The following is a 72,089-nucleotide window of genomic DNA, read 5'->3' as shown; positions in this document are numbered from 1 at the left end:
TCATTAATACCAGCCACACTTTTCTAACCAAGTCCGAAATCCTTTCTCATGCGAAACACAATCCTACAATCCGGGGCTTGGCACGACTTCCTCTCCCATCTCATAAGAGTTAGGGGATTTCTGAAGGTGTGCCCGTTTCTCGACCGATTGTTCTTCGCGCAGCACCTCCGCAACATCTACGGTTCAAAAGACAGTTGCCAAGTTATAATCTGCATTTCCATTGTTCAGCTTGCTCTCTAGTTTCTGTTTGCTCTGTGGCCAGTAGCTATTCCCTCACCTTGCTCCATCACTAGGTTAGTATGAAGGCTGGACATTATGAGCTAATGAAAGTGGACTGAAATGATTAATTCTTAAGTACCTGCCCTTTTGCTGCTTCTCTTAAATAATTGAGCGAGGCCCGAGCTATGCGTCCTGCCCTAGGGAGTCCAAACAGTGGGGTGATAAGGGCTCCTAAGCATTTCTGCAGGGGGGTTTCCTGTGTGAGTGAGCTGTCTGGTGCCCATGTCTGGGGAGAGGCTCAGTAGTCTTGGCCGCAGGGCGTTCACACGCCAGGAGACTCAAGCCCTCACCTCGACTTTTCTGCTGCATGTTCAGAGAAACCTGATCACTCTGCATCTATCTTTTCACTCATTTCCTGTATTCAGTCTTTGTCTCAGCTATTGGTTTGGGGGTGTGGATTTATGTGATCATGCATGTTTACTAGTGATGAACTCATTAGTCATGACACATTTATTTAAATGCATTTAAACATAAATATGCAAGAAAAACCAGCTAAAATTGCATTATCATAAGGATAAAATATATATTTTTATATTAAAAAAATACAAAATACAGTTTCATGGCTAGTAAGAAATATTTGAGAAAATTTTCTCTCTCAATTCACCCGCCATTGGCATGTGACAAAAATTTTTTTATTTAAAATTCTGCTTACTCCACAAATAATTTTCTCTACAATAGTCAGATTAGAGAGGCTGTCAGCTTTAACACTTCACACTTTTTCGAGGACAGATCGTCTGACTTTCCATTTCTGTTACTATAAAATGAGAGCCGTGTCTCATTGAGGAGAGCAACAAGATATTCACTGTGTTTGATGCTTTTTCAACTGTTTTTCTTCTTCTTCTTCTTTTCCTGCAGGAGAAAGCTAAGAGGAAGAGCCCTACTCTGACTCAGCTAGTCTCTTTGCAGTCTCCTGTCATGTTGGTGGCCACCCAAGTGAAAGCAGACCCAGACGGTCATTATGGTTTCTCTGCACGCTGGGTAGAGGGCCAGGGATTGATGGTGGTACAGACTGAGGGTACTAGTCTCTGTCTGAATGACAGGTAATTGATTTAAAACTATTTGAAGAATGTTTGAATCTATATTATCAGTCTTTTTTAGCATGCCTTCAAGCTTTCTTTTACATGCACCAAAATGTTATTGAAACATTTAAAGGAACAGTTCACCCAAAAACGGAAATTGGAACAGCATTTTTTGGGCAATCTATTCCTTTAAATGATTTCCACCAACTATAACCTTTGGGTCATAGTCTTAAAAAAACCAAAATGTGAAAGAATGTGAGATCAAAGAGGTCAGTTCAGTGCAATAGATGTTTTGATGAATTAAGCCTCTAATTGGCCTTTCATAAAACATGCCAAGAAACATCCCGAATTTTCCAGCCTTTAAGAGCAGAGAGGATCACAGAGGTTCCATCAGCTCTTGTGTTTTTTCCCCTGTTGCTATGGAAATTTGTAGGAGACAGGGAGCATAACAGGAAAACACTGAAATGTAAAATGTGGATGGCTATGCACAAGGAACAGATAAAAACATGATTAGTACATGAGCTTGCAGTTTGAAGTATTCCATTTTGAGCTGAGTTTTACACAATGTATATGCAAACACATGTACATAAACACAATTAAAGTTATAATTAATTTCAAATGTTTTAGATTGGGATTTAAGCCAGAGGCCTGTTGCATGAAGCCTGAAGTTTCAGAGTAGGTTTAGAGACAAATCCAGATAATCCCAACCTGGTTTAGATCAGGTTCAGCGGTCTCACAATGCTCGGTATAAACGTTCTCTGTCAACTCAGGTTTGATCCAGAGTTTGCGATTAACTCTGAAGTGCGTGCACCTGAAAGTGTCAGACATACGACAAACAGCCAATCACACGAAACATGGAGAGCGTCAGTTTGATTCACTTCTTGCAAGAGGGTCGGCAAATTCACTTCTTTTCTGAAGATTAAGAGATTATTATTATTATTGCTTTAGCCCCAACAGCAGGGGCGCCTTTTACCCCAAACACCATACTTTTACATATTCTTCCGTTATTGAAAAACTGTTTTAAACAAGACCTTTGTCTTAAAATATTGTCAGTAATTTTATCGATTCTCATATGCTACATAAATGTACAACATTTTAAAAAACATTAAATATTAGATCAAATTAGCGCAGAATCAACTTGGCGTTGCTGTTCACGTCAAGGATCAGCCAAATTTTCATATGCTGAACTGAATTTTGTACCATCTAGTGGTTTAAAAGAGAATAAAGTCAAATGCGCCTTTTACCCTGGTGCGCCTTTAGCCCCGTTGTACCCTACATGATGCCCCTGTTAGCAGTGTTATTATTCTGAGAATGTAGTTCTCTGTTTCAGGCTGGTGGAGGTAAATGGGGTCAGCGTCTTGGGGAGCACTGAGGATGAGCTGGAGTTGCTGCTCAAGACTCACATTGCCCACATTATTGTCCTACGCCAACTGGCCCAAGAGCATCCACAGGAAAACCCTTCTGCAATCAGTGATCACCAGGACATACAAGTGCTGCAGAAACACCAAGCAATGTAAACCAACTAAATGCTGTCTTTCCTGTCAATAAGAAGAAACACTGTCTTTCCTAACACTTTCTTTCATGTATTTCTGCAGAAACATAGTCAGACACATCTGAGACAATCATATCTGATGTTTTATCCCACTTATTAACGTAATGACATTTGTCTTGTAAGAGAAGAGGTTTATATGTTCACACTGCATTGCATTCTCTGGGTCATTTCGGGGCAGTTTCAATTTTGGGAGGGTATGACTTCATGTTTTCGGGTTGATACTAATGTAATAGCCATAGTCTCATTTAATGGGTGGGTCAGTCAAAAATTGCTCATAAAAATGGCAATTGCATGGGAAAAAGGCATTTTGAATTCTAAATTGCATTCAACCATGAAGGTCAAGTTAGCAAAATAAATCATTGTCATAACTTTCACTTTGTACAGGCAGCTGTGGTGAAATAGAAGGCAAGGAAACTTCCTATAAGACTGACATTAATGAGGATATAGATATCAAAGCTGGACTTTTTTAAAATGGCTAAATATTTATTTCCATGACAGTGCCTCATGTCAAGGATTGACTCGAGGAGCGAAATGAAATGATGTAGCTGTTAAAGATGTTAAAGGTTTTTTTATATATATATATATATGAATTTGTAAATTATAAGCTTCATGAAGAGGTCTGATTAAAGTTTATTACAATGTGTGAAAACCTGCAAGCGGCCACCATAGGTTATTCCACAGAAATCTGTGTGAACAAAAGAAAGAATATATGTTTTTTCCTACTTCTCTCTTGGAAAAACATAGGCGAATTGTTCAGGTATGGAATATACTGTCAGGAAGGGTGCAATTTTTTTGTTACATACCCTGTTCTGACATTTTTGTAATGTTTTTAGTAGATTTAATCAAGATCTATGTTAAAGGAAAGCCACACACACACACAAAGTGTGACAGATGTGCTGGTTTAGCCCCACGTCTTGATGCCTCTGTGGACCCCATATATCCGGTCTTGTGGTTCAACCTTGTGGGTTTCATTGTAAGCCTATTAATAAAGAAACTGGGCATTCTAACTGGCATTTGGGTCCCGCAAATGGAGGGAGGTGACCTGACCCATGACCTCTTGACCTTTGTGGTGGAATTATGTGGTCATGTGAATCTAACTGTGGGAGTTGAAGAAAGTCTCGAGGAAAGGAATCCTGCTATTAGTAGTGGAAGTGAATTACACTGTGTGTATGTTCAAGTACAGTGTGTGATTCATTTGCCATTGTTCAGACTGTGTTCACAGAGTCATTTTTTTCTCATAGGCTGCTGAAACGTACGTTGTATGAACACTAATCTAAGGTACAACTAGTACATTCATCAAAACCGTCATATCTGTCAGCAAACAAATATGCCTTCGGTGTACTAGCACATGGGAAGTATTAAACAATCAACAGGAAGTGTCCATCCAAACCTTATACGATAAAGATAAAACATGATTTAACTGCACAAACTGTTCACACAAGGGAGGGCAATCCAAACATACTTTCATAAACAGTACTGCTGGCAAGGAAAGAAAGACATTGTGGGATTCTCAATAGCCTACGCCCTTCCCCACCCTCTCTAGTCATGACATGTCTCCTAAAAATGTTTTCGTTATTTTCTTTTTGATAAAAAAAATGCACCAAAATAAAACCAATCATAAAATAAGGAAGAGAAGACTGATTTATAATAATACAGAAATCACACCTAGTTGCACAAGAATCAAAAATGCATGAAAATAAAATAAAAAAGAAAGGTAACACTTCAGACTGTTCTGTCATTAATGAGTAATGCAATATTACCATTCTAAACTCTGATTAACTAATTATTAAAGGTGCATTAGGTAATCTGGGAAATGCTAATGTTAGCCTGCTAGCATTGAAAGCATAAGATTCCATCCTCTCTGCAAATCGCCATCCAAAGCCACACCTCCTCCTAACAGTGTTGCCAAGTCTGCGGTTTTCCCATGGAATTGGGCTATTTTAACACCGTTGCCGTGGGTCGTTTTTCATGTCCGCGGGTTGAAGTGACCCCAAATAACATGATATTTAGGCGCTGGAATGCGAAATTTAGCAGGGGGACCCCACCAAAAAACTTGGATTTTACCCCTGGAACACAATTGGGCTCGTTTTGGGCTAGTTAGCAATTGGGTGGATTTTGTTCTGAAAACCAGATCCAAACCAGACGTCACAAGAGACCGCGTTAAACTACCTCATGTCTCAAAGCACATAACATTATAATAATAATGAACGTAAACAACTTAAGAGAGCTTGTACCTGACTGCTGCAGATTCATTTCGGTGTTGATACCGTTGACATTGATAAGCATAATTCCGAGTTTGACTGAACAGCTCCAGTTAGAACATCACGGGTTGCCATTTTTAATTACGGTAGTTATGGCGTGAACTCAGCATAAGCTCATTGTTTTGATTTGGTAGGAACTGTAAAAGCTGGCTGCTGTTTGTTTGTGGTGCTCCGTGACTGACGTCTGTCTGTATAAACTCTGCACAGCATGAAACACGCTGATGATGTATATCTTCTTCTTCTTCTTCTTCTTCTTCTATGTCTGCGCGAACAGGGTGCGTAAGGCTATGTAAAAATACGAAGCCCCGCACATGACATGCAGGAAATAAAATAGGCTAAATCATCCGCACACTTTACTAATTCGTTCCCTCGATTTATAAATTGTGTGCACGATTTACTAATTCATTCCCTCGATTTGCTAAATTATCTGCATGATTTTTAAATCGAGGGAAGGAATTAGTAAATCGTGCGCATGATTTAGCAAATCAAGGGAACAATATAGTAAATCGTGCGCACAATTTAGTAAATCAAGGGAACGAATTAGTAAATTGTGCGCACAATTTACTTTTTTCCCTGCATGTCATGTGTGGGGCTCCGTATAAAAACATACAGTACGTTGACGGGCAGTTAGGACATCGTATTATTTAATTCAGACTGAATATAATATTCGGATGAACATTTTATTGTCCTACACCTTCTACAGACAATATATATTTATAAAAATACATTTAGACCATTTAACACAGTGATAGCTATCAGGATATGAGGAGATTTTCAACCAGTATAACAAAAAAATGTTTCTGTAGAGAATCACCTATTGCACCTTTAAGTATTAGCACTCAGTTGAATGAGGTACTTCACTATTATCTAATCAATAGCCTTACAAAAACCTCAAATCCTTACAAAAACCTCAAAAGTTTACAATGACTTCAGTCATTACTAGGGAGTTATCATTCATTTCACTTTAGAATACTGTTCCAAATAATTAGCAATTCCTTCTGAAGGATTTGGTAATCATTACTAGTGGGTTACCATGATCTTTACTTTTGAATTAATTATACATTATGCATTATTCACATTAATTACTAATACTTACTAATTCATTAATCAGAGTTTCTTGTTAGTTAATAGTAGTTACTAGAATGTTAATATTGCATTACTAATTTGTTCACGTGTAGCTATTTATTAATGACGGAACAGTATTCTAAAGTGTTACCAAAAGAAATTGTGGCAAGAAATATTGAATATTTCTATCAGTTGATAAATATTGCGGAAGTGAATACAGAAAAAACAAGTCTGATAACTATTAAAAAAAAAACACAAGCCCGCCTAAAATTATTATTAATCTGTTGTGTGCCAATCATCAAGATTATTAGAGTAATATCATTTTGGATGTAATAAACTTGATAATTACTTAAAATAAAATGTACTGCTGTGTGTAAATGAAAGATTTTTTTTTATTATTCTTTTTGACCATACCAGATTATTTGTTCAATATTTTTGCATTAAATGTGTTTATTTTTATTTTTAATTTAGATATGTGTTCAAATAAGCACTGTACTAATTGTGCTATATCTTATTTTTCTTGCGCTGCAGTTCTTGAAATGAGTCCAGACCTGTCATCTGTGTATGGAATACCTGAGGATGCCACAGCATGAATATTCCCATCATCACAGCAGGCATTGCTCCAGTGCACTGACTGTCAGACATAGCTGCTAAAGTTTATGGAGCAGAAATATTTGCCACATGCAGACGTATAGCGCATTTCTGAGGGATCGCCTTCCCTCTAGCCAAAAACCTCCATATATGCATTCTGTAAGGATCTGAAGCCAGTAAAAATAGTTTGGCCTCTTTTAAGGGAAAAAAAAGTTTCTCTTTAACAAATCGAGGGGGCAGCTCGGCATTTCTGAGCTGTTTTTTGGGGGGTGTTGAAGCAAAGTGAGGGTGGCTGTGGCTTTTCGAAGCTTTCTGGCAGTCTGTACTTTAACTTAACAGCCAATGCAATTCGTCCAGAGGACATGGCATGTGTGTGTACCACATTCAAAGACTATATCAGTTCAGTCTGCAGGGCTGTTGACGTATCATTTAACATGGACACGTTTATCCTTGTAATGCATACGATGTGTATTGTTAGTGTCAGTTGATATTTAAATATAAACCCACAGCATTTCAACCTTATGGTGTGTGTACAGAGTTAAACAGCTGCAGACAATCGATCCAAGTACACACAATTTAGCCGTCTATCCTTTCACTCCCTCTTTACATCCGAATGAGTCATTCAAGGCAAGGACATTTAGACATTTTGATATCTGCCAAGTTCCATAATGACCTGCAATGACAATCTTGTCTTCATTTACTCCAAACATCACTGGATAGACTCACATCTAGTGGCCAAAATGGGTCACTAAAGATGATGGAAAGGAGTCTGTTATTAACAACATATGCTGTTTTAGCATATATTAATTTTTGGATCAGTACTTATAGGAGGAAGATGTTCTAGTTGTGCACTTCTGCATTGCGCTTGTTGGCTGACCCTCGAATCGTACAGTAACACCCCTGGGCGTCTGTTCTGTTTTAGGATTGTAGATATGACCAACTCTAGCCTTCTAGATAAGCAGAAGCAGACATCTGTCTCTCTTTCTCTGAACTCAGCACTTCCAGGTACATCTCTCTCCCATCTGCCCCCCATAACACGAGCCCCACTCCTGCCCACCCGACATTTAAAGAGCTCCTGGCATTTGTTTGAAGTTAGTGTAGGCATTAGCTCTGGTTTCCTGCTTCAAATCCCTATGCAGGCCCAATAAAAGGTATGTAGGTTGAAAATTCACTGAAGTGGATTACTCTCTGTACAAAAATATAATACAAACAAACTTGGCATTTACTGGCTATTATAAAGTAATATCTGGCACCCAGTGACCTCCCCCCTCATGAGGCTCTACGGTTAGTCTGAGATGTCTATTCAGACAGAACTCCTTGTAATCCCTACCAGCCTTAAAGGCCCACTGAAGTGCCTTGAAACACACAGCATTATTCAATGTGTTAACGTCATTTCCACTGAAACAGGAAGACAGTGCGGGACATATCGAACAGCTCCTCTCCTTGTTTAAGATAGCCAATAGCGTTTCGTTTATATAGAGCTGTTGAGCTCGGTAAAGCCGCAGTTTCTTCCTAAAATCATTCCCTATACCCTATATAGTGCACTATGTGCCATATACCATGTAGAAAATAGTAAATGTGTGAACAAGTGACTAATAGCCACAGCTTCAGCATCTATTTGGAGGCGAGAAACTGTAGATTCTAGAGAACATTTGATTGGACAGAAGATTTGATGAGAAGCTGAAGTACAGCGTAATGTCATCAAATTCATTGATCCATATTGGCAGAAATGAGAGACTGTAAGTTTTGAATGCGTATATCTTCTAAATGCGAATTTTGTCATTGTTTTGGAGCACACTAGCTTATAGATAACAGTAAGGCTAACATATTCATACTAAAAGCCAAAAAACTTCAGTTTTGATTTCATGGGGACTTTAATAGTGTTTTTACCAGTTAATCCCAGTCGATTAACTGGTACAACATCAGTATTTTATATAAACTACATAATACTACATATAAACAGTATTACAGTACTGTTATAAAGTTAATGCCAAGAGTGAATGCAAGTGATACAGTAGTTACTTTTGTAAAACAGTTCAATAATTAGTATAATAATGTTGAGAAACTTATATTTTAAACACAATATTGCCAGTTACTTTGTCTACTTTTACTCTGTCAATGAAACCATATCCAAAGGCAAATTATCTGTTGTTTCTCAGAGCAACACACGATAGTGGCGTTACTGGAAAAAGCAGTGTTTTTGAATGAATTGTTGTTCAGTTGTTCCTGAATGATTCAGTGCTGCTAAATGAACTGGTGGAATGACTGGCTGACTGACTCACGAAAGAAAGAAAGAAAGAAAGAAAGAAAGAAAGAAAGAAAGAAAGAAAGAAAGAAAGAAAGAAAGAAAGAAAGAGACTGGCCTTGTAAAAATGCTAGTAAACTTTTGCAAGTAGCGATAGATGACATTTACACTAAATGAAAATAGCATATTTTATTAGCGATAGATGCTATTTACACTAAGTGACAAGAGCATTATATTCTGTTTACACTAAGTGACAATAGCAGCATTTTCTTAGCGATATGCTATTTACACTAGGTGAAAATAGCAATAGATTCTATTTACACCATGTAAAAGTATCAGTTCTTTGCAATAAGAGTAAATAGTAATTAGATGCTATCTATGCTTTATATTGGCAGACACTAGTTGCACCTTATTATTTTTGTACATTAACAGGATGCAATAATATCATAGAGAAATGATTATATTTATTAAAATTATTAAATGGACGCTGCCTTATTGGGAGAATAAAAACTCTCCCTACACCTTCCCCTAACCCTACCCAATAAACACTTTTAATATCATTAAACACTCGTTCGCAGTTTATTTTCACTTTAAGAACATTATTTTAATTTTTATTGAAAATAAACGCGGACTCTGCAAAAGGCGGATTTGAACGCCTCGATTGCGTTAAAAGCCACGTTTGCGAGTCTTGAATTCTTAAACGTTGAATTCTGTGCATCTTTTTTAAAACTTGAGTGGCCCAACCATACATTGGTGGATTTTTAGACCTTGTGCACTCCTTGACAGTCTTGTGCACTTACTTCCTGTCGCATACAAGTGCTCTCAAGTGGTTGCCACAGCAAGTGTGGGAATTGGTACAGGCCAATTGTCAACTTGTCTCTTACTGAATAAATCAGTGTTTATGAATGCATTAGTTTAGTGAATGATTTAATGACTCACTTATAAAGTCGCTTGTCGCCACCTACTGCCGTAATGAAAAAAAAAAAACATCATTAATGCAGACTGCATCACTTGCATTCACGCTTACTTGTGTAATATTGCTTATATGCATTATTTTAAATAAAATACTAATGTTGTATACAAATTATGAGTGTTCTTTCAAAGTCACTTTCGATAAAAGCATCTGCTAAATGATTTATAAGACACATATATTCCCGACTACATGTCTCATAAAAGCAGAACGGAGCTGAAAGGAACTGGTTTGTCTTTGACATCTGGGTTGACTGATTTGAACCGCATACTTGGTGAGACAGGGAGTATGCTTATTGTCAAGGGTCAGAGCCAAAGTTTTTCTGTTAGTGAGGGGAGTTTTCGGCACGTAAATCTGGCCTCTCTGGGACCGTCTGGCTGGCAGGCAGGAGCGCGGCTCAATCTGCAAGGACTGCACATGCTCTTCAAACATGTGGAGACTGGCCAAAGGGTCGAAATCGACCCCATTTTGCGTGTGGTCAGGAAGATGATTCGTAATAAGGAATAAATCAGGAGCAGAGAGGAGTTGAGTAAAGTGGAGCAGTTTGATTTGTAAATGCCTAACTAGTTCTGACAGGTTGTCTAGAGAGTCTTCTAAACACCTGTGGGAAGGTGGTGGCATCAAACTAGTTATGTCAGTTGTAAAACACTTTGGGGTCATCCAGCTGTGAAAAGTTCTTTGGAAATTCTCACCTGACTGAATATCACTAAGTATTACTAAGTAAACACTATCACAGATATGAACATAGCAGAATTATGGAGTCATAGGCGTCATGCCCATTCAATATATATTGTATCATATATCATTTGTATATATTAACATTATATACATTAAATCTAAACAGTGTAATCAAAAAATCTAATTAGCTGTTTTCCATGTATGAAAATGCAGGGCATTTACTGGCAGTCAAGTTCAGTTGCATTATAGAAATGTAGTGCTTGGTTCATTATGAAAACGTATAATATATCAGAATTTAACCCCGGTTCCCATGTATACTATAAAATTACACAACTAGACTATAATGGCTCACAGTCTTAGGAAAAATTTCTAGAACTGTCACTAATGCCCTCTCAAAATACTAGGTGCGTGACACCACTGAACAGAATCAGATCAGTTGGTACATGTGTTTAAATACACTTCCATTGATGCATATGTAGTAAATGAGTCAGTGATGGATCACTTTAAATTGGAGGATGAATCAGTCACATGTTGAGACAGCATTAAGGTCAATCATGTATTCAAAATTAGGGGCAACGGTTTCATGAAAGAGAGTTGGGTAAAATAAGAAGGGGAAATCCTCAAGGCTTCCAATTTCATTTCCCAAGCATTTACAAAAAGAGGCTTTTCCATTCAAACTGGCAGATCTCACACTAAAGGAGGCAGTAGACACTTGAGAAAGTCCCTTAGGATGTTTATGTCTTAACCTTACAGTGATTAGTGGTTACCCCGTGACTTCTCTTCTGACTTCCAAACAACAACTTCAGGATTCTGAGATATTGTAGAGTTTAACAAAACATCTACTGCCATCTTCCTGTCAAAAACAGTACTACAGAAATGGTAGTGCAATTCACTTTTGGAAACATTATATTGTTACCTATAGATGGTTTTCAAAAAGATTGCAAAAAAAGTCTGTTTTGTGATAATGTCTGTAGTTAGTAAAGTTTTTCTGTGTAATGAAAAGAAAAAAAAAAAAGGAAGAAGAAAAGAAAGAAATGAAGATCAAAGGCTTTTCAAGCCTCTGGTGATCTTTGGCTCCTGGATTTGCTGGTGTTGGGTTTTCTTACATAATAAAAAATTCTTCCCACACTCTAAACAAGCAGTTCATTTATAAACACTGTACAATTACTGGCACCGGCTATACCACTGAAACTGGGAGAGAGGCAGATTGGGGAAGGAGGAGGGAGAGAGGTAGACCCAAAACGAGCTGAGTGCTAAAAGAACTGAGCGGTGTGAAAACTGCAGGGTACACTTGAAAGAAGGGCTATTCTGATCTGATGACACATAAAACGCCTAGTAAGTCTTAGCTTGGTCAGAGGGAGCAACCACAGTTTTTCCACATAATCTCCTTTTTCAGGCCTCATTTACTAGCCTAACTAATCCTGAACAGGTGTAGCATTACATCATAATCATTTGGTGAAGAGTCTTTTTGTTGTTGTTGTTGTTGTATAATGATGATCGGCTTCTACACAAGTAATGGCACATTCAAATTTCTTAGAGAGCTTTGAGCATCGGATATGTCAAAGCATGTTTTTAAATTGATCCATTGTGGTGATTAAAGATATTCTAACCCTTGCTTTATTCTCTGTTTTATGGTCATTATAAAATGCAAGTAGGCCTACTACTTATAACTGATTTTTATCTTTCCTTTTTCTTTAAACCCCAGCTACGTTAATAACCATTGGTTCTTACATGTATCTGCCAATTTGAATATGCAGGAAATAGGCTACTTGGAACATACCAAGTGTCGTATAAACTTCGCTTGATGTGCTTCTGTTGTGTTATTTGTTCTCTTTGGAGCTTTACAGACATTCATACGATGAACGGTTGCTATCTGAAAATGCTGGAACACTTCAGGAAAGTGAATAAATGAAAAATCATCAAACTACGTGATTTTTTTTTTTTAATGGCTTTGATACTGAGCATTTTCCCTAACGTTTACGATAAAACCCTTTCTTGGGTGTAGGCTACCACCAGAGGGCAGTACCGAACTTTGTAATATTTAAGCATTTCAAGCGCCACAGGTAAAAACCACTTCACTTGGGAATATTAATTTTACCCACTTTCAGGTAAAACACGTTAAGCATAGCCTACATGTGAGAAAAAGGTTTTCTCTGAACATGTATTTATATTAAGATAGAAAAACCGATAGGTCATAGTGACGTAAACTCCAGTGTAAAGACAATAGCCTACATATTCATCCTTACTGTTTTATACTTTCATCTTCCTGTCGTATGATATTGTATTTATAGCATCATATTCTTTCTTTCTTTCTTTCTCGATTCCTTCAAATGAATAACTTGCACCAGAAACATTTTATCTTGGAAAGTTCCCAGCTGTTTCTTTGAGAACATTAGTATTACAAAATTTTTCACCTCTTTTGAACACCTTTTATTCTACTAGCCAATGTTTATTGTCAGTTTTAATTTTGAAAACTATTCAAAATCATTTGATTTTATTTCCCATAACACAATAAGCTTGAGTAACCCAAAGGTCATCTTTGCAATTTGTTTTATAGTCTAGCAAACATGTGTTTATTCTTTTCAAAATGGGCACTTGATGGACTGCAACATCCTGGACAAGATCATCTTCCTCTGTGAACCAGACAGCAATAGAAAGACAGACTGTGACTGTTCATGGCAGTCAAACTCTCAATGCCTGATGCAGTGAGACAAGCTAGTAAATAGAAGTTAATCGGTCAGGGAGCGTGAAAACGTCTGCAGCTCCATTGAGGCCTGCGCATCCGAGGGCCCTGGAGACCACCCCTGGACCTGATGTTGTCTGACACAACACCAACTTTTCTGAGGAAACCAACTCAGCCACCAGCAAGGGTTCTTGTCATCTTGCACAGGAGAGTAGAAAAAAAAAAAAAAAAAAAAAACTAACATATAATTTCAAGGTTGAGTATAAAAGATAAGAGTTTTGGTCATTTCTTTTTACCAAACACGTTTGTCATTTCTTTGTGTTCTCTGTCTATTTCTGTCTAGGCTCTTTTGAACTCCCTGAGAAATACCTGGAGAGGAGGAATAAGAGGTTTGCTGAAGTCCTGAGCACTACTGATCTTCACCCGGAGATGGTGGAACCTTGCCCAGTGTCTTCACAATTAAAGATGGCAACTCTTCACCAAACCAACATGAAGAAATATGTACCCCCTGGATGGCGGAGAAACTCACACATGAAAGTCACTCAAGGACAACACTTGTCAGGGTATTTCGGAAATGCAGCATGAACGCTGGCAAGGAGAGCGGGTAACTGAAGTCTGCCAATTTGCTGGTGCCTCATGTGGCTTGGAACCAACTTCATCTGCAAAAGTGACATTCCATTTAAGCTGCTTGTCCTTCATAATTTAACTGGACACATTTTCAAGCCACTGGGGTAGTTCATTTTTTTTCTTTGACATTACTGTGTCCTTTAAAACTGAATTATAAGAAGTGCAGATTCCAAAATCAGAGTGAGATTTATTATATTTTATTAAGTTTTTTGGGGGGGCTATACTCTTGTAAACATGTCAGCTCTCAGGTTTGCAGAAGATGATACTATGAATTATGGGATAATGGATACTGATGTGTTGCAGGCACTGAATGATTCCATTTATTCATGCTGACTCCTCTTTCACGTCCCCATTTATCAAAGGAGACCTCGCTGTCACCACTGATGCATGGCTGAATAGAGAAATGACATGTTTCTCTGTTTGTTGAGTGACTGTATCACTTTGGAGAGCATTTGTGTTTTGACAGCTTCCTGTCGACCAATTTTCAACCTGACATTACTCTGTAATAGAAAATTGTAAGGGGTTGGTAGAGATAGCGCTTGCACTTTAGCCTGTTCAATGAAGTCTCGTCATGCTTGGTTGATGGCTACCTTAAGCTAAAGAACTGCATCAGTATGCGGTTTGACTAGTCCTGATTTGAGTAAATTTCCCAATCGGTGGCGGCTGTGGGGAGATAGTGGACACTACATCACAGTTTAGTGGGCTGTTGATGTGATGGGAAAATCAACTTTTTGTATAGTGCTGTTCTCCGACTACTCAGGATCTCTATGGCCACGTTCACACTGTACGTTTTGGGGACTGACAACCGCATTTACTTGCATGAGTCTCGAAATGTCCCGTTCACACAGCAACTTACAGTAGCGTCTGGAACACTGTCTGTATAAAGGTGCAGCGAGAGTCAAGCCCGTATTCTCTTACTAGTAACCGTAGCGACAGTGACCAATGTAATATTAAAGATGGCGACGTCCATAAAACTATAAAGTCTTATAACTTTTGACAAGAATTCATCCATCAAAACTTCATTAACCAACAGCAGCATGTAAACACTCGCTAGCCGGAGTCTTTAAAAGTTGCACTCGCGTGTCACGTCCTTTGTGACGTCTCGCGCATAACACGGTATTTGAATTTGGAAAAGAAACACAAAACTGACGGGAGCCGCTCCGGTGGAGAACAGTTACTGGATAACACTTTCAGATGACGCACAGCTTATATCTCGGTCGCTGTTAAGTTACCGAAAGCGAAACCACACACAAGACACCTTAGAAGAGCGGCTCTCTCGCACTGTATGACGTGACAACTAGTTGTCTAGTCCGGTTCCGTTCAGTGCGGATTTTCAGAGAATGCGGTTGTGAGTCCTGAAAATTTACGGGTGTGAGTTCGGTTATAGAATGCGGTTGTCACTCACGTAAATAACCGTATTGTGTGTGAACATAACCGTATTAAAGACTCAAATACAGGACGGACAACCGTATTCTGCTACTGCGTGAACGTGGCCTATATCTTGAGATCTCCACCTCAGAGTTGCTTCACTCTCAAAGTGGCAAGTAGCCTATTATTGGTTATATTTTTTATGACTTGTCTCTGAGTGAAAATTTGCTGTCCTAATCTTTGACTAGGCCTACTTTCAATACCTCCTATTTTATCTCCTAACAATTTATCAACAATTTTAACTGTTGATAATTCTTAATTCTCAAATATTCACTGCTCTTTTCTACACAATGAATGTAAATAGTGACTACAGGCTGTCAAGCTCCAAAAAGCAGAACATACTTTCCTTAAGAAAAAAAAAAAAAATGTGCCAAATTAAATATTAATTGCAGGATATTTGAGATAATGGTTTGGAGCAAAAGACAATATAAATTTTGCTCTGTTCCCCACTGAGATGCTTCAGAACACAAGTCTTATACACCTCCTTTATGATACGTTTTATGTTTTATATATTTTTTTTTGTCATATTTGGAGGTTATCAGCCCCTGGTTACCTTTCACTTTCATTTTATGGAGCCTCCTTTTTGTGTTCCACAGAAGAAATAAAGTCATATGGGTTTGGAACAACATAAAGGTGAGTAAATGCTGACAGAATTTTCATTTTTGGGTGAACTATGGCTGCATCCGGAATCGCATACTTCCCTACTATATAGTAGGCGAAAAAACAGAAGTAAGTATGTCCGAATTCACTGTACTCATAAAAGAGTAGGCAAAAAGTACCTGGATTACCTACTTTCAACGAGATTCTGAAGTGTGTATACGATGGACACTTTACTATCCCATGAGGCCACTGGAGAGGATTTGTGAATGGCAGTGAAGTGAGTGACGCTGGTGGTCATATGATAATGACAGCATGGCAAATGTAGTATGTCCAAAATACATTCAAACTACACACACTCATACTATATAGACCTTATCAGCCCTTTTCAGCGCTGTGCTCGTTGTCTTTTGTCTTCCGGTTTGTATTTCAACAGCGATCTTACGTATTTATGAACGAACTGCTCGTTTTAAATTCTTCCCGGTCTACTGACATTTGTTAAGACATCTGCTTTAAACATTACAATGCTCACAATAACTTTCATTAACTCTACAACAAGTAAATTCACTTCCCCAGCTAATTATTCTTTGACAGCAATGCCTTAGAAATATACAGAGCTACCGCGAAAACGGAAGTTCAAAGACAATATTATAAAGATGGCGGCGCGCTTGTTTCTCTGGTGCATAAGGTCTATAGAATCTACATTTTTAGTGGTTGTGAAGTTATTACTTATTCAAAATAAGTACATACTCTAGAGAATATGTGATTTCAGATGCAGCCAATCTCTTTAAGGATCTTGAACAATTATGGTCACATATGGGCTTTCTCCAATGTTTATCCAAAGTCATGTTTAAATGTATAGTGATAAATAACCTAAGTGAATCATTCAGCTCCACAGCACTTCTGAGGGCTCAGTGGAGAAGCAATGAACTCCATTTCAACTCCCTGCACTTTTGACATGTGTCAATATGAATAGAGTTCAATCCTCTGAAACATGTGACTGCATGTGAAAGTCACTTGTGTGGAGTTTTTGTAGCCGAAATTAAGCCATGACAACATAGAGCTCCACTAATACAGTATGTTTCCACGAAAACATCTACATTAACTTTTCTACATCAACCCATCAGTAAATCAAGCTTACATTATGTATGATGCTAGATGAGACACAACACAAATTGTCTGAAATAATTAATGAAATCCTACATTTTTTGTCTTCATTGTAGTTGGCCAAAGCACACGTCTTTGAGGAACTCCCTTTTGAGCCCAGCCTGTCTAGACTCATTGTCCGTCTGCCCACCGCCTGGAGATGTGAAATATTGATTAGCTCATTCACCCATATGATCCAATGCTGGCTTCTCCTGTCAGGCTTATTTAAACTCTCACCCGTGAAGGGGCTCCCCAGTGAAGGGCAGTTGAAATCAACAATCAGCAAGGAACCTGAAGGTGAGAGATGCTTCTCAAGGACTGGATATAGGGGGAGGGGCGAAGAGGGAGATTTCTTTCACAATAAATATCTTTGATAATTCCTTAGGAATGTCTTCATGAGAATAGTTTTCGGATTTTAAAGTAAAACACAAATCTTGTGTATTTGATTAAAAGAGGAAAAGAAAGATCACCTGCTTTTGCTAAACCTGGCCGCCCATAAACACTCCACTTTCCTTTCAGATGTCAGTTTGCCAAGATGATGGCCTTTGAGGTACCAGATAAGTGAAAAGGTTACAACTGCAATAGCCAGCATGCTAAGCTGTGTTAAGCCTCTCGTTTGTCTGCCCAAAAGGTCATTCATTTCTTTTGCAGAAGTCAACTGTTTTGGTAATAGGTTTGCTCTCTTGTGTTGAAGCCAATGAATGTGAGTCAAGCATTTTTGCCCAGTCCTCCTTTTCTTGTATTTTTTCCCCTTTCATTTTCCTTAGCATCTCATTCATTTCCTTAGGGTTATGTGAGAAAGGATCAGTGTAGCAAAGCAAAAAGACCAGGGATTTTTCCCTGTCTCCTGACAGTACAGAGATGACAGTGCGACAAAGTGAATACATGAACAGGAATGGTGGAAAAATAAAACAGCAGAGTTGGTAAGAGTATGAGTGGGTTTGAAAACCATCAAAACCCTCGGTTTTGACATAAAATGTATTTAGACATCTACAATATATTGGTACCATATGGGTTATCTAATCTTTAGCAAATCTCTAAATGAATAGCCTATCGCTTTTTCATGCTTAACTTTTACTTGTGGCTTTAAAAACTTTTTAAAAGCTTTTTTTTCTTTTTTATTTTTTCTTTTAGTTTTTAGTGTTTTGTTTTTCTTTTTTTTTCTTTTTTTAAAGACAAATTACTATACATTTTAATATCGGCCATTTATCAGTTATACAGTGGCCCAGTAGTGCACAACACAACAAAATTTAAAAAGCAAACATAAGTTCACAACACAACGGAAATGCTCCCGACCACTAGGGGTCTCTTAGAGGTCGGTAAAGTTAGATTTCCTTTCCAATGTTCTATAGAGTCGGCAGTAATATCAATACCACGATTAGTTTTAACAGTATGTAACCACTGTCTATCGACATGAAATATTAATTCAAAATCATCTGCGTGCACAATAGCTTCATATTTATACCTGTGAATGATTTGACGCTACCACGGCGCATGATGAAGGGAACGTCTGCCATTTCCACCAAGTGGTTAAAACGTATAATTTGTATTCATTAAAATTACTTTTAACATTAAAAAACAGACATGTTCAAATTCCAAAGCTTGTAGTAGGTTTCTATTGGTAAGACTGACTTACTACAGGTGACACTTTGACAGTAAGTCTTACCAATAGGAAACTACTACAAGCTTTGGAACATGAAAAAAACCCTTTAAAATTATAATTAATTAAAATTAAAATTATAAAACAAATTGTGTACTGTACATAAAAGGAGGTATTGGCACAATTTCACCTGTAGTAAGTCAGTCTGGTCACTACTACAACCTTTAGGAAAAAAAAAACTTTTGGTGAATTACAGTGATTTTTTTTTTTTTTCCCCTTGAAAATAATTGTTTATTGTAAGTACATGAAGGGATGTATTGACAAAATGTCACCTGTATTAAGTCAGTCTTTCCAACAGGAACTAACAAGCTTTGGAATTTGAACATGCCTGTTTTTAAATGTTAAAAGTAATTTTAATGAATACAAATTATTCGTTTTAACCACTTGGTGGAATTGGCAGACGTTCCCTTTATCATGTGCCGCGGTAGTGCGTCAAATCATTCACGGGTATAAATATGAAGCTATTGTGCACGTAGTTGATTTTGAATTAATATTTCATGTCGATATACAATGTTTACATACTTAAAACTAATCATGGTATTGATATCTTTGTAAGACTGTCGACTTTATAGAACAGTGGCAAGGAAAACTAACTTTACCGAGCACTAAGAGCCCCCTAGTGGTCGGGAGCATTTCCGTTGTGTTGTGCACTACTGGGCCACCATAGTTATAGCCCATAACTAATAAATAATTATTGGCTTTGCTCTGTTGGCTAATCATGAATAACTGGTGTAAGTTTGTGCATGTAAACACAGTCAATATAGAAAGGAATAGACAGAAAGAGGAGAGAGTAGAGGAAACAGTGATGAAAGAGTGAAATTGGCATACAAAGAGATTCCAACAGTGTTGTGATAAAAGCTTGATATGCAGAAATCACCCGTTCAACTAAAGCTATAACAGACGGGAGTTTAAATTCCTGGGCTCAGAATATGAGACAATGCCCCATCCAAACTGAAAGGGGATTCCTTGCTTTGCAGGGGGGCTCATATTTCAGGGCAGTAACAGGGAAGAGGGGCATTTGGACATAATCTCTCTGAAAGGGGCTGACGAGCAGAAGAGGAAGAAAACAGGATCAGGATCCATTATGCTTTTACAGAGCAAGATCTAAATCCTTCTCTCATTATGCTATTAGGCTCTCTTGTGTCCCAGTTTGGAGAGAATTCTTCTCCACCCAGACACACTTATTTATTTATTTGCACGGAGAATATAGGTCACACATTTTAAGTACTACTTATAAATTTTTTATGCATTGCAGCTTTTATTCAAACGGGCACCAGCGTTTGCAAATTGTTTTTGCTGCAGAACGACTGTGGCGATATGAAATGTTATAGTTTAACAAAGAATTGCGCTTGTTATGCTGATTTCATGAGCCATTAGCCATAGTGTCATTGTGCTCACGAACATATTGATATCTACAGATGTGCTGAATGTTTAGATTTGAATTTTAATTGCAAAAAGATGCCAAATATCCAATGAGGTTTAAATGTGCATGTCTAGAATTAGTAACTGAGTGAAATACTTTGAATTAAACTGGTCTGTCTGATTCATTTGACTCTGCTGTGAACCCATAGGACATTTCTGCTCTTTCATTATTATACTGTAACCTGCCATATCCAAATTTTAATGAAATCCACATTGTTGCTGATAGAATAGAATCTTTTCTATTCCAGCTTTCCTCTCTTTTTGCAGCCAATTTTCCATCATGTTCTTCAGTGCCTCATTGATTCTCTCTGTGGACTGTTTGAAAAGACATCAAAGGCACTGCAATCACTTTATCATTTAATGTGTGTCCTACATGTCTCAGATTTGAATATGTCATATAGATTTCTATATAGATACTGTAGTTTGTCAATTTCCTTGATGTCAACCTAAATATGTAGCTTGATCCATGCAGTTCGGTTCACTGTATTTTCTTCAAGTAATGTATAAATTAGCCATGATTGGGTTTGGTTATAGTGGGGTATAAGGTTTCCTTTGGACAATTTTCAAACCCATAAAGGGGTGACCCATGAAATGGAGGGTTACTGAGATCTATCACAACTGTGCCCTCAAGCAAAGCACTCAACCCTGAGTTAAGTTGCAATTAGTGGCTGGTAAGTCGCTGTGTGTAAAATATATCTGCTAAATGACAAGCAAGAGTGGGTAGTAATTAGTCAGTTGTTTAAGTGGAAGAAAATTAAAAATCTAATATGGTTTTGTGCATGGTAAAGGTGAAGAGCAAAGCTCTGCAGCAGTCTATACTGATGTTTCCTCAACAGACCCTAGCAACCGTATTTGCTCCAGAAAGAAATGCACAGCTCATTAGCGGCTAAATTCTACAAAACACACAGCATAGCCTGTAAAATTGATGGCTTCACTAAGAAACTAAACCTTTTTGATATGGCTGATCCATCATGTTTTGATACACAGCTGTTGATCCCAAGAAGGTCTATTATACCTAGAGAAAGTTATGCGGTAGCATTCCATTCATCTCAATGGCAGTTGCTTGACTCACACAGGAAGTATGCAATTTGAAACATACCATCTTTACCCATAGGAATACATGGCAAATTTTGAATGGTTGTCAATAGAGAAAGAAGTTTTTTGGGTCCAGATAGTGTAGTTACCAGCAGGGGGAGTACCCTCAGTAGAACTGTACTACTTTTTTATATTACTTGTCTGTGTTTTTTTTTTTTTTCTCACAAGAGCGGAGCGCTGGCAAAGAATTTCATATGAATTGTTTTTGGTCAGCTTCAGTGAACATAAATTGTTAGCTTTGTTTTTAACCTTGTGGTTAAAGGATTAGTTCACCCAAAAATGAAAATTCTGTCATCAATTACTCATCATGTCATTCCACACCCGTAAGACCTTCGTTCATCTTCAGAACACAAATTAAGATATTTTTGAAAAAATCCAGTGGCTCAGTGGGTCCTCCATTGACAGCAATAACACTCCCTTTTTCAATGCACAGAAAGCTACTAAAAACATATTTAAAACAGTTCATGTGACTACAGTGGTTCAACCTTAATATTATAAAGTGACGAGAATACTTTTTGTGCGCCAAAAATAACAAAATAACGACTTTATTTAACAATATCAAGTGATGGGCGATTTCAAAACACTGCTTCATGAAGCTTCGAAGCTTTACAAATCTTTTGTTTCGAATCAGTGGTTCGGAGCGTGTATCAAACTGCCAAAGTCACGTGAACTATTGAATTTTCAAAACACTTATGACGTAACAAAGCCTCATTTATTGAAATCATGTGATTTTGGCGCTCTGAACCACTGATTCAAAACAAAAGATTCGTAAAGCTTCGAAGCTTCATGAAGCAATGTTTTGAAATCGCCCATCACTGGATATTGTGGAATAAAGTCGCTATTTTGTTGAAAAAGGGAGTGCTACTGCTGGCAATGCAGGCCTCATTAAGCCATCGAATTTTATAAAAAAATATCTTAATTTGTGTTCTGAAGATGAACGAAGGTCTTACGGGTGTGGAACGACATGAGGGTGAGTAATTAATGACATAATTTTCATTTTTTGGTGAACTAACCTTTTCTGCAACTTGAGTCTCGTTCTCTTTATGTAATTTTCAAGTTAACTTCAAGTTTAGATGTTTCTATCATGTACAAGAGAACAGTAGATACTGTTTGGCTTGCATCCCTCCTGGAGCTAACTATGAAAAAGAGAGGTGGAGGAGAGATGCCAAAAGAATTATAGGAAGATATGAGGTTGTTTATATACCCACAGTATTGTGATTGGTGGAAATGTGAACATACCCCTAAAAAGCTTTTGTTAGAAACACATTTGGTAGATAAGTCATGGTGTCTTTAATTTCCATGCTGAACCAAATGTGGAATGAAAGGGAAACTTAGTAGATCAGACGTTTGCCAATCACTCTGATCTGTCACTCTAATCTATAATGTATCTGTACAATCAAAATATAGTTATGAGCCTAGTAGCTCACTGTTTATCTATAAAAAAAGAAAAGTTTGTCAGGTTTAATCAAGCTAATTGTAATTGTGATTGCTGTGCTATCTGATCACAGAACTGGGATATTCTGAGGTGCTGGGAAACAGAAATGAACTAATCTGTTTAATAAAATCCTACGTGCCACAAATCAAGAGGTGCTCCCCTGTGGAGATATCTGAAGAAAAATAAAGCAGCTGTGTTATGCTTTCATCTTTGCGCTCTATACCTTCGCCTTGGGTTAATACCTCATCTCCATGGAGACCTTTGTGCTATTTTGTAACCTGCGTCTATTGTGGTTTCTTTTGGTAACGTTGTTTATTGACTTTTCGGTCGTACTTCTCAAAAGGAGCCAAATATAGCTTGAACAAGTCTCGGTTCACTGATGTTTATTCTTGTAATATTTGCAGGAATGGAATACAGGGAAATGTTTTTTTTTTTTTTTTTTTTTTTTGCAGTTTAGGACTAATTAGCAAGGTATGCTTGAAGAGAAGGAACATTTAGCTCTAATGGTTCTTCCACTGCCAATAAAAAAAAAAAGTGTTTTATCTTACATGAGCAAAGCAGCAAATAGAGCATCAAAGATGGTAAACCTTAAAGGAAGTGGCTTAACGTGAAGAAACTGACGTGTTGTTGTGAGTCATATGCTGAGCTTTTTCCGGAAACTTTTATGAACGGCTTGATTCTCCCCATGTATCTGCTGCATGAGTCTATATTTTTTTGCTTGTGTACGCGGTAGAAAAGGGCAGCGTGCGTGTTGCCTTTAATGTTAACACCTCATTATCCTGATTAGCATCACTGTGATTATGTTAGTGCTGATAAAAACTGAAAAGGTCAGACTGAGGTGACACTTGTTGTTAAGCTTAGAGGAAATCATTAAGAATTAGCTCTGAGAAGGTTAACCAATCCTGGTCTAAAAACAACTGGTTGCTGATGTGGACAATAGATTTGGGATAAAACACTTGTTTCTTTTCTTTTTTTTTCCCCCTTTTTTGTGTGTGTTACTTACCTAAAATCATGATATTATGTTGTAAATCTAACAAGTAACTTTACTTTACTTGTTACTTGAGATATGTAACGCATTACCCCTCCTCTTGAAATGTTTGGTTCCATCAAAACAGAAACATACAGACTGAGCTCCAAACTTTGATCAGAACTCAGCTTTTGGGATTTTAACATTGCACCACTTTCTAAGCTCCTTTGAAAGGTTTGAAAATGTTCCTCGGTAATTGCTGTGGATGTGGCTTGTCAGATAGACCCACTTTCACAAAACCCAATTTTCCACGTACAATACCTTTCATCTGCACAACAGCTCCCTGTGCCTAGCTCTCAGCTCTGGACAAAAATAAATGAATTATCATATAAATATATGACAGAGAGAGCTTTTTAATTGCCCTGTGTAGGAAAAAAGCCAGTTAAATTTTTATAATGATCCACCAATTCTATAAAGTGATAGGCAGACTTGCTCCGAGAGAAGCGACATTTCCGTTGTTTTCCTTTTTTCCCCTCCTTTCACTCTCTTCCACATCTCTTTCTTTAAATGCCACAAATGTCATTGGCAGAAGGGGACAACATCATTATTGTTATCCTAACGACATCCTTGCTCTCTTTTATTAAGCCAGAAGAGAGCTTCATCCTCCTCCTTCTCCTGACAAAAGTGTGTTCATTATAGACTGTCTGCCTCCTTTCCCAATGTGAAGCTCAGAACAGAGTCTCAGAACAACGAGCCCTCATTCTAATACTCCTACACCTGGTTAGACAACCCCACACACCTTCAAATCTCCTGGGTCGATGGGAATTTTGAAGTATTGAGGGTGATGACCTGAGTGGAAAGGAGTGAAAATCTCTTCTATAAGGCCATCCATTCTTTACATTTTTTTTAATATAACTGATTACATTGCATGCCTATCAATGAATTGCATATATTAATATTTATTGAGAAATACCAAAAAAAAAAAAAAAAAAGATAATTAAAAGCGTTGAATTGACATTTAAAGAGGATATATTATGCCTTTTTACATTTTCAACTTTCTTCATTGTGTAATGTTGCTGTTTGGTAATGAAAAAGGTCCACTCCAAAGGGAGTTATTCTTTATATCAGTAAGCACTGTTTCTGAACTCCCTTAAACACCTTGATTGTCACAACATCCCTTATTTAAATAATTCCTGCCCAAGGCATACACAAAATAAAGGGGGCGAGGCCTGGTTGTGTTGTCACCATGTCCACAAGATTGTTTTTTTCCACCCCAGATTTCTGAAACACGCTCAAAGTGGTTGACCAATCACAACACACTGATTCAGCTGACCAATCAGTGCATTTTCATAAGGAGGGGCTTCATAGAGACAGGAACTAAACAGAGCATTCCAAACTATGAAGAGAGGTGCTGTAACGAAGTAAATATGTGAAAAATAAGGTGTTTTTTTTAACATTCAAGCCTGAAAACCTTTTCTAGTAGACCCCAAAAACAAAATCAAGACTTTGTAAAAGGGCATAATAGGTCATCTTTAAAAGTCAGGTGAGACCTACTGTAGTAGGTTATATATATTATATAGTAGGTATATATATATATACATGGGTTGGACAATGACACTGAAACACCTGGTTTAAGACCACAATAATTCATTATATGGCCTCCTTTTGTGGCATCAATTCATCTTGGGAATGACAGATCCAAGTCCTTCCTAGTGGCCATAGGGATTTTGAGCCATTCCTCTTCCAGAACAGTTGCCAGGTCACTATGTGATGCTGGTGGAGGAAAACGTTTTCTGACTTGCTCCTCTAAAATATCCCAAAGTGGCTCAAAATTATTTAGCTCTGTTGACTGTGCAGGCCATGGAAGATGTTCACCTTCACTTCATGTTCATCAAACCATTCTGTCACAAGTGTTGCTGTGTGTATTAGAGCATTATCATGCTGATACACGGCACCCTCTTCACGGTACAATGTTTGAACCATTAGGTGCATGTGGTCCTCCAGAATAGTTTGGTAATCCTTGGCAGTGACACGCTCATCAAGCACAGTAGGGAATGTCATGATATTGCATCCCAAACCATCATTGATAAATACATGTTTCACATTGTCCACAACCCAAGATTTGCACTCTTGGCACCACTGAAACCAACATTTGGCGTTGGCACGAGTGACCAAAGGTTTGGCTATAGCAGCCCGACCATGAATATTGAATCTGTGGAGCTCCCGACGAACAGTTTTGGTGGAAATAGGAGATTTTAGGTGCGCATTATATTTTAACAAATTTCTCTGACTCTGAACGAAGTCTGGAAGTCACATTCAGGGATTTTCAGAGATACCAAATATTTGGAGGTTTCACCATGACAACTCCCTCTCTTTGGTCTTTAAAAATGACTAACATTGATTGAATGATCAAATTTAGCACTCTTATGGAATGGAAATATAATATTTTGTAATTACCATTGAAATCTGACTAATTTTCAAATTGTCATAAATCAACAGCTCAGGAAATTATGGAGTTTCAAATCAGAAAATGATTTCTGTTACGAAACAGGACATTGATTTTATACGTCCACTGTAAAAGACACCAGGACTTACAAAATGTAAATCAGGCATTTTGTGAGACACAGCAAGTGAATAGGGAAAGAAATTATATATCAATATTCTTATGAAAATGCTGCCAATTATTACTCCTATTATTACACTTTTTTCATTACGTTGCCCCAAAAATCCATAGTTTTTGCCTATACATGTCTTATATATGCAAATGAATCATAATATAATTGGTTCCTAATGCCCTGAGGGCAGCTCATGTATGGCAGTGGGTGAGAAACAGATTGTTTAGAGTAGTAAAGGTGGACTCTTTGGACTGAAGAGAAGTAGTGACATGATGGTGTAATAAAGTAAAATCTGTGGGTGTGTGTGTGTATGTGATTGTGAGAGAACGATATGAACGAGTGGGTGGTTGTGCTCTGTGCTGGTGGGCTCAGGGTGAGAGGGTCAGCTCTCCATGAGGTCCGCTCTTAGCAAACACACTCCTCCACAAACAGGACTCTTGGCCAATCCTGTCTCCGCTTGACTGCGATCTGTTTCCAGTCTATATGAGCATTTCCCTACACACCTATCGGCTAATTCTAATTTAAGAGCTGAGAGATGCATTCATCCTGCAAGAGTTTACATGTTGTCAGTACCCGGTATGATAGCAATAATGCTGCAAAAAGTTTAACAACGGCTGCCGTGTGCTGTTCGTTGAGACCGTAGGGTGTCCTATTTATCATTTTAGGTTTCAGATGGGTGCTCGCGAGCACCCACTTTGTGGTCGATGTTACCCTCGATGCACACTTTTGTCGAGCCCACACTGAAGCAGCTGCCGTAGCAGACTTCTTCCCGACAGTCAAAGCTGCTTCACGCCACGAAAGTGTGGACTCGTAGGAAGACCGCAAGTGTTTAGGGTGCCATTTGGGACAGGGCCTTTCTGATTTTTTTCTGATTAGAGAGCATTTAAGCATTAATAGTACTTTTAAAAAATCGGTGGCACTGCTGGTTACCCAGCAATCTTTGAGGCCCCGTCCACACGGAGACACGTTTCTGTGTATACGCACAAATTTTGTATCGGATAGGCGTTTCGTCCACACGGATCCAGCGTTTTCGGAAGGTGAAACTGCTATTTTTTGAAACCGGGTCCTAGAGTGGATAAATCTGAAAATGCCGCATTTGCCAATCCGTATATTTTGTGAAGCGATGATGTCATCACCCCACGTGACGACCCTAGTCAGTCACTGCTAACAGCACAAAACAGCAACAACAACAATAATAGCGTACTAAATGCTTGTGTTTGTGCTGCAGTAGCTACAACGCCTAAAGCTTTACTAAAGTTTGTATACAGCGCGCAAGGTTTATGTGCATGCTCCAAGTCTTATTCTTTGTTTTTAGTGTATCTCTATTGCAGAATTAGCGCTACATACTGATCTGGCATGTATACTACATCGTTTTGAGTCGTTTCAGTGGTTTCGTGTGTACGCAGATATTTCTTGAGAAAAAAAGATTAGATAGGGTAAGCTCTGGCTTCGTGTGGACGTAGCCTGAGATTGGCTCAACTCCAAAGTCAGTTTGAGATGACTTCTCACTAGAACTGTAAAAGTATATAAAATGGTTTTAGGGAGACATTGATAGTTGGTTGTAGGGTTACATTTCACTGTAATATCATGTTGTGTATGTGTGTTACCATTGTTGAGCTGTATCCTTACACTACAAAAAATGTTTTGCTTGTTTGTGCCATATTGTATATAAGCCTTTCTGATTGGTTTAACAAGTGGTATTTGATGTTAAAATGTATGTAAAATGATAAATATCACTTTGATTTGAAATAATGACTTAAAATCATAGCCATGCAATATCAGATATAGTGCAACATAAATTTAAAAAATTACTAAAGTCCACCTTTTTTGATTCTTTCTTCTTTTCCAATTTAAACTATTTGTGATGACCATAATTATTCACTGATTATGTCTGGATGGTCTCTTGTTGTGCATTATTTAGTATTTACATGAAAATAAAGGTATTCCATCATGACTATCAAAAGTAACAGGCTAATTTAACTTACCTGTAAGATAATAATTCCTTGTAGGTATAATTATCAAATGAAAATGTCATCCTTATCTCCTAATTGCCACTCTCAAAACAGTGGAAACACGACATGCACATGATTAAGGTCCAGATAAATGGTATCATGGGAGTGCCAGTTTCAAACATAATGCTGAAAAAGGGAAAAAATGCATTATGTTAATGCTGTATTTGTTCTGAATTCTTTTTTTCTGTCATCATGTAAATCAAATCAAAGGTTTAATGTCACCTTGCAACTGTGTTTACAGTGATAAAGAGGTGGCCGTGCGTTTCGCTCTCTCTATACAGAATCCAAATAAGAGTTACAGACGTCCCTTAATCTTACATCACCCTGCACCTGATGGTACAAGGTTAAGAGAGGAGGAAAAGGCTATAGCCAAATATGTATTGTAGCGTCATAGCCTAAATACAAAGTTCTGTCATGAAACTCTAGATGGCGCATGTTGATAGGTCCTTATCTGCTTGCAATCACATCATTCTCTAGGGCACAGCTGATTGGTTCCTGCTGTATCAGTAGCCAGTTAGCTCGCTGCTCAACCTTCAAATACTTGGTTAGTATTTGCTGTAGCAGTTGCAGCCCGCTTTCAGAAAACCTCCACCTTCCTTAACTCCACCTGTATAGATCTGCTACAAGTAATTAATGTATCCTAAATTGTATAGCAGCATGTCTTACTTGCTCACAGCAGTGTGTCATGTATGTATAGGCAGTAGCAAGTCACGCAGCAATAACCAACAGCAACAGCAGCAGCAGCACAGCAGATCTATTCCGCCAAGACCAAACATATCAACACTGTCATATCCATTACCATGCCAAACACTCAGAGAGTTGTCATGACAGAACTGTAAATAGATCTTATTGGCTGCTCATGTTGTAGTGCATTAAGGGTACTTGTTTTCTCTCTCACCCTCTTGCAGGAGTGTAGTAGTGTTGTTATTGTTAACTAAATTATTATTATTTTTTTTTTTTTGCTTGTTTAAAGTAAAATATAAATTAAATATTTAACATAAAGCTAAAATAAAAAATATAAATATTAAATGAAAACAATCTGTTCTGTTTTCATTAAGATATTACACTGCTTTTGCATTATGGGTTAAATCAAATCACTCTGAAATATTCGACTATGAAAGTAAATGGGTTGTGAATGTAGTTTCCTTGACTCTGAGGTACAGCGAACACAGAAAGAGAGAACTACTCATATGTTCACTTTTCTAGTAACTGATTTTTGTTCTCCTGTTTTGTCCTTCTACAGTAGTTCTCACCTACTTAAGTTTTTCTTTTTTATTTAAATATTGTTTTATTTATAAATAAATATGGGTGGTCTTCTGGAAGTGAGAAACCATTTAATTTAGATATTTCTGCTGCTGCCCTGGACCAGATGGCAGAATCGCCTCCCCTCCCACACAGCTACACACACACACCCTCAGCTGAGATGCTCGCTCACACACACCTACACACAGCAGACTTTCTCATGCACCATAATTGGTCCTATCAGCAGTCCTATTGATGTATAACCTACTGGCCCACAGCATGTACCAGTAAAAAGGCACAATCTAGCCCAGACATGGATCAGAGGTCTCTCACATTGTGTCATTGTCCCTCTCTCAAAGTTCAAAGATCAGTGCAGCTAATTACCATGTTATTTATATACAGATTTGTACGAGCAACAGAGCAATTTAGGAGTTTAACTACAGCAACTTGTTGTCACCGTGTTTTGTAAGGACTTCTGAGATTTGAATTTGAGTTAAAATTATTGTACTATATTAGGAAAAAGAGACACAAAACATGAAACTACAGTATTGGAAATTGTGTGCCAGGAACAGCTGTCACAAACACAGGTTAGTGTATTTATCTAAAACTATTTGACCAATCCAATCAGAATTATCGAGAGCAGTGCAATATAGATGAATCTCATTATGGTCAGATAATGTAAGTGTGATTTATTTGAGATTTCATTCTTTAAAAATATATATTATGTTTGGATTTTTTTTTTAAGTTATAGTTTTATTAGGTTTTAAGTTTTAAGTTTTATTAATAACTCCTGCAATTGAGGTCAATTTGAGGGATGTTTGTCATTTTGTGAACCACTTGTGTGTTTAGGGAATGTGACTGTAGAGATTTGATTGACAAATGAGGGCTTTATATATTTATTAAAATGCGGATGATTTTGATTGAGGTGATGCTGATAATTATAAAGGTCTTTTTCATTTTTCCATTTGCTGAGGGTTGAGTCCCACTTCTGCCCTGCTGAGATTATTTGAACCACTTCAATGTGCCCTCAAAATGTAGGAGCATGTTTCGAAATTCCAGCTAATATTTTCTCCCATTTTTAACAATTGATTTTGACATCAGATTGACACTGGTTTGATTCTGTTGGCTGGTTTGATTTTCCTTTTAGGATCAAATAAAACAATTTTATCAAGTATTTTAGTGGTATATAGACATGGGGGCAGTTGATTATCCCATGAGTCACTACAACTTGTAGCTTATTGTTAATTCTTGTTTTTAGTTTGTATTTTAGTGTTTTAATTTGCAATAGTTTCTGCTATTGAGGGAACACATTTTTATCCATTATTGTGCTTGTTATTGATAGGCTATATACACTCACTGGCCACTTTATTTGATACACCTGTTCAACTGCTCATTAATGCAAATATCTAATCAGCCAATAACTTGGCAGCAACTGCTGAACGATCTGCTGAAGTTCAGACTAAGCATCAGAATGGGAAAAAAAGGTGATTTAAGTGACTTTGAACATGGCATGGTTGTTGGTGCCAGACGGGCTGGTCTGATTATTTCAGAAACTGCTGATACTGTGATTTTCGTGCACAAACATCTCTAGTGTTTACAGAGAATGGTCTGAAAAAGAGAAAATATCCAGTGAGTGGCAGTTCTGTGGGCGAAAATGCCTTGTTGATGCTTGAGGTCAGAGGAGAATGGCCAGACTGGTTTGAGCTGATAGAAAGGCAACACTAACTCAAATAACCACTCGTTACAAGCAGAAGAGCATCTCTGAACACACAACACATTGAACCTTGAAGCAGATGGGCTACAGCAGCAGAAGACCACACCAAGTGCCACTCCTGTCAGCTAAGAACAGGAATCTGAGGCTACAATTCACATGGGCTCACCAACGTTGGACAATGACAGATTGTAAAAACACTGCCTGGTCTCATGAGTCTCAATTTCTGCTGCAACATTCAGATGGCAGGGTCAGAATTTGGCGTAAACAACATGAAAGCATGGATCCATTCTGCCTTGTATCAATGGTTCAGACTGGTGGTGGTGGTGTTCTGGTGTGGGGGATATTGTTTGGCACACTTTGGGCCCCTTAGTACCAATTGAGCATAATTTAAATGCCACAACCTACCTGAGTATTGTTACTGACCATGTCCATCCCTTTATGACTACCGTGTACCCATCTTCTGATGGCTACTTCTAGCAGGATAACGCCATGTCACAAAGCTCAAATCATCTCAAACTGGTTTCTTGAACATGAGTTCACTACACCCAAATGGCCTCCACAGTCACCAGATCTCAATCCAATAGATCACCTTTGGGACGTGGTGGAATGGGAGATTTGCATCATGGATGTGAAGCCGACAAATCTGCAGCAACATGCTATCATGTCAATATGGACCAACATCTCTGAGGAATGTTTCCAGCACCTTGTTGAATCAATTCATAAAGAATTAAGGCAAAAGGGAGTCCAACCCGGTACTAGCAAGGTGTACCTAATAAAGTGGCCGGTGAGTGTATGTTATATAATGTTATTTCACCCTTTTTTAAGTTATCGTTGATGAGAGCCCTGTTGTTTTATGGTTTAGGGGTTGTTCTCATTCATTACCTGCATGACGTGCATGTTTACATGAATATTTTCAAATGATTGTTTAGTTGAAGTCTATCATTCTTTTTGTATGTGTTAAGGGTTGTTAGTAATCGTGTTTGTTATCGTTAAGAGGTTATGTGTTGTACTATTTGTCCTCCAAATGATTGTAGAACTAGCATCTGTTGCTTCAAGAACTGGCTCTCTTTTGGAGTGCTGGACAGGTTTTGTCCAGATTGATAGTCGATGTCCACTCTACTGCTCTAGCGGGGTCTGCCATCCTTCTGTGAGAGGCAGAACCAGGTCATCCACGCAGAACAAACACTTGATTTCAGTGTCACAGAGAGTGAGACCTCTCAGTCTCTCACACAGGACAGATTAGAAAATGCTTTTTAAGACACCCTGTCATTTAAGAAAATTACTTGATGTTTCTTTTTGTCTGAAAGATATCTTCACCTCAGGTCACCTTGCTCCACTTTACACTTTAAGTCTGTAATTTAGTGTTTGGATGCCAAAAGCACTTCCAGAGCACAACTTACAGCTGCCCAAGCAGATAGCAGTAATCAAAACATGTCCTTGCGCCCATATCTGAGCACAGCATGGAGAGATGGACGCTTGTTATCTGGTTTGACTGGACTAGTGCTGCGCCACACACAAACATGTGCACATGGACGCAAACAGACCGTCAGCTCCCTCTGTCCACCAGCCCCCTTCTGCTACAAATCCTCTCAGATCACTCTACCCAGCAAGTCTCCTGTTTGGACAGCAGTGTGAGCCCTGTCCCTGTTCCAAAGCCACGGCTTCCTCCCCTCTTCCCACCTGTCAGGTGCTCTTGGCCGTTTTAATGGGGGAGGAAAAGGAGGGGAGGGGGGAGGACAGCATCCAGCCTGCCGGATCCCGCACCTGCCTGCCTGCCTCTCCGTGCCAACCTTTACGGCTGTCTCTCAGCTCCGCTCCACTTCCTCTAAGCCAAGACTCCCAGCAGGTGTCCCCATAGAATGGAGATCTGTCCGAGTCGCCACGGAGGTCCAACTCGTCTCGTCTTCTCTGGCTGCTGTGAGAGACAGAGAGGTCACACATTTCCACGCACATTCACGGAGCTCTTTTTCCTCAGACATGCAGAAAGAGGCACAGAAGTGATTCTTTGCTAAATGTGTGACTTATTAACATTCATAAAATCGCATAGCTTGTCAGTTCCGTCGAAATTACTTTGTGAAAGATGGGAATCTCATTACCATGATTACATAAAGCATTGTTTTGCCATTGTTATTTCACGCCATGTGTGGTGAAAAAATGGGAAATGCAATTTGTTGTGCTTGCAAAGTGTTAATGAGGCTAGCAAGCCTTTAGCGAAATGTGCAACCGCTACACTGCATGAAACCATCGAGAGACTGAACAATTACTCAAACAGCACAGCTTTTGAGAATAACAGGCATCTGTATATCATTATGAGATGGATTCATTATCACTCTCATAGCAAGTATCAGATTTAAACATTAGTGCAACAGTTTAAATTCTGTTTAGCTAATGCCTTGAGATAAGATACAATTGTGTAAGGTTTTAGGCTTTGCCTCATCTCTGTTAAATTAAACAGAAGTGAAAGTATGATAATAGTATCAAGCGCAATTCACACCAAAGACTATAAGGTCGTGTGTCCACCAAAGCGTTTTTAGCCAGCTGAAAATGCTTGCCGATCTGCTGAAAACGTGAGACTTTTTTCAGTTGAGACGCTTTGTTTGCTGTGATACAGAATATCCGCGGAAGTGTTACTACTGAAATCTCATTTCACAGATAGTTTGTTTGGTAACACTTTAGTATAGGGAACACATATAAACTATTAACTACGACTTTTCCCTCAATAAACTCCTAATTTACTGCTTATTAATAGTTAGTAAGGTAGTTGTTAAGTTTAGGTATTGGGCAGGATTAAGAATGTACAATAAGGTCATGCAGAATAAGGCATTAATGTGTGCTTAATAAGTACTAATAAATAGCTAATATTCTAGTTATATGCATGCTAATAAGCAACTAGTTAAAAGACCATAAAATAAAGTGTTACTATTTGTTTTTGAACTGTTTCTATATAAAAATGTTGATACAGTGTAAAGTATTTGCTCTGGTTATTGTTTTAAATTCTTTTGTTTCATTATTTTGCTTCTTGTTGTCATCTGTTGACGTTGTACAAGCAGAATGTGGTGGTTTGGTCGGTGTTGTATTTGTCCCGCCCCTCCTCCACTCTGATTCGACGGCTGGCTAAAAAGTGACAGTGTGCAGCGTTTTACTCAAAGTTGAACATTCTTCAACTCGAGGCGACCGGTGAAAAACGCTGAGCGTTCAGTGGCTGAGCGTGAAAAAGACACTCAGCGCCTCAAGGCCGTTTCAGACAGGACGCGACAACGGCACCACTGTGCTATGAAACCCAGTTATTTCAATGGCTTGCACCGCACAAGGATTGTTTGTTGCTGCATCAACCAAAGCGCACATGCAGCGGAGTGCACCATTGTTGAGCTTGCATGAACGATGCGGTCAAAGTTCAAAATAGTTAAACTTTCGCCGCTGCTGTCTGTGACGATTACCCGTGAAACAGGGCATCAAATGACTAGATGTATAGAACTCCCACTAAAAGTTTTGAAAAACCTACTTTGCTCTGGCCAGCGTAGCGCAAATCACTTTGTATTTGAAGGGCTACGCTGAACCCAGCGGCCAACGCAGTGCATTCCGCGTCATGTCCACCAAAGCTGAAATTCTGCTTAAAACGCCTTTCTGTGAGCGCTTGGGCGTTCTCTGCTTGTTGATGTTGTTGTACAGCAAGAATGTTGTGACAGTTGGTCGGTGTTGTATTTGTCCCGTCCCTCCTCCACTCTGATTGGACGGCTAAAAAGTGACAGTGATGAGCGCAGCGTTTTACTCAAAGTTGAACATTCTTCAACTCGAGGCGACCAGTAAAAAAACACAGAGGGCTCAGCGCTTGAGTGTGAAAAAGACACTCAGCGCCTCGTTGCGCTCCTGCCATTTAAAAAACGCGCCGCTCCCATTGAAAACAATTATAAAAAAAGTACGCTAGCCATTGGAAAAACGCTTTGGTAGACACAGCCTTACGCTCCTTGCGTTTAAAAAACGTGGCGCTCCTATTTAAAACAATTGGAAAAGTACTAGCCACTGAAAAAAATGCTAGATTAGGACACACGGCCTAATCTAGAAATTATGTAGTTGGAATCACTTCGAGAACATTTAAAGCAGCAGACAAAATAACTGCAGTGCGCGGTTATAAACATAACTTTTACGTTGGTGTGGACGCTAATATAGTTATCTATTTTGGTCTGAACAGGCCTTTATTAAAGGAAACATTAAGACAGCAGCAAAATATGATTGTCAGTATTGTATTTGAGTGCTTAATACAGTAATGTTCAGTTATTTACCTCTGCTGTGTAAACGGAACCGTACTGGTTGTGTCAACTAGTTGTGTCACGTTATACAAAGTAAGCGCCAATGCACTGCAACAGTTCTGGTAGAGACACAGATATGAGCTGTGTGTCATCTAAAGAGTTTAGATCTAGTCACTGTCTTCCACCTGTTTGTTTTAGGGTCTGCACGCGACACATGCTGCAGTTCTCGCTCATGTTGCTGTTGGTTCATTAAGATCTGATGGAAGAACTTGCGCCTCTATTGACCTCAAGTCGCTTTAACTGTAATATGAATGACACCATTTTTTACATAGATACTTTAATCAATATGGTTACTTACTGTTGGGGATAATTACAGCTATCGCCTAAAAGCTATAACTTACAAGTCAATTTTAAGTCAATTTTCAGGTCTTACTCTAGCTGGTTAAGCTTGTCCAAAGCTGGTTAACCAACCAACCAACCAACCAGCTGAGCACCATCTTGGACAGGATGGGAGCTTGGTTTACCTGGTTTAAGTTTAAAAAAAAAAAAAGCTCAAATCAAGGCAGATCCAAAAGAAAATCTCATTCTGCCAGTTTCTCTTAAATCTCACCTTCTTCCCGGCTGTCCCCGACCATCCTGTGAACACCGTTTCCAGGGCAACATCTCCAGTGGCCAGCAGATGCAGAGAACAATGATTGTCCAGAACAGAGGGGGCAGAGGGACCTCTTCAGTCAAGACAGGTGCCAGATGTTCTACTAAACACAGTTTCAAGCAAACAATAAATTATCACAACAGATAGATAGATAGATAGATAGATAGATAGATAAGATGATTATTATAAAAAGTGTAACTCAGTGTTATGAGGTTGTCTTATTACACTGTAGAAATTCAGACCCTGCTTCAAGCAATCTCATCAGATTTATGTGCTTTTACAGAAATGTGTTCGCTTCCTTGATTTCTGTAATGTGTTCCTCGGCCGAGGAACAAAAGGCTTAGCAATGTAATTCAGTGAGAGCAGAAAAGATGTCTAGAGCCGAGCTCTGTGCTACATGCATTAAACATGACATGTAGGGCTATGTGTATGGTAGTAGCTGGGACTTAAAACGAAAATGCTCTTCACAGGTGAAGACAGGTTGTATTCTGTGCTGAGCCACACATCACTGAGGAGATCTGAACCTTCATTTAATCTGTGACAGGAATAGTGTGGCTGCAAAACATTGTGCTTTGTGGTAAGAAACACCAATGTATGAGGGTAAATATAAGACGGAATATACTATTTAAAACATATTTAATATTGAATTCAAATTAATAATAATTATGAATAATTATATAATTTAAATGAATGATTTTTCTATCATATAACTATTGGAATAAATCTCTCAGAACCATATTCTTAAATAATTTAATTAAGACGTAATCTTTTAAAAAGAGTGACATTTAACTAGATTAACTAAATAGTTGAAATGAAGCATTCTGTTCTCACATGAGTTCCCATTTCACCCTCTTTATATATTTAATGACTTTTATTACGTTATAAATATTAATCAACAATAGGCTGCTAAGGGAGATGCTAAAGATCAGAATGCATCATTCTAAGGGGAAAGGGGCTGGCACTTTAATCAAAGAGCTCTTAGCATATTCTAGTAGGTGCTGCGCATGGCGGCTGCAGCCAATCGTGGCTCTCGAGAGTGCTTATTGGCTGGGCTGTGGGGGATGTCTGGCTTCCATCGGTAGGGGGTTACTCTCTCCGCTCCATCCGTCCATTCAGCCCCCACAGTCAGCAAAACACACGTTAGAGCGCAGGTCCACGGCAAGCGAATCCTGCAGAGCTCCGTGTATGTGTGTTGAGTGTGTGTGTGTGTGTCAGAGTGTCAGGAGGAGAGAGAGACAGCGTGGACTAGCTGCTTCTGAACCACTGCAGGAGCACTAAATCTGGGACTGTCACAGATACTGAAGGAGAGAGAGAAAGGACGTTTATCTAGCACCACAGTTATGGAGACTCATCTCTGCTGTCCACCAGCAGATCAAACTAGAAGCAAAGGACAGAAAAGTCAGCCGCCGTATTGACTTTAATCTTCTCCCGGAAGAAGGAGATTATATTCCCTGACAGTTTGCTCTCAGAAGGTGAAGATTAGGAGTGGATTTTCCCCTTCTTTCTTTCCTTTTTTTTTCTTCTGTTTTTAGTTAATTGCTGTGCTTTTGGGGGCTCCTCACCCTCTTCACAAGTCGTCACCTCTCTCAGATCCTTCCTTTCCTTCCCAGCATCTTCTCTGCATGCTTTTTCACTGCTCTGCAGGTGAACACACTCATGGTGGATGCCAAGGGAAGGAACATGAAATGTTTGACGTTCTTGTTGATGCTTCCAGAGTCAGTTAAGAGCAAGTCCAGTAAAGGCTCCAAAAAGGGGAGTCCCAGCAGCTCGTCCAAGCTGCCCCCTGTGTGCTATGAGATCATCACCTTGAAAACCAAGAAGAAGAAGAAGATGGCAGCGGAGATCTTTCCCACTAAGAAGCCGGCGTCGGCCACCACAGTGCAGCAGTACCAGCAGCAGAACTTGAACAACAACAACACCATCCAATGCTGCAACTGGCAGGGTCTCTACTCCACCATCAGGGAGAGGTAGGTCAACTTCTGATGTGTTCTGAGAGGGAGACGAGAGACTGGTATGGTAGAAGTCTGCGCAGGGAACATCTGCCGACAAACAGAGCCTTTATAAAGTGATAGCTGAATCAGTGGGGTCCAAAAGTCTCAGAGCACATTGAAAATTTGGGACTTTGTTTTCATTTAAATCTGAAAATGAGAAGTTAAATGATTTTGAATATTTCATTAAAGAAATATTCTGCACCATTTCTAATCAATGAAGCAAGATGCTTTTCTTAAATCATTGCTGGGTAACTATGCTGTGGTGATTAAACTCTAAAAAAAAATCTATTAAAATGTTCATACATATTGTAATGCTCATAAAATAATTTATAATTATTAAACTGGAGCTTTTCACTAGTGGTTTCAGACATTTAGATCACACTGAATATTTGGAAGAATATATTTCATACACAGTTAAACTCAGGGTTCAGTAAGTTCAGGTTTGGGTGTTGAATGTCATTGTTGGAGTGTTATTTAATGTCTCTGAGATTGTTTGAAAGTGTTCTGAAATTGTGTAGTTGTCGGTCTCTGTTTTGCCCTGTATTTATTGTCCTAGAGGAGGCAAAAGAAAGGAACACGTTTTGTTTTGTATGCCATGGCTTTGCTCTCTGTCAAAGGGTAATATTTATTTTGTCGTCATGGGAAAGCCCCATGCTGGCCAAAACAAATGTGCGCTCTTGGACTTGGCTTTGTAGTCACTTTGGAACAGCGTTCCTTGTTTACCTACTGCTCCTATGTGGCCGAGACCTCAATAATACATGAAGAAGATGCTATTGTAGACTCCCTTTTGACAGGGGCCAGGGATTTTCCTGAGAAAGATGTTGTTTAACCATTTTATAGTGAATAGCTGAAGTATATACAATTCTGATTAATTTACTTTCAAAATTAACAAAATATAGATGTTCTACTTCCAAATAAAATAAGAGCATTTTAAAAGCAGATAGTCAATTCAATTTATATGATAATTTCTTTATGTTTGAGAGAAATACAGAAACATTGATGAACCTTTTGTTTATAATCAAGTAGAAATGTATGTGTTTTTTAATCTAAAAGCTTTCCCCCGAATCGTCTCTTTTGCAGAAATTCTGTGATGTTCAATAATGAACTGATGGCTGATGTTCACTTTGTTGTCGGTCAGTCCGGAGGGACTCAGAGGCTCCCGGGACACAAGGTAAGACCTCCTGACCTGCACTACAAAGTCACCTCAGAATTACCAGAGAATAAAATCAGGATTTAGAGTTTGCGATGCGCTTCACTGCTGTTGCTAATGACAACTGAATTCTTTCTCTTGTTTTCAGTCTAGCCAGCCATGTGCTTTTCTGAGACGCTCCTCAATTATTGATGTAAATCAGACAGAAGTGGGGAGAGTCTTTTGGCAGAGAGATGTCTGTCTTTTGCTCATTTTCAACTCTTTTTTTCAACAATTTTTAACAATTAATCAGAGTTTGTGCTTAAAGTTCCTTAAATATACAAAAGCACATGTACATTTTTAAATATGTGAATAAAGTACTTTTATTTACGCACACTGTGGATTTAAGGTTTTTCTCAAAAAAAAAAAAAAAATGCTTAATTGGTGATTGGTAAAATGAAAGATTATCAGATTTTGGCTACACAAAAGAAATTTGATCTAATTTTTCAAATACTTTTTTCAACAGCATCCCCTATTGTAATATTAGTACACATATAGTCATCTAACTCAGGCGTTTTCTGACTGAGGCGACAAGGGGTGCTAGGGAATCCATGGAAAATTTCAGAGATAAAAAATTAATTAATAACAGTTATATGTTGAATTTGTTTACATTTTTACATCTGACATTTAACATGTATCTTTATATACTGCTGTGTATAAAGACATGTTTGAAATCATGTGATTTCAAATCATGGCTATTTTATTATATTGACAGCCATCGTTCTAAAAGTAAAAAAAGGACCAAGATATATTTGGAGTAGAATTTACTGACAAAATCGCCATACTAATGCATTCAAAATGTAATACAAATAATATTTTTTGCAAACCCTTGATCTAACTTATCTCTACTTAGTAAACCCTTTGAGATCTTCTTGGAAAGCAATTGTTTTTGTTCTGAAATTTTCATGGGGACCATTGTATTGCTTTTATTATATATGACTTTTTTTTTTTTTAACCGCAGGCCAATTTTAACTGCACCAAAACCCCATTTAAATCGGTTCTTGTTTCACTCTCAGACTTTATTCAAAAAGACAGGGTTAATCTGGTGCCTACAATTCAGGCATGACTCATCTTTTATCCATTTAAGAGGGTAGAATTGAAAGCTGTGTTCGGCTGATATGTGATGCTTTATAAAGCTCACTTAGGCAAGGGCATTGTATTGCTTTGCTGCATGGCCACAGCCAATATTGCAATGGGCCATGAAGAGTTATTACAGAGCACCTTTTTTATGATGTCCATTTGGCTGGCGTTCAGATATACATTATCATTTTTATTTGAGAAAGTTATGTTTGCTTCTAGGAAAGGCTTCCTTGCATGCGAGTGCTTTGCAAAATTACTCTCGCTATTTATTTGGTGCTCCTTATCGTCACAATATATTTGTTATGGGCTTTTCACATGAGGGATCCTGGGGGACAAGAACACAGTTTACTGACGCAGCATTAAAAAGGCCAAAATTAAGTTTGCTAACTGAAAAAAGGATGCTATGTGAGAATAATGCTAAAATGAATTGTAAATATTCACTTCTGCTCATGTTATATAATGCATCTGCAATGCTGTGTTGGCCTCTGATTTCATCATTAGCTACGTGCGCCCATTAGCATCAGTAAGATAACTTTTAGCTCCAGCAGCCACTTTCACATCATTGTGAAACACTCTTTGCTTCGGAGGGAAAAGCAAATGCCATTCACACGAATGGCACTCATGTGTCTTGTAAACCCAGGGGGAAATTACAGCCGTAATTAAGCATCGGCCTTTGTGGGTGAAATTTTGTGTGTGCTTCACGCTCAAATGACTCCAGGGGAATGGGATCAAGCCGAAATTTAAAACAGCCAAGCGTTACCTTTACAATGCAATCGACTCAGAAGAAAGAAACCCTGAAGGGCAACTTGTGAGGAATTAAAGATCGCTAGCTGTGCCTTTCTGATTCAGGTTTATAATAAAGAATGTGTTATTGTATGGATTGTATGTAATTTAGAGATGATTACACGAAACAATCACCTACCACCTGTAAGGTTCTTTTGGTAAGTGTGAGGGGAATAATCAGGGTTTTTTGTTAAAGCAAAGAGAGACATAAACTACTTTTAGTGTCAGGTCATAAAAAATGGGTCACTTTGGAAAAATAGAGACTGAACAATAGCTGAACAGTATGAAACCTTTTCCATTTACACCACATGTGTCCTTCAATACAAAGCTGATTTGATGGATTTGCACTGTTTTTGATGTTTGAAAATCATTGTTCGTGAGTTAACGTGTGAATGATTTAAAATGAAGCTAACACAAGTCATGAAAAAAATAATTTAGACTATATATATATCAATGTTTTTTCTCATTAGTATGTCCTTGCTGTGGGAAGCTCTGTTTTCCACGCCATGTTCTATGGAGAGTTGGCAGAAGACAAGGATGAGATCCGTATCCCTGATGTGGAACCTCCAGCCTTTCTGGCTATGCTTAAGTAAGAATCCTTTTGTAGTTGTACCTTGTCTGTCAGGTCTGTGCTGGCTGACCCTTTCCTCATCTGCCTGGTTAAACCATTATTATCTTCCTGTACAGATTATTTAGTTATTATTGTTTTCAATTAAGTGCAGGAGTGAAGAAAATTGTTCTCTCTGATCTAAGTACCCCTCTTTGGACTTCTTCCAGAAGGTTAATCGACTACACCGACATGTAATTTCTTTACAGCCAACGCTTCAAGACCATTAAAAACTATATGGCCTTTGGAAGAAGGCTTTTCTGATTGAAATCAACTGTGCAATTAGCTTTATTTAAATACATTTAAGATACCAAATAGTTTAATTTGACTTCTTAAATGTCATTTTGAATTGAGTTCTCAGTTCAGATCATTTAAGTTCAAAAAGTTCCCGAGCATGACTTGAGGCGAATTCACGAAAAAGTTGTGCCACTCATGGTATTTAAGAACAAAAATCCTCATCTTATTTATTAACCACACACAATTCAGTTTAACCAGGTGCTAATGTACAGTGTATTTCTGATTTGCATAATTTCCTCAAGTGCCAATAAACACTCTTCAGGGGGCACAATTCATTCTTAGTTAACTTCCCTCTGAAAAACCCACTTAAACCAGCCTTTAGCTGGCCTTGTAAATAAGACTTGTAGAACTAAATGGCATGGTTGCTTCAGCAAATGCATTTTATCTAATCCCACTCACTGGACGTTTCATTTCCCGAACTGCCGCGAGACGTACAATAACCATCGTAATAAAACGCCAGATTTCACGTTTCGGATAAAACTGAACATGCTTTTAGCACCATTCATTTGATATTTTAAATTGAGAGTGTAGCAACACGTGAAAGAAGCAACGTAATATCATTTTGAAGAAATGTTGCCACAGGCATATTTTTTCAATGAGCCAGCGTTGGTATCTCCACAATGGCTGTGGATTATTTCCAAAGTATTTTATATATATCAGAGTGAACTCTGAACACTAATGTCACTAGATGCTTAATGTTGAATAGAACTCTAGCTTAAACAAGAAGAGAATAAATAATGAAGTGAGCTTAGCTTGTCCGCCTCTCAGAGGGCTTAGGACCATGACAGAAGATCTGATAGATCTTAACTCATGCTTACCCATCTCTCTTGAGAGTCTGTGTTCTCCACTCTCTCTCTCCTCTTGCACTGGCTCATCTTTCACTCCCTCCATCTCTTGAGAGAGATTTTTTTTGTTCTCTCTCACTCCGTGTCTTTCATCCCTCCTCCCCCACTCTCATAAAAAAGTGTAAATTCTGTCTTTTGGTTTATATACTTTGTTTCTGTTTGCCGAAGACGCCTATAGAACATTGTGTCCATTATGCTACTTCCATTTAGGTTATCGCCTTTAGTCCAGAATGCATTACAGGACATAGTATTAGATTTGCAGTAGATCTGTACACTGCATCATAGAGTGAATTCAGCATAACATCTGTTCCCAAGGACACAATCACAGGCCAAGTGCATTCATATTCCACAAAGTCGTGGCTATTGTCACAATATAGTGCTTTTTTTGTTATTTGTTTTTTGTTGCAAAACATACACTCTAAAAAATAATGGGTTGCTTCAACTGAAATTTTGGTCAAAAATGGACAAACCCAACCAATTAGGTAAAATTTTTAAATTAAAAATTTAACCCAACGGTTGGGTTTTTCCGTATTTGACCCAATTTTGGGTTGAAACAACCCAGCATTTTTTAGAGTGTAGTATTTCCATTTCCAGTACAGCTTTTCTTTGAACAAAGACACATTGTGGTTCATGCTGGTAGCACATCATAAAATAGTAGCGTGTAGCTGGGCCAGTAATAGCAGGCTACAATGTATCCTACAGTACTACATCCATTTTAAATGACTACGGCAGATGATGGCTAACCCTCTTTGGCTAACCTTGATTTTTTTCTGTTTCTCAGGTACATTTACTGTGACGAAATTGACTTGAGTGCCGACACCGTACTGGCAACATTATACGCAGCCAAAAAGTACATAGTCCCACACCTGGCTCGAGCCTGCGTCAACTTCTTGGAAACAAGTTTGAGTGCGAAGAATGCGTGTATTCTTCTGTCTCAGAGCTGTCTGTTTGAAGAGCCAGACCTAACGCAACGCTGCTGGGAAGTCATTGATGCTCAGGCTGAGCTGGCACTTAAGTCTGAGGGCTTTTGTGACATTGACGCTCAGACCTTGGAGAGCATCCTCAGACGGGAGACTCTGAACGCTAAGGAGATTGTAGTGTTTGAAGCGGCACTAAGCTGGGCAGAGGCCGAATGCCAGCGGAAAGAGTTGAGCACAAGTATTGACAACAAACGCAAGGTATTGGGCCAAGCCGTCTACCTGATCCGTATCCCAACCATGGGTCTTGATGATTTCGCAAACGGTGCTGCACAATCAGGAGTGTTAACGCTGAACGAGACCAATGATATTTTCTTATGGTACACGGCGGCTAAGAAACCCGAGCTGCAGTTTGTCAGCCAACCTCGTAAGGGATTGACGCCACAGAAGTGCCACCGCTTCCAGTCGTGCGCCTACCGCAGCAACCAGTGGCGTTATCGCGGACGTTGTGACAGCATTCAGTTTGCCGTCGATAAGCGTGTGTTTATTGCCGGTTTCGGACTTTACGGCTCAAGCTGCGGTTCTGCTGAGTACACCGCCAAGATCGAGCTCAAACGGCAAGGGGTCGTTCTGGGAACCAACCTTAGTAAGTACTTTTCAGATGGATCCAGCAACACCTTCCCCGTTTGGTTTGAGTATCCGGTTCAGATCGAGCCTGACACTTTCTATACGGCCAGTGTAGTTCTGGATGGAAATGAACTGAGTTATTTTGGACAAGAGGGTATGACGGAAGTTCAGTGTGGGAAGGTGACCTTCCAGTTTCAGTGCTCTTCGGACAGCACCAATGGCACAGGTGTGCAGGGCGGCCAGATTCCAGAGCTCGTTTTCTATGCCTGAGTTTCCCCTGGGAAAACAAAAAACTGCCCACCTTACTATTGTGAAATAGCTTTACATTACTTACAATATCTGTTTTTCTATTACATGGCAGAATTCAACTCCTCCAATGATGCCAGCTCAAGCAAACTGAGGCATAACAGGCATTACAAGGGTTTTGTTTTGAGCTGTTAGTGGTTTTTCGGAGGCTGTCAAACCGTGAACGGTTACACTGTCCTTCCTCCTTGTCTTAAAAGTGAATTAAATATTTTATTTCGTGCTCTGCATAACGCTGCACCTGTTTACAAAGAAAATCTAATTTTAATAGTATAGGAGTTGTTGTCTAAGCTCCTAATTAGATGCCACAGCCTGGCTGTTGCTCATTATCTTAATTGATTTACAATAGTTCTGATTCATTTAATTTGAGAGGGGACATTGTGCATTGTACAGTATATATTTAAATGTGTGAAGTAAATTATAAATATATATATATATATATATATAAATATACTATATTTACTCCATGGCTACATCTGTTTACAATGACTATGCCATGTTAGTGAACGCTTGCACATGTATATTGTAGCAATAGTGAACAAAATTCTCATGATAACAGTCTAACTCCAGCATTTCTCCACATCACGATTCAAGGCAATCAAATACCTAACACCAAAGTCACCATAACTACTTTTTAATCAGCATCATCAAGCACAGATTGTTTAGAATAATCACATCATTTAGATTTAGAAACATCCCTCCATTCTTTGCATCAGTCATAGTGAGGAATATAAACTATAAAATGTTTTGAGCTTAAACATATGTAGAGTTTGCACTGGAATAAACACTTTTCATTTCAAAGTCTGCAGTAGACCTTAGTCAACCCTGACAGCAACATAGTGTGGCCCAGATCCGGCCCACATCTGGTACATGTGGATTACACGCGGACCAGATGTGGGCCGGATCTGGGCCAACACTTTGTTGCTGTCAGGGGGTAGATGTTGTACTATTTAATGTTACGAAAATGAAAACAAGACTGTGAGGGACAGATGTTCTGTTCAATAAGTTATGTTTTTAAATTCGACTTTGACTACATGGCATGGGACCTTAAGGCAGTACAGGATTTTGGACTGTACATCTGTCCCAAACCGTTTCCATTCTCGGAAGATTAACATAGCCTGAGGTCACTAGAATCAAATGTACAGTGAACTGCTTCATGTTGTATTATAATCAGCAGAATGAACATCCTAAATATTTATCTTACAATAAAACGTCTCTGGGTTCTATGAAACATGGCTTATTTGATTAACAGTTCACCAGTAAGTCTTTTTTATGCCGGTTTTGTAAAGTGCACTAAGAAACTAACACATATGTTATGATTAATTCAGCTGAAATAACAGGTTACATATTCACAGCATCACCATCACACAATGTGACGTTTTGGGATATTGTCATCATTTCCACCATAAGTGTTGTGTTCATGGCTAATTAGCAGCATAATTAGCTGTCACCCAACAAACCCTTCTTCACGCTACTAAATGGGATGTTGTCAACTAATATTATATCACATATTTGTAAAGACAAGATATTTCAAGCATTATATTTTGTCTGCTTTGGGTTGTAAGTACCAGCATTGTTGTTTTCCCCCTCTTATTTTTTATTAAGGTGTCAAAGCGGCAAGAATGCAGAAACATAATTCTATTCCCTGTAGAACATTTAGTGGCAGACATAATAGCGATGAGCAGAAGACAAATAACTGCTCTTTACACTGATCAAGAAATTACCAGTCACATTTTATCAAAACACTGATATTATCTAATATTACTACTCCTGATTTTACATGGTGACAATGATAGCAGGACATTTGTCCTTTGAATCAAGTCTGCATCCCACTCAACAATCAATAAAGTGAAACACTAGGGTTATATAAGGTGCACTTTAAAATGTGCTTGAACATCAATGTTTATACATGCAAATCAATTAAAATGTGTCACGTTATGGACTTTTGTGTGTCGAGATTTTGTTAATGTCATGTTTTTATTTACAAGTGAATTTATCCATCACATGAGCTACTTTAATCTTTGTGCACTACTTAGAAGAGGTCATTGATGGAGCTTGCTGTGTGTTTGATGAACACTTCTGTGAATGTGTATAAAGCATATGTTTGTGTGTTACAGTACAGAGAGACTTATGAATGTGTATGATAGTTGAACATGCAAATAAACTGAACAAGCAGTTGTATTATGACATCAAGAGTGTCTTCTAATATTTTATTTTTTCTTTTCAGAGACAACTTTTTAGAGTTGCTCTGCCCCCTGGGTTTTAATGATTATTTTATCAAATGTGTTCACATGATGAAAATGCATATCCCTTTTGGAAAGTACATCTTTTTCCTTCAGCAGTTTGCAATATGAAGATTTGATTCACTAGTTATGGATGCATAAATAAAGCTCACAGGTACACATTTCATCATACATGGTTACAAATAAGGCTTGCAAAAAGGGTTTACATAAATATTAGAAACATACTTCTATATTCAGCATAAACACTGTATATACAGGCCATAAATAATAAATGATTAGAATGTAAAACACTAGAATAAAAGAAGAGACATTTAAAGGTGCAGCACGCAATTTCTGAGAAATACTGACACCCAAACAAACACACCCCTCCCTTAATTGCTCCGCCCCCAAAATAATGAACATGCTGTGCAACACAGGCAACCACTAACAGCTGGTGTAATTATGGATGAATCAGCTGTGATTCAACAACAACAGCATAAAAAATATTACTCACATATCGAGCCGAAACAAAGCAAACTCGGCATCTGTTTTCAGGCCTTCCCCCGCTCTAACATCTGGAAAGCCTTTCCAATATTAATGTGAATTCTAGCTCTTGCCTGACCATGATCCTTCTTCCAATTATTTTCATCTGGCCTTTTCCACTTTGGTAATATCTAAGCTATCTCTCTTTCTACAGGCTTTCTACATATGTCTCACTCACTCTCTCTCCTCCCCCCTCCTGAGTGGATACGCCCACTATTGCTGATTGGCAGAGAGTGTTTTGGTGCTCCATGGATCAGTCTGATCCCCTTTGTTTTTTGTCATATTTAAACAGCCAGGACTATGTAACAAACAAAATATTTTTTTTCAGCACACACACAGAACAGACATCTAGCAAATATTCACAAAATTGTGCGTTCATTTAAATTTTCAACAGCGTTTCTCAGAAATCGCTTACTGCACCTTTAATGTCAAATTGTTTTCCAAGAGCATTTAGTAATATACAAAGTCTGACTTGATCACTGAACTTCGATAAATTCCACACAGTATGTTTTGCAACCAAATGTTTCAGAATAATTTTTCCCAACCCTGTTGATAATATGCAGTGTTGGGAGTAACGCATTACAAAAGTAATTATATTACAGTAGTATATTACTTTTTGCTGTAACGCAGTAATATAATGCATTACTAATTAAATTTGGGTAATATTGTACTCATTACAATCTCAGTAATGCACACAACAACGCATGTAAACCTGAAATTAAGTGGCGTTAGTTTTATTTTTTACCAACACCGCAAGACATTCCAGCACAAGAGAAAAAAATCTGTGGGTAAAATAGTATGTCTATTTCCTGCTGCTGGAATTCGATGGTTGAGATGACTGCAGAGATGGATTCTACATTTGTGAGATGGACATAGCTACTCCCATTATTTCCTGAAAAGGACAAGAACGTAATAGTCAACTGCAATATTGCAATCTATGTGCGGCACTGAGGGAACTTTCTAGAAATAGCACTTGAAAAAACACCTGGACCGATGCCACGCTAAAAAGATAACCGAGAGAGCTTCAGGTTCGGAGGAGAGAAAGAATGCGCCGGACGAGAGCGCGGGCAAGACAAAGAAACTGATGCAGAAATACACTATATTGCCAAAAGTTTTGGGACGCCTGCCTTTACGTGCACATGAACTTCAGTGACATCCCATTCTTAATCAGTAGGGTTTAATATGGAGTTGGCCCACCCTTTGCAGCTATAACAGCTTCAACTCTTCTGGGAAGGCTTTCCACAAGGTTTAGGAGTGTGTTTATGGGAATTTTTGAAAATTCTTCTAGAAGCGCATTTGTGAGGTCAGGCAGTGATGTTGGACGAAAAGGCCTGGCTCACAGTCTCCTCTCTAATTCATCCCAAAGGTGTTCTATAGGGTTGAGGTCAGGACTCTGTGCAGGCCAGTCAAGTTCCTCCACACCAAACTCACTCATCCATGTCTTTATGGACCTTGCTTTGTGCACTGGTGCGCAGCCATGTTGGAACAGGAAGGGGCCATCCCCAAACTGTTCCCACAAAGTTGGGAGCATGAAATTGTCCAAAATGTCTTGGTATGCTGAAGTATTAAGAATTCCTTTCACTGGAGCTAAGGGGCCAAGCCCAACCCCTGAAAAACAACCCCACACTATAATCCCCCCCTCCACCAAACTTTACACTTGGCACAATGCAGTCAGGCAAGTACCGTTCTCCTGGCAACCGCCAAACCCAGACTCATCCATCAGATTGCCAGACAGAGAAGCGTGATTTGTCACTCCAGAGAACACGTCTCCACTGCTCTAGAGTCTGGAGTCCATTGCACTTGGTGATGTAAGGCTTGGATGCAGCTGCTCGGCCATGGAAACCCATTCCATGAAGCTCTCTACGCACTGTTCTTGAGCTAATCTGAAGGCCACACGAAGTTTGGAGGTCTGTAGCTATTGACTCTGCAGAAAGTTGGCGACTTCTGCGCACTGTGTGCCTCAGCGTGCGCTGACCCCGCTCTGTGATTTTACGTGACCCACCACTTCGTGGCTGATATGATACTTCGTACTTATGATACCACTAACAGTTGACCGTGGAATATTTAGTAGTGAGGAAATTTCACGAATGGACTTATTGCACAGGTGGCAACCTATCACGGTACCACTCTTGCATTCACTGAGCTCCTGAGAGTGTGCCATTCTTTCACAAATGTTTGTAGAAGCAGTCTGCATGCCTAGGTACTTGATTATATACACCTGTGGCCATTGAAGTGAGTGGAACACCTGAATTCAATGATTTGGAGGGGTGTCCCAATACTTTTGGCAATATTGTGTATCAGTGAGCCGCGAGCGCACACAGGGTTTGTTTGCTCATCAATAATAACGGACTCGTGCATGCCTAATGTACGACTCATGTATGTCACTGTAATCGTCTTTACTTTCATTACAATCGTCATCCATCAAAACTTTATTACCGACACTGGTTTTCTTTATTCAACTGAGAGATGTAGTTTGCGTATACTATACTGATGCGGTTGGGTGTTTTGAGCCGCCAGTCTGTATTTCACACAGAAAACGATGAGATGAGAAACGGTGAAGGCTGCTCCGAAACAATCGCAGAATACGCAGAGGTGGTGTTTGTTAATATTTCATTTAACCTAATAATACAATTAACAAATTATATTAATATATTTATATTCATTTTAAGTTGTCTCAAAAAATTGAAGTTATCTCCAAGACCGCCTGGAGGATCACTGGCATTATGCTATACCACATCGCCCTCCACTGGATGTATAATAAGCAGCAATAAACTACATTTTAGCATTTTATACGTCATACTTCTGTGGTTATTTTGGTGAAAGTAACTCAAAATTAATGCAAAAGTAGTGTAACGCATTACAATTCAGATACAGTAATATTGTAATGTAACTAATTATTTTCAAATGACAGTAACTAGTAATATATAATGTATTATATTTTGGAAGTAATTTGCCCAACTCTGCAAATACGTGCATGCAATATTTTTAGTTGCCCACAAAGGCAGTGAGAGACTCGACTGCAAGAAATATGTTATGCTGGGTTTTCAGACTGTCAAAGCCATCCCTGGCAAATGCAGATGATATATTGAGCTCTAAATTACAGTTCAGTCCTCTTGCAGAGGACAAGCAGAACGGAAATCTGGAAAAGAGGATGGAAAGAATGGACAAAACATGCAGCTCTTTGCAATACAGCATTTATCTTCCTAACTATACAAGATATTATCAGTTACAGTGAAAGCCATGGGATATTTGTAGGATCCCTTTACTGCTTATGATAAAACTAAAACCCTAATGTCCCACCATTCATCACAGAGGAATACAAGTGTGTTCATCTACACCAGGGATAGGAAACATCGGTCCTGGAGTGCTGCTGTGCTGCAGAGTTTAGCTTCAACCCTGATAAAAAAATAACCTGCCTGTAGCCTTAGTGATCCTGATGACAATGATTAGCTTGTTCAGGTGTGTTTGATTAGGGTTGGAGTTAAACTCTCCAGGACAGCAGCACTCTGGGAACGACGTTGCCTATGCCTGGTTTACACTATGCTTCCAGATGTGTGCCATAATGCTGTTTTCAAACCTCTGAGCATCATTTAAAGAATAACTGACATGATCATGATAGAAATGTACACAAACTGTTTCCATATAAAAATGACATATTTTAAAGGAATAATTAAAAAAAAAAAAAAAAATCAGTCATTTACTCAGTCTCATGTCCCTTTAAAGTGAAAGTGAAAAAGTTAATGTGATGTGACGTGTGGCCTAGTATGGTGCTCAGAATTTGTGCTCTGCATTTCACCCATCCAAGTGCACACATCCAAGTGTACTTGCAGTGGGCAGCCATTTTGCTGCAGCGCCCGGGGAGTGACTGGGGGTTAGGTGCCTTGCTCAAGGGCACCTCAGTTGTGGGTAATGAGAGTGGAAGAGAGCGCTGTTCATTGACTTTCCCCACATACAATTCCTGCAAGTACTGAAACTCGAAACCGCAACTTTCGGGTTACAAGTCCGACTCTCTAACTATTAGGCCACAATTGCCACAATATATACTTTCAGCACAGTCTGATCAACTGATTGGCTAAACTAAATTGCAATTCGTTATAGGTTGCAGCAGGGATGATGTATTATAGTAGGCCAAAACCCGGAAACGAGTTAGCATTTTAAGGGGCCGTTCACATATTGCGTCTTTTGCGCGCTCAAATTCGTTATTTCAAATGTAGCCGCGCGGCAGGCGCGCTCATAATGGAAGCGACGCGGTCGCAACACGCATGCGGTGTGTTTTTCAGGTGCATCGAGATGAAAAATTCTCAACTTTTCAGAATGCCACAAGTGCCCCGCAGGTCATGTGACAAGAACCAACCGATCAGCGTCAGCCTTTCCGTAACAAAACATAGAAAGCTCAGGCGAACCGCTGATCATAGCTGTACAGGGCGGGTTTTTATATCTCATCTCCATAAATATATTTAGTAGTAAAGCTAATGCAAGGGCTAGAAATCAATTTATCCTTTGCTGAAGCATCCTCGTCGTCATGGAGAGCACAGTTCACGGTTGCATAGCAACAACAGACGCCACGGGAGCACAAACGCTTTGGAAAGAAGGAGAAAGCGGCGCGGCCGCGCTTTTCACGCGATATGTGAACGGACCTTAACACTTCCAGTGCCAACACCTGGAAGTCAATATGTGTTTTGATGGCTTTTTGGTTAAATGCCTGAAATAAGGTGTGTGGTTAACACAAGCTAAAGATATTTTCACATTTTATTCTACATGTTAAATACATAAGCAATACCCCCTTGTGATTTTTTAAAGCTTTTACTCATCTTGAAATAGGCAGTTTCTAACAAGTGGCAAAATGGGACCACAGAGGTTTTCGGGGACATTAAACGGCATCACACCTTACAGGTAAACTCATCTATTCACTAGTCTGCTTTTACAGCCTCGTTAGGGCCCGAGCACCGATGGTGTGAGGACCCTATTGTAATTGCTCAATTATTCTTCTCTAAAATGAATCGCATTTTTGAGGGCCTAAACATGCTCAAAAACTCATGAAACTTTGCACATGCGTCAGAAGTGGTGAAATTTTACATCTGATATGGGTTTCAGAATTAGGTGTGGCAAAATGGCTCGATAGCGTCACATACAAAATTTCAATTAAGTGCCATTCGAGCTACGTTTCACGTACAGGTATGAAATTCGGTAGACACATGTAACAGCCCAATACCTACAAAAAAGTCCCTGAGTGCAAAATCTGTAAACCCAAGAGGAAGTGAAATATTTTTTTATTTTTCTCTGCAAAATTTTTGCAGTTTTTGCCATTTCCAGACATTGTACTTTAACAAACTCCTCCTAGAGCTTTAATGAGATCAAGGTCATATTTGGTCAGTCTAATCTAAAGGCCTTTGCGACGTTAAATTGCGAAGATCTTCAGTTTTCGTTGAAGGGTGTGTCCATGGCGGCCTGACAAAGTTTGATGTTTCGCCATGAAACAGGAAGTTGTTGTAACTTGGGCATACAATGTCCGATCTGCCCCAAACTTCACATGTTTTATTAGAGTCCTGACCTGAAGACATCTACAATGCAATATTCAGTTACAGTCATAGCGCCACCTGCGGGCAACAGGAAATGAAATATTTTACACTGACCAAATATTATGTTGATCTGATTAAATCTCAATGAGGAGTTAATCACAGTCTAATCTTAAGGCCTTAGCAATGTTACATTGCGAAGATCTTGAATTTTCACTGAAGGGCGTGTCCGTGGCAGACTGACAAAGTCGGAATGTTTTGCCATGAAGGAGGAAGCTGTTGTAAGTCAGGCATACAGTGTCCAATCTGCCCCAAACTTCACATGTTTGATATGAGTCCTGGCCTGAAGACATCTCTATGCCAATATTCAGTTAGTTATAGCGCTAACTGCTGACAACAGGAAATGACATGTTTTACATTGTAATTTACTCCCAGAGACACATTTGAATATGCCAGGAAGTACCAAACATACTAGAAACACATTAAATCATGCAGCACTTGACTAAGTGCTAATGTTTGCGATCAACGCCACGAAACAAAGTGCCACCTGTTGGCAGCAGGAAGTGTGGCACGTCGAAATGACTTTGCCATATTTCAACTGTATTTACTCGCATACACCCACTATTCACTGTTTTCCTAAGGCCACCGGGTGGTGGTGGCCCCAGGTGCGAGGGCCCTTTCATCGCTGCTTGCAGCTTTAATTGTGTTTATAATCATTATCTTGCAAACGATTCTAACACAAATTTTCAGGGTAAAGGTTTTTTAAATAAAGACTGAAAAAGTTGTAGTTCGCTTATAGCCTTCACTTAGCTTTTTAATTCTGTATTTAGACTAGACAAAATTCATAAAAATTGTGTGCATTTGTGAAGATTGTCACGATGAACAAATGTTAGTATGTTATCAATGTCATAACAATGTCATCACTGCAGCACTCTATAGTGAATATTAGTGTATTAAAGCCTGACTGGAATGTTCGTATTTATGAGTTGGGCAGTCATAATTACAACATCATGTGCATTCAAATCACTTTGGTGGCTGCAAGATGATGAGGTACCATTTTTACAAAAAATGTTCAACTCTAATTTACAAAATGATGCAGGTGTGCATCTAAACTTAGCATCCAAGTGTGTTTTTGCATTGTTTTTTTTTTTTCAACTTATGAAGGTGCTTGTAAATACAATTTTTCCAACATGACTTGAAAGATGCAGATTTTTGTGCAGATATACTACAAGCAAATACAGTTTAACTGTTTAATGAATTCTTAACTTTTTCATTACCTCAGAATGTCATTAACCCAGCATCTAAACTTAGCATCTGTCTCATGTTAATCTGCGCCCTTATATATTGCCTTTTCAGCTACCAGATCATATTTCTCATGAAGGTCTGTGCAGCCAAGCTTTTATTAATGCTAACCGTGGTTTCATCAAGCCTCTTGTTTTGCCATGTACCGTTTAATAGAAAACCACTTTCCCCCCAAGCGAGCCATCAACATGAAGAGGTGTGTTCAGAGCCATCTTGTCAGAGCCTCCATTTACCACACCTCCTGTGATCAATACTCTGTCCGTTGATTTCTTTTGTAAGAACTCTCAAAAGGACAGTAACCAGCCTCAGTGGATCAAGAAAATGGAGCGAGTAATTTGGTGAGCTTTGATTGTTGGGGCTACATGGCATTTTTGATTACCTCTGAATAGGTTCTCAGATGAGTTCAGGACTGTTAAGTGGCCACGTATAAACAGATCAATAGCCTGCCGTGTCAATCAGCAGACTTTCATTTAGAATTAGTCTCAAAAACTAATTCTTGCCGCTAAATTCGATAGGCTCACTCTGAGAAAGTGTTTGAGCACTAAGTGGTGTACAGGTCATGTATTTTAAAAGTTTTCCATTGGTGTCTTTTAAGTGATTTGTGCATCTTATAGAAGAATGTGGTCTTATAATAGATTTTAAGATCACACCGCTGACACGTTCGTAATGCTAGAAAAAGTGGTACGTTTAGGTTTAAGAGGAAATGTGACCTTTTCCCCAGCTGTCAATGGCAATCCTTTTGGTTTCTTATATGAAAGCACTTCACCTAAATAAAAAGTATATAAATACCCTCTCATCTCATTTAAGGGGGAGTTTATCCTCTTTTAATTCAACAAAGTTATAGCTGTAGTAGCTGTTCTGCACTGGGTCAATTTAGATGAACCACGCATTTCAGAAAGCATCATTAAAGATTCATTACACTGCCTCTGCAAACAGCAGACAGTATTAATGCTCAATTTTATTTAACGTGACAATGCATTATGAACCATAACACATAGTACAAGTACAGTATTTCATGCATAGAGGTTTCTTTTCAACTGCACTAGGCGAGAGATTACTTTCTGACAAGAGCTACTCAAAATGCACTGGAAGGCTGGAGAAATCCCTGGAAAGGGCTTTTTTTTTTCAGAGGCATGTCCACGCTGACCTGTTCTTTGTCACGAAATGTCTAGTAGCCCAGCCAGAGAATCCAGTGTAGATTGACCTTTTCAGTACATAATGCAGACACAGTAATAACCACTTGAGTATCTGCTTCAAGCAACTCGGATAGTCTTAAATCCCAGAAACCAGGTTGGTAGTGCTCTTCTTAGAATCCTGATCCCTCATGATGAAAGGACACAGACTTTTAGGACCCTATTTCATGGTTAAATCACAGTATCGATTTTACATAAACAATTTCTATTGAAGTAGCCTACATTTCAGTTACTTTCATTTAAAAAAAAAAAAAAAAAAATGTGGCTGAGCAAGTATTTACACCCATTTTTCCCTCCCAAATAATAAAAAAAACAAATAAATCTGTCATCATTTACTCACCACCATAGAATTTCAAACCCAAGAATTTATTTTTATTTTTATTTTTTTATGCAATTACAAAAAAAAAAAAAAAAAAAAAAAAAAGAAGAAGACTGGAGCTTTCAAACTTCAAAAATTATGGAAAACCATCAAAACATCATAAAAAAAAAAAAAAATCCATACAAGTTTGTGAGAGGAACCGATTAAATCTTGACATCCATCCAGCTCTTTCGGCAAGTTACATCAAGTTATTGTCTTTGAATGAGTCACATTCACTCAACCGATTTGTTCAAAAACGCTCATTCATTCCAGAATAAAACAAGTGGCTGCCTTTATGAGTGAGTCATTGAATCATTAATTCAGCTATTTGCTCAAAAACTTTCTAACTTTCTAAAACAAAAAATGTGTCCGATTATGCCTACTTCCATACTATATAGTATGTGAGCCGAGCAGTAAGTCCGAATTCATAGTATTCATAAAACAATAAGCGGAATGTACCTAAATCACTTACTACTTTCTGTAGTGCGTATCCAATGGACACAATGAGGCTATGGGAGAGAAGTTGTGAATGGCAGTGAAGTGAAGCAAGTTTCAAACCAAATGCAGTACTTGCTATACAGTATGCAGTTTCGAACACAGCGACCATTTGTTCAAAACCAATTCATTTAAAAATGCTGATTAATTCGAGAACAAAACGAATGACCATCTTTTATGAGCATCTTTATCAACCGATTTTTAGAGTGAATGATTCAATGACTCATTCACAACACTGGATTCATTCAGAGACGAAACACATCAACCACTCTGTGGAAGTACATTTAAGTTACTCAATATTAACTTCTTGTTTAATGAACTGTTGTATAAAAACAATATCACATCTGTATTTATATATTTCCTGTATAATATATATTTGTATTTGCAATATTTATATAAGGTTTATACAATTCTTAAAAAAAAAAATCTCACTGAAACAAATGAGCAAAAGTGAGAAAAGAATTTATTTTATTTTCAGGAGAGCATGAGACCAGTTAGACAGACTCTTTTTTTCTATTTTCATTTATAATCCAGCTATTTTTTCCTGTCTTGTTAGTGGCGGTAAAAGACCACGCTAAAGGGCAAAACTGTTGAAACACTGTAGGTGCTGACAAGATAAATGTTTTATGTTCTCAATTAAAAGAACACACACTTGTTTGTTCACATGCAGTGAAGAAAATCATTTATCTTTCACAGCCAATTTTGGTCACATGCCAGAAGAAAGCATGTAAGATACATTTTGGATCTTGGATGAAGTCATCAAACTAAAATCTGTCAGTTAAGGTCATTTTTCATTTAGGCTGGTGGAGCAATTGCAGGTAGCAGATTGACTTTGTCATCATTTTTTCGTGTGTGCGTTTCCATTCTGAAACAACTTATTCATGCTGCTCACCATCTCAGGGGTGTAGCTTATTTGAATATAAAGTAGATAACATTCTGTCTAAAATCTCTCCATCTGAAATAGCAAATGCAGCTTAATCTTAATATTTTGGGGCACTTTTCTGCAGAAAAAGAAGAATAATGTTATTATAACCCTTACAAATCTTATATTAGTATTTGAAAGCATGTGTCTATGTGCTATATCCCTTGTTGATTTGGTTATCATACCTTTTCCATTCTCCATCAAAAAAACACATTTTTCTAAAATGGTAACTTAACCACAGGAACCAGAACAGGCTATTTCTGTTTCTCCAACAATTATCTCATCTTTACGCATTCGTTTTCGCATCGAATGGAATAAAGTCTACCTTATCTCTCTTTCAAATGGGTCTTAGCTTAGAGTCAGTGCATTAGTCAGCAGTCAACTGACCCTAAGAAGCCTTACATTGACTACATGATGAATGAAAATAATCAGTTGAACAATCACACCTGAAACGTCTCGCTTTTAGATGTTAACTCAGAGATCATAGATTTGGCTGATCATGTTTAGAAGAGAGAATTTCAGGCCTGAGAAACAGTGGACTAATTCAAATTATCACCAAGCTAATGCTCTCAAAGATCAATGGATCTAAAAAGCAATTACTCTAATGCAGCACACTGGAAGCTGAAATCCCCTGCTACCTATGCATGACATCTCTGATCTAGATTTGATAATGTAAATCAATATTTAACTGTTCATTATACTGCATAATCCAAATATTCTGTTATTTAAGATTCCATTTTGTTCAGTTTATACCTGTAACATACTCCATGGAGAATGTAGTTTAAGATGATAAGCTACATTGGTTGAAGGTTTCTAGCTGGTCTAAGGTGGTCATTTGCTGGTCCATCTTGATCATACCATCTAAAGGTGGTCAAACAGCTTTTTGGAACATGGTTGTTGGACAGTGACCAGTGTAGACCAGCTAGAAACCAGCTACTACAAAACAAAGCTAACGGAATCGCCCTTGTATGATCCCTCTATACTTTGTATATTTACTAGTGCTTTCAAAATGAATGCGTTAACGTATGCGATTAATTTTTTCAGTTTAACACGTTAAAAATATATAGTGCAATTAACGCAGAATCCGTTTTTTCTGTCATCCTTTAGCTATCATTACATTATATGATCATGCTCTTATTCAAGCAAATGCTTTTAAACCATTCGAGCGTGACATAAAAGAGAACGTAGTGCGGTACTTGCGCGCTGTCTGTGAATCTCCTGTCTGTGTGACAGACACACCAACCCGATCTCACGTCAATTTGTATGTATTTTACAAGGTGGCTAATTTCGTACGAATTCGTATGACCTCACTCATACAAACTCGTATGTTTTTTTGCTAAATCGTACATATTGTATGAGTTGCCAATTCGTATGAATTTGTACCCCTAACCCTGCCCCTAAACCTACCAGTCACTAGGGTTTAGACAAATTGTACGAATTGGTACGAGTAAGGTTGTACGAATTCGTACGAATTAGCCACCTGGTCGTGAGTTAGCATTGGACACACACGACTCGTGCACACAGAAAGCCGCTTCAGACAGCGCGGCAGTGTTCTGACGAATAATGCTACCTATTAGATTGTGCTACCAACACTATATTTGCATTGTTTTAAGGGTAGGTTTAGAGTAGGGGTAGGATAGGATGTTAATAAAGCCTCAAACCTCATGAATATGATGCTGGTAGCATTTACCACTGACGAAATTGTGCTACCTACTAACACCGGCCACAATGAGTTCTCTTTCACGCTTGAATGGACAAAAACACACAAAATTATGCTAAAATGCCCATTTTGTCAGGTATTCTCGTAAGCACAGTCTTAAATGAGTTAAATAAAGGCCCGGTTTCACAGACAGGGCTTAGATTAAGCCAGGCCTTAGTTCAATTAGGGCATTTAAGTTGCTTTTATAAACGTGTCTTAGAAAAAAATATTACTGGTGTGCATCTTGAGACTAAACAATGGCACTGACATATTTTAAGATTTGTTAGTGCATGTTGCTTTGAGTTTAAACAGCTCAAACATGCATTTTAGTCTGTGAAACCAGGGGAAAGCGTTGGGGGAAATAGGATGCAGATCCGCGTCATGTGCGGCAGGTCTTAAAGTGACAGCAGGCTAATAAACCTGCTACAGTCTGTCATTAATGTTAATCAAAAAACAAAAGAAAAAGAAAATCACTCACTTCTCTTAATTGAATAACTTTTGTAGCTTTAATAAAAATGAATCTATATTTTAATCTAAATTATGTAATGAAGTCTGTGAAGTGTTTGATAACTGCTTTGATTCTGGATACTTCCTGTTAGAGCAAATATTTAAAATATACTGTCTCTATGTTGTTTCTACATTAATTTGGAGATTGCATGTGAAATTATTACAATATAAAAATATATTAAAATCTTTATTGTTAGAAAAATAAAAATAAAAATCACCTGATGTTTTGTCAAGTAGTGCATAAAAAACTGTGATGAGTATTGCCCATTTGTTTATGTGTGTGTGTGCCTGAGGTGAATGTAAGGGTGAAATTGCTTTATCCACTATTGAATGAGTGCAGGTTTTACTCACAGATTGTGCTGCCTCTGAGACACGTTTCTAATGACTAATTTAGAGGGTTTGTGGTTTTGAAATGGGGGTTGGAAATGTTAATTTGGTAATATTGATCAGAGGTAAAGACAAAGACTTTCTGAGAGCAAGAGAGAGGCTGTTACGGATGCTAGTGAAGTCGATACTGAAACCTTTCTCACAGTCTCTTTATGCACAGTTTCCCTTAATAGCACACAAATGTCAGGTTTAGTCATACATGAAACATAAGTATTGGCTATTTAGAGCTGCATATAGATGTCTGAGATATGATTCCTGATCTAAAAAAGGATAGGGTGATGGTTGTATTAGGCAAGAACTTTAGACAGAGTAAATACCCCATGAAATTGATTTGAAATGCCAGTTTTAGTTCCTCGGTTGATGTATTTCATATTGAAACAGGAGGTTTGGGTACATAGAAATATATAAATGGTCAATAACTGTAAGTTACGTCACAGCCATGAACCATGATTTGCTGCTTTCTATTAGTGGGAGGAAGGTGGTATTTGTGGAATGGACATTGACATTTGAGAGAGCATTTGATTGGACAAAAATGTTTGATATGCAATGATCATAAATATTTTTGGTCTGTACCTTTTAAATTTTAATAAGTATTTTGAAGAAATGTTTTAACTGTGTTTGTCTATATAATAAAAGTCAATGGGATCCAAAACATCACTGGACCCACTGGCTCTCATTGAATACTCTTAAAAATAAAGGTTCTTTAGTGGCATTGATGGTTCCACAAAGAACCTTTCCATTGAACAAAAGGTTCTTTATAGTTTAAAAAGGAGAAATAGGTTCTTTCACTGAAAGATTCTTTGAGGGAACCAAAAATGGTTCTTCTATAGCATTGTTGAGAAAACACTCTTTTGGAACCTTCATTTTTAAGAGTATATCCTCTATCCATCCATCCATCCATCTTCAAAAAATATTGGTGGATACATCATATTTCATAATATTTCCACACAAATGTTTCTTAAAATACTAATTCACCAAAACTGGGGAAAAATGTCATTCTGAATGACTCATGTTAATTACTAGGCAAACATCAGCATTTGGCATTGGTTAAAGGTTAGGATCGCTCTCAGGTTTTAAGCAGAAACTGATGTTGAACAAATGTTGCCATATATTTAATGTCACATTACTCTCACAGACCCATCAATTCAATGGAAATTTTCAGCAGTTTTCTTTTATTCAGGCTTGTCACCTCTGTTGCACAATTAAGACCCACATAGAACGAAATATAAGATTCTATCTCCTTTCTCTGTTTATTTATTCATTGTGAGCGGGTGGTGGTAAATCGTCTCGAGAGGAAGTGGGCAGACATGCAACCTGGCTTTATGTAAGATTATCTTTGCTATTACCAAGCATGACAGTTTCAAATGGATCAATATGACAGGGATTTCCGAGGAGGAAAACATCCCAGGCCGAGAGAAAATTAGGATTTCACTTTGGATATATTTCTTGGAACATAGTTTCTATGACCCTCTGTGTCACAGCAGATTATCTCTAACAGTCATGCAGAGGTTTCTCTCAGACTGCCAAACAGCATATCTGTCATGTTCAGGCTATCATTACCTGTCTGCCTCAATATTTTCACTCACAATAAGTATCATGTTTACCAACTGTGTCTGTTTGCTATCAATAAGTTCAATATATTCTAAGGATATTATCTTGTGCATTGCAAGGAGAATCACTATTTTCTTTCCAAGCTGAGAGATGAATTTGTAGGTGATGCACTATGCTAATCTGCATCCTCTTGGAAAGCTTGCCTCCATATACCTGTCATATTTTGCCACAATGGTGAGACGTGATCAAAACCCTGGATGCTGGCAACAACACACACAGAAAGAAGGGCTGAGCAGAGCACTTTTTTTTAAAGTCAAGGCTCTTTAAATCTGCCGTGCAAGCCTGCACTGAGTCCTTAAAGGCAGTCCAGAGCCATAAAAGCAGCGAATCAGAGGCGCTATGTCCCAGGGGTCCCATATAAAGATGCAAAGCTAACTAAACAGAATCTTAGAGCCAATGAAAAAAGACATAAAGACCAAGTAAACACTAATACCTGACATACAACACACAATCCAAGCTGCTCTCTGTCTCCATATTGCAAGTTGTTATGTAGTTCGGTGACAATTTTGGGTTACACTTTATTTTGATGGTTCACTTTAGACATTCTACTAACTATAAGTAACTTTGCATCCAGGCCTGGTTCTTGGCACCGACAGAAGGGTGGGCTGGCAGATATCCTGGGTGGGCATTTTTTGGGAGGTTGGGGGGAGATAATAACTTAATAACTATATTTATTGTCTTTCAAAAGAAAGAATCGACTCTGAACAGCCTAAACAAGTCGTTAGGAATTCGAATCCCACTTCCGTAACGGCCACACATCAAAGTAACATACACTATATTGCCAAAAGTATTGGGACACCCCTCCAAATCATTGAATTCAGGTGTTTCAATCACTTCCATGGCCACAGGTGTATAAAATCAAGCACCTAGGCATGCAGACTGTTTCTACAAACATTTGTGAAAGAATGGGTCGCTCTCAGGAGCTCAGTGAATTCAAGCGTGGTACCATGATAGGTTGCCACCTGTGCAATAAGTCCATTTGTGAAATTTCCTCACTACTAAATATTCCACGGTCAACTGTTAGTGGTATCATAACAAAGTGGAAGCAATTGGGAACAACAGCAACTCAGCCACGAAGAAGTAGGCCACGTAAAATCACAGAGCGGGGTCAGCGCATCCTTCCTGTTCCAACATGACTGCGCACCAGTGCACAAAGCAAGGTCCATAAAGACATGGATGAGTGAGTTTGGTGTGGAGGAACTTGACTGGCCTGCACAGAGTCCTGACCTCAACCCTGACAGAACACCTTTGGGATGAATTAGAGCGGAGACTGTGAGCCAGGCCTTCTCGCCAACATCACTGCCTGACCTCACAAATGCGCTTCTAGAAGAATGGTCAAAAATTCCCATAAACACACTCCTAAACCTTGTGGAAAGCCTTCCCAGAAGAGTTGAGGCTGTTATTGCTGCAAAGGGTGGGCCAACTCCACATTGAACCCTACGGATTAAGAATGGGATGTCATTAAAGTTCATGTGCACGTAAAGGTAGGCATCCCAAAACTTTTGGCAATATAGTGTATTTGCCTAATGCCCACCTATGGTCTTCATTGGCTGCCCGCGAACAACGTTTACTTTGACCCACCCTCAAACACTGTAGCTGGTTCGTGTTGTATACATGTCGAGAAGATGCAGTTTTCTGCTCAGCAACAGCAAATTCTCTTTGTTAAAACTCCCAAAGAATGAGAATGTGAAGAGTCAGTGGTTAAAATTACCACAGCGATACAACATTTTCACGATTGCTTCTCAAATGAGGTCTAAATGGGATTTACAAAATGCCATTAAAGATAGGACAATAGTCACTTTATTTGGACTAACTTGTTCCTCAGAATCACAGCCTGGGAGTATGATTAATTATTGATGTATATATTTTCTACTGGGTGTTCAAAATACGTAATTTTGTGTTTTATATTGTATATGTCTCCAGCTAATCGGCTAACTTATGTTATTACTGTCTTGCTGAAATACTTCTGCAAATCAGCTGTGACTCACTATTACCTAAAATTGTGTCCATTATTGCAGATTGTCTGTCGTTCTTACTACTCTGAGTAATGATAAAGGATGGAGCAAGATTTGTTTTACAAACTTTAATGTTACATCAGTCATTCACGTTAGTGCTTGGCTAACGTTAGCACTATTATTGATACAGTTAATGATGCAGTTCCCACATGTGCACCGCAATAAATTAGAAATATACACATCGGTTTGTTGATGGACATGCACTTGTTAATGCTGATATAGAGGAATTACAGTTGCAACGTCTCATAATGTACGTCAAACTGAGTAGTGTATCACTGAGAAACATCCTGCTCAAGTCGTTCTTGCGATGGAGGCTCGAGTTAAATATCTAGTTCTTCCAATGTTTTGCAGCGTCCCGTGCATGACGCGGCATTCTAAAAATGCAGCGCTTAAGTTAAAATAAGTATAACTTCTAAAAAACACACGTCTAGACCAGCACTGACCTGCGCAGTTAAAAAAGCATTCTGTCTGAATGGCCCCTAAGCAGACAATTTGCCTCATGCATTCAGTTTAGCAGCAAGCCAAAGAGGGCAGAGTGTCAAATGAGCATGTGCATTTTGTACACTTACATTATGTTTATGCTACATCCATGCAATAAATGTGCGTTCTGAAATGAGCATGGTTTTCTAGCAAATTTCAACTGCTCATGGTATGACCCATCTTAGTGGCGGCCAAATGACACTTTATATTCAATCAGAGTTATAGAAATGTACATTAATAAGTAACAAGTAAATATGAAGATACATACTCATGAAGATCGGGCCCCGTTTGCAACTACATGTCAACTAACTCTCACTAGAGTACTAGTAGAAAGTCTGCTTAATATCTGCTAACACTTTACTTTGATGGTTCGCCAATAGACATTTTACTGACTATAAATAACTTTGCAACTACATGGCAACTTATGTATTCTGCTAACCCAAATCCTAACACCTAAGCCTAATCTAACAGTCTACTAACAGTTTACTACAGTCTACAGTCTAGAAATAAAGTGTTACCCAATTTTGCATCATTCAAGGTTTAGGAAAAGGTTTTGGGGGAAAAAAAATCTTAATTTAAGAATTAGCTCCTTTCCAGTTCATGATTTGGACTGAGTTCGAATTGAAATAGAATTTGGAAGTTGAGTTAGAATGATGGGAAGCGGAATTTACTGAATAGTACGGTGGCCGAGAGAGCTCAGCGTGCTGCAACTGAAGAAAACCCATGCAAATAGAAAAAACACCAGCAAATTAAAGGTGAGATAAGTAGATTTTGAAAAACGCTTTTGGACATTGTTGATATTTGAAATCAACCCAAACAAACCCACCCCTCTCTTCATTGCTCCGCCTCCAAAACTCACCCTCCAATCCTAACCACCCTGCTCCGAGTCGGTCTCGAATCTTGGCCCTATCGTTGCTGGCAGGCGAAGCGAGCGCACTACCAATGACGCTAAACACCACATTCTCTAGCGGTCATCAGTGTGCAGTGGTTTAACTGCAAAAATCTCACTATCTGGCCACTGGTACACGCAATACGAGAGTGGATGACTGTTTATCACAGCTGACGCGCAAAAAAATGCTTTCCTAAAATAAACGCGGGTCCTAAAGCACTCGCCCAGTCATAAACCCTCATTCCAGTGATATTCTTTTGAGCTCTTTTGTATTCTGTCTCGTCTCTCTTTCTGCAGTTTTTCTTCAAATCTCTTGTTTGCTCGTTCTGTCTCCTGGACCGTCATATGCCCCAGTTTGATAACACGTGCTGCAAATAATCACAACGCAACCAAATACAGAAAGGTGCTTTGGTTTATTTGGTTCCGTTGTGGTTATTTGCAGCACACGTGTTGTCAAATTGATGATGATGTTTTCTTAATTTGCTGGTGTTTTTTCTATTTCCATGTGTTTTCAACACATTAACAGAGGATTTTCCTTAGTCCAAATTTTGCATCAAACCATAAATGAGTTATTAATGAAATCATTTACTTTGACTGACTATGCCATTCTCAACTAGAAAAATGTATCTTGACTAAATTAAAAACTGTTGAAATTGTTTATCAAAATTGTCAATCTGAACCATCAAAACAAATTTTAACTTTGTTATACCACAAATAAAATAAAAGTTTAAAATAAATTATTAATATAAATTATTTTTTATAAATATAAGTATTGACATGAAAATTCTACTTAAATTCAAATTACAAATCTACATGCTGCAATATCAGTTCAAATTAAGGAAATTCTAATTTAAAAGGCATTCTCAAATAAGTTCTGAATGGCAGCCTCAGTCACATCAGCCAGCTTTGTAATATGACAGTCAAGAACAAGAACAAAAATACAATGACTATGATGCTCGTCTATATGCAGTGTGAATAAGTGACCTCAATTATCTGAGTGTCTATAGAGAGAGAATGTAGAATCCAGCACATGCTGAAGTTAACTCAACATTACTTACTCAGGCTAAAGATGGCATAAGCTCTGGAAAATACCAAGACCTAATTAGAGTTAATGGAAAATACGCTTTATTGCCCTGTGCTGATGGAGATGAATGGTGTACCACACAGCGAGATTATTCAAACTGATTGCATTTCACTTTCACATTCAGCACAATTTCAATGGGTTAGCACAAAAACAGACACTGACAGGTGAATGCTTTTACTTATTGTATGTTTATCAGCCATATTCATCTTATTGTTTGGCACTGGGATGTTTAGTCTCGGGAAAACATCATCTCTCCAAAAAGCCATTCTTTTGTGTCTGAGAGAGATTGAAGAAATGAACGTCACAAAATAGGAGTCAGCACAATTTCCCAACACCGGCATAATGTGTTTTTTGGCCCATCCACCTACACACAACGTGAACAGAATTCCAAACAACTAAATCCATGTTTCCTCCCTTTAACTGACCAGGATTAATGTTAGCATTGTTATGGAAATGTGTTAAAATTAAAGTACGGAACTATTGCCCAAAAACACTTTAAAGGAATAGTTTACGCCAAAATACTCACCCTCATTGTTCCAAACACATTTAAGTATTCAGAAGCCATACATTAGGTTTTGGTGTGTGGTGGAGTTTTAATAGAAAATTGTTTCTTTAATATTTTTATTATGTAGCAACTTTTTTTTACAAAAAAATAAGGTACTTGAGGCCATGTTAAATTGAGAACACATTCAAGGCTAAATAGGTTTCAGACCTTTCTGCTGCACATATTCATGGATGTCTTCCCTTAAAAAAAAACAAAAAAAAACGAAGTATATTCAAGTGTGCTATTAGTTAACTTCTTTTAAACTAAAAAAGAAAGTATACTTAAGTCTACTTTTTCAGAAATGTCCCTACTTAAAATTATACTTAAGTATACTTGACTTAAACTGACAGAAAAGTCTAAGTAAAAGCCAGTACTTGTTCTCAATCTTTTGATGGAGATATACTTAAGTACACTTGGCTTGTAGTTGTGTTTACTCTTTTGATTAAAAAAAAAATTCCCATAAGCTATGTTTACATGGACACTTTTTCTGAATGATGAAACCGAACATAGTGTTTACATGAATGCTAAATAAAGTGGGTTGATGTGCACGTTTATATGTCACAAGTTTCTGGTCGGATTTAATCTTTTGACATGCGCACACTGCACGAATATACAGAGTATCCCGCTGTTGTTGCATACTAACCATCCTCCTTTTCTTTGTTTTAAAAAGCAGACTTAATATTTATCTATTTCGGGTCCTACTTAGGCGATGACGAGCACATGAACCGTCGAGTTGTGCTGCTTGTATTTATCAAGCAGTAAAAGCGCTTTTTCCCAGGGCCAAAACCAATTGTCTGTGGATGAGAGTATGAAACAAGAACTGGTGGGACATTATCCTACTCCACTTCACAGACACTGAGTGGAAAAAGAATTTCAGTATGACAGGACACTCATTTATGACACTTTATTCAATGGGAAGAACAGCTCGTTTCAAACGTCATTACACTATTTCTACTTCACTGCACATGCGCAGTACTCTCTCGTTTCGGTTTTCAATCCGATCAAGTGTTAAAAATAAAAATAAATTTTAAAATAAAAATTTCCTGATAATTTACTCACCCCCATGTCATCCAAGATGTCCATGACTTCTTTCTTCAGTCGAAAAGAAATTAAGGTTTTTGATGAAAACATTCAAGGACTATTCTCCTTATAGTGGACTTTAATTAGCCCCAAACGGTTGAAGGTCAAAATTACAGTTTCAGTGCAAAGGGCTTTATACAATACCAGACGAGGAATAAGGGTCTTATCTAGCGAAACGATCTGTCATTTTCTAAAAAAAATAAAAAATTATATATGTTTTAACCATAGATGCTTGTCTTGAACTAGCTCTCTTCTTCTTCTCTATTAGAATTCCGGCAGTGTAGACGCTGCTAAGTGTATTACTGCCCTCCACAGGTCAAAGTTTGAACTAAATTCTCATATACAATATGCTTGTGCAAGTATATAACAATTAGTTCAAGCTTTGACCTGTGGAGGGCAGTAATACACTTAGCAGCGTCTACACTGCCGAAATTCTAATAGAGAAGAAGAAGAGAGCTAGTTCAAAACGAGCGTCTATGGTTAAAACGTATATAATTTTTTATTTTTTTTTAGAAAATGACTGATTGTTTTGCTAGATAAGACCCTTATTCCTCGTCTGGTATCGTTTAGCCTTTTGAAACTGCACTGAAACTGTAATTTTGACCTTCAACCATTTGGGGCCAATTAAAGTCCACTATAAGGAGAAAAATCCTGGAATGGTTTAATCAAAAACCTTAATTTCTTTTCGATTGAAGAAAGAAGGACATGGACATCTTGGATGACATGGGGGTGAGTAAATTATCAGGAAATTTTTATTTGAAAGTGGACTAATCCTTTAACATGTCCTCTCGATTGGATTACAAAAGAAATAAACCACCCCTTACAATCCGAATGAAATTGTAATCAGATTTGGCCAATTCATTCTGATTGACGTGGTTACATGTGACTTTTTATTCCGATTGTGCTACTAGTCTGATTGCAATCGGATTATTAGGGCCCATGTAAACGCAGCTAGTTTTACAGACTGTCTTATAAACTCACATTGTTTGCAAATATTGATTTATACCGAAAACAAATATGTTCCTAATTCTGGGGATGTGAATTTTTGTGTAGTCCTCTGGTAATGTACATAGGAATTTACTTCAAATCTACTTAACTCTTCTCCCGCCATTCCGCCATTGACAGAATTTTCTGGCAATCAATGTTTCCACTGTTATTTGGTAGGGGCCGCTATTACACATCTTCTGAAAGAGTACAGAATCTCTGGATCAAAACACAGGTGAAAAATAAGCATAAGCATTGCTTATGCCCATGTAAATTAACACAATAATCAAACATTAGACAGTATATAAATCAAAACTGCCTAACTGAATACCACTTTCTTGAGTTAGACCTTTAGATCCAGCAACTTCCTGCCTGCCTTTACGTGGCAACCTTTACGGCTGTCTCTTACTGCCTAACCGGTACCGAATGAAATGTCAAATCCATGAAGAGGTATAGGATTGTGCAAACTTTGGGGGTGTTGATGGAAGCGATCTACTCTATCTTTGATCATAGTTCTGAAAGAATGCATGAAGCTAGAATATTTTTTTAAACAGAGGCTCTGTTCTTTCTTTTGATATTTTGCATGTTCAGATGCTCATACAACAAAATCTTCTGAAAGCGATGAAAGTTTTGTGAAAATGATCACAAATACTTGCACTGGCTGCGGCAACTTATATTTAAAAAAAAAAACACTGGCTAGGAAAGAGTTAAATTACAATTAAAGGTTCAAGTATAAAAAATAATACCTAAATATGAACATAACAGTATACTTAAAGTGCAAAAATAATATATAAATTGTAAACTATAAGGTTGATAAAAACCTTATATGAGAATGAAAACTCAGTAAACTAGTTTACTGAGAACTACATTTTCTATTGCCTTTTTCATTTAAATATGCTACATTTTTGCAAAGCAGAACTGTCTCTAGTTTTTTGCTGTTTGTGTCATCTCCTCCCAGAGGATACAGAGTGGTGAAAACAAGCTCTTCAGTTTTATATTTTCCTAATGTCTGTGCTGAAGGAATCCAAATTTAGTTACTCTACAAGCTCTTTGCAAGGTATCACATTGTTGCCTCGACAAGTGCAAATGCAAATGTATGTTTTGCATTTCATTTTTCCACCTTTATACTTCAAAGACGCAGATGACTTGTTTGAATAATGAAATGCATTTCTTTCCCATGCAGATTTAAAAAGTGAATTAAAGTTTTAGCAGTGTTGCAGGATAAGTATGTTAACCATTTTAACTGGTAAAGCGGTGAAGGTAAACATAATATACAAGACGTATAAAACATCAAGAGGTTTAGTTTGGCCCACAGTAAACTCTAGAGCTCTTTTTTTGTTACATACTGTATATTAGATTTGAGTTTTACTGACTTTATGTCTTTGGCAGTGAATGAGAAGTGAAACTGCACAACTGACAATTTGACTGACCCCAAATTAAAACATACATTTTGGATGTACTGCTCCTTTGAGTTCTATATTTGGATCCTAATGATTACAGTAAGAAATGAACATAAGTACAGACTACAGCATTAGCGCCAATCATATTTTAATGCATTGCATGAATGTGTTAATTGTCTTAAGTTAATGATTTTAATGGAATTTCAGTTGTTTATTTTGGGATGTCAATTTCAGTTTTCCTTGTGTTGAACCTGCATCACGCAGTTTTGTGGCAAATTGAACCTCTTGCACAGAACACGTTATGCCAATTTTATTTGGCTGTCAGGAGAAAAAGCACAAATTATGCTGTGTATTTCCACTCTGACACACTCCATCAATTGCCTGAGATGGAAATTTAAACAAATAAATGAAATGCTTAACTAATGCCCCTGTGTTTTTCATATAATTTGTACAAAAATATTCTCAGAAGCACCACAGTGACATTTGATTTTGCTCATGGCCAAACTACACAAAAGTGTCCGAATTATAATAATATTTATTGATAGATTTATTTAGCTTGTTTTACTGAAATATTTGTGAAGGAACAGTGGATCGATCGATAGATCTATCTGTCTATCTATGCATACATACATGAATACATACATATATACACTGATCAGGCATAACATTATGACCACAGACAGGTGAATTGAATAACACTGATTATCTCTTCATCACGGCACCTGTTATGGGAGGGACATATTAGCCAGCAAGTGAACATTTTGTCGATGTGTTAGAAGCATGAAAAATGGGCAAGCGTAAGGATTTGAGCGAGTTTGACAAGGGCCAAATTGTAATAGCTAGATGACTGGGTCAGAGCATCTCCAAAACGTGTGGGCCGATCCAACAGACGAGCTACTGTAACTCAATTGCTCAAGAAATGAATGCTGGTTCTGATAGAAAGGTGTCATAATACACAGTGCATCGCAGTTTGTTGTGTATGGGGCTGCATAGCCACAGATCAGTCAACAGTGGGCACGTGAGCATCAGAACTGGACCACGGAGCAATGGAAGAAGATGGCCTGGTCTGATGAATCATGTTTTCTTTTACATCACACGGATAGCCAGGTGTGTGTCCGCCGTTTATCTGGGGAAAACATGGCACCAGGATGCACTATGGGAAGAAGGTAAGCCGGCGGAGGCAGTGTGATGCTTTGGGCAATGTTCTGCTGGGAAACCTTGGGTCCTGCCATCCATGTGGATGTTACTTTGACATGTACCACCTACCTAAGCATTGATGCAGACCATGTACACCCTTTCATGGAAACGGTATTCCCTGGTGGCTGTGGCCTCTTTCAGCAGGATAATGCGCCCTGCCACAAAGCAAAAATGGTTCAGGAATGGTTTGAGGAGCACAACAATGAGTTTGAGGTTTTGACTTGGCCTCCAAATTCCCCAGATCTCAATCCAATCGAGCATCTGTGGGATGTGCTGAACAAACAAGTCCGATCCCGGAGGCCCCACCTCGCAACTTACAGGACTTAAAGGATCTGGTGCTAACATCTTGGTGCCAGATACCACAGCACACCTTCAGGGGTCTAGTATAGTCCATGCCTTGACAGGTCAGGGCTGTTTTGGCAGCAAAAGGGGGACCAACACAATATTAGGAAGGTGCTCATAATGTTATGCCTGATCGGTGTATGTGTGTGTGTGTATCTTATAGCACACATTTAACCTGATATCTTATTATGTAAATAAACAATTCAGTTGTTCAGATCTTTTGTATTAACTCTCTCATCCCATATCTCATCACTGACATCATTAAAAATAATGATTTGCAATATTGAATAGCCAAGTGAGCTCTACTCATAAAATATAGACACATGAGATGATGTTGCATGAAGGTTGCCATCCTTGGTTTTAAATGCAGAGCAGAAATAGCAGATTAATTTGGACGGTGCATTAGAAAAGCCTTCGTTTAATGGTGCCATTGGGGAAAACTGCATTTCCTTTGATCTGCCTCTAATGTTCATTCATG

At 38.3% G+C, this 72,089-nt stretch overlaps 2 protein-coding genes and 1 long non-coding RNA gene across 4 annotated transcripts in view; 2 read left to right on the top strand and 1 right to left on the bottom strand.

Moving 5' to 3' along the window:
* LOC127525158 (uncharacterized) overlaps window positions 1–3,857 on the top strand; it is an 18,815-nt gene extending 14,958 nt beyond the window's left edge. The window contains exons 14-15 of the mRNA XM_051917507.1: window positions 1,135–1,319; window positions 2,629–3,857. Coding sequence (XP_051773467.1) covers window positions 1,135–1,319; window positions 2,629–2,815 — 372 coding nt within the window. The 3' untranslated portion in view covers window positions 2,816–3,857. The remainder of the gene's footprint in view (window positions 1–1,134; window positions 1,320–2,628) is intronic.
* A 20,225-nt stretch (window positions 3,858–24,082) lies between these two features.
* On the bottom strand, window positions 24,083–67,933 carry LOC127525189 (uncharacterized). Of its 2 annotated transcripts, none has more exons than XR_007933274.1 (3): window positions 67,668–67,933; window positions 36,161–36,305; window positions 24,083–33,218 (listed from the first exon to the last, which is right to left on the bottom strand). It is a non-coding gene; the product is annotated as an uncharacterized LOC127525189 (long non-coding RNA). The 2 variants fall into 2 exon arrangements; XR_007933275.1 differs by lacking the exon at window positions 67,668–67,933 and adding an exon at window positions 36,428–36,976.
* Window positions 37,320–47,028, top strand: btbd3b (BTB (POZ) domain containing 3b). Its single transcript, XM_051917519.1, has 5 exons — window positions 37,320–38,169; window positions 39,274–39,364; window positions 41,716–41,834; window positions 43,776–45,680; window positions 45,734–47,028. The coding sequence occupies exons 1-4, from the start codon at window positions 37,859–37,861 to the stop codon at window positions 44,806–44,808; spliced, it is 1,554 nt and encodes a 517-aa protein (XP_051773479.1). The 5' UTR covers window positions 37,320–37,858; the 3' UTR covers window positions 44,809–45,680; window positions 45,734–47,028.
* Window positions 67,934–72,089: the final 4,156 nt, after the last annotated feature.

The sequence above is a fragment of the Ctenopharyngodon idella genome, chromosome 13, assembly GCF_019924925.1.
Source record: "Ctenopharyngodon idella isolate HZGC_01 chromosome 13, HZGC01, whole genome shotgun sequence".
NCBI classification, from domain to species: Eukaryota; Metazoa; Chordata; class Actinopteri; order Cypriniformes; family Xenocyprididae; genus Ctenopharyngodon; species Ctenopharyngodon idella.
The sequence above is the reverse complement of the archived record's forward strand: the minus strand, read 5'-3'. Positions and strand labels throughout refer to the sequence as shown.

Excerpts from the sequence above, each read along its gene's own strand:
- btbd3b (XM_051917519.1), top strand. The coding sequence starts at position 37,859 with ATGGTGGATGCCAAGGGAAGGAACATGAAATGTTTGACGTTCTTGTTG. Across the intron at positions 38,170-39,273 it reads TACTCCACCATCAGGGAGAG|AAATTCTGTGATGTTCAATA; the intron begins GTAGGTCAACTT and ends TCTCTTTTGCAG. Across the intron at positions 41,835-43,775 it reads GCCTTTCTGGCTATGCTTAA|GTACATTTACTGTGACGAAA; the intron begins GTAAGAATCCTT and ends TCTGTTTCTCAG.